This window comes from Staurois parvus, unplaced genomic scaffold (assembly GCF_062004578.1).
Source record: "Staurois parvus isolate SC_StPar_1 unplaced genomic scaffold, SC_StPar_1.0 ptg000562l, whole genome shotgun sequence".
NCBI lineage: Eukaryota > Metazoa > Chordata > Amphibia > Anura > Ranidae > Staurois > Staurois parvus.
In genome coordinates this window covers 11,405,036-11,477,124 of record NW_028318358.1, presented here as the reverse complement: position 1 = coordinate 11,477,124, position 72,089 = coordinate 11,405,036, and the positions used below count along the sequence as shown (strand labels likewise).

Here is a 72,089-nt window from a genome sequence, read left to right as displayed (position 1 = left end):
GGCAGCCCTCAGCTGTCATTCAACTAGAAGATTGTGGCCTGTTCCCTGCTTTCAGCTGCAACTTGAACTGAGCAGAGAGATGAGAGTGACACTGCCAGCAGTACATTCAATGGCACAACTTTATGTTCTACTCCTGCTTACATTTTATTGAGCTTAGCTCCCCTCCCCCACCACTTACAGGATCCCTGGTCTGCAACATCTGTCAGCTCACCAGTTCATGGCTGTGTTGTGAGACTGACTGCATGAGTAAGCCCCTCTCTAAAACTAGGATGGGCAGTGCTTGTATGTGGTTCCTGAGGACTAGGAAGAGCAGTGGCCACTGTGCAAAATGTAAAGTGCTTAGTAACAAAGATGGATAGTAGGATAGGTTGCAGGAGTAGTGTTTCAGCTCCTAGGCTTTGTGAAGAACTGCAGCACTCCACTGTGCTTCACACTCAAATTAAGATCCCTTGAAAATACTGCACTTGGAACAGCTATCCCTTCTGCCCCCCTTGTTCCAGCCCTGGCAAGTGAAGTTGCCTAGGCTGAGATGATGTCATCAGTCTGCTGCATGTAGGAGGCAGATTTTTTCAGTCTCCTCCAGTGATCAGAATACAATATTGTAACTTTATAGCAAGTCATGGGGCTACTGTAGGAGCAGGGGCGGACTGACCATTTGGAAACTCGGGCACTGCCTGAGGGCCCGGGGTCAGTAGGGGGCCCCATGAGATGCCCCGTGTACCTTTTCCATAGGCTATTTTGAGTTTGGGCAAGGACACAGGGGCCCCATGATGCCCTATTGCCCGGGGGCCCCATGAGTTGTCAGTCCGCTCCTGTGTAGGAGGGGCTGATCTGTGTCATATATTTGTGAACACAAGCAAGAACTGCACAGACACAAAGAATAAAATAATTTTGCCAGAATCTCTATCCAGGAAGTAGATGCCGACTCTAGATAAGGCCTTTGAAATCATGCAACTGTCTGAATAGAAAGCAAAGCAGATAAAGGCATTGTCAGGGGGAGTACCCTGATGTTAGTATTCACATTTACACATTTAAAACACAGAGGTGCAGCGCTTCGAATGATCAAAACAAAATAAAAGAAAATATATAACATTAAAGTCCAGTGGTGTCTGGTATAGACAGAGTTAGACACCTCTTTACTGGAATAGTAATGATGTCATATAAATTCCAAAATACTATTCAAGTAAAGAGGCGTCTAACTCTATCTATACCAGACACCACTGGGCTTTAATTTTATACATTTTCTTTTATTTTGTTGTGATCATCTGAAGCGCCGCACCTCTGTGTTTTATATGTTTATGTGTTGTTGCCTGTAATACTGCGGTGGATGCTTATTTGTATCAATTTGTGTGTCACTTATATATTATGGCGCAGAAGTGTCAAAATTATCAGACATTTACACGTTACTTAGCATGCATGCAACACAAAAATACATTGGATGCTAGATCCCTTTTAATGCTTGGTGCTCATGGCTTGAAGACCTAGCGCATTTGTGAAGTACTAGAAGAGGAACTATGAGACACTAAGTAAAAGAGTTGTGTTGACAATACATTCAGTCTCTGAACAGAACAAAGTCTACCTCTCCTGATACAGAACAATAAACAGTGGTACTGTATTCTGTTCCTAACCTTTTATCTGGCTCCACAATAATATTATGTATCTACGTTATAATACCTTGATAAAAAGGAATAGTGTCAGGCTGGGTGTTCTTTCCCCCTCCATGATTGTTTGGCCACTAATAATAGGTTGCTACCTATGGATAACATCAAATTACAGAGTCTTCCCTCCAGTTTCAGAATAGTTTTTTGGATCATTTAGGTACCCTACCTTTACTTATAGCTGAAATCCAAGCACATAAAAAAACATAAAAATCAGTGTGGGTATTCAATAAAAAAATAATTAAATGTGTATTTACAAATGGGAGAAGGAACTGGGCCTTGATTTTTCCCCTCAGCAGATCCATAGGATTCTTAAAATGACACATTCTTCCTCTAATAGCTCCCGTGTTCAGGAGTCCTCTTATAAATTTCTTACTCGATGGTATCGGACCACCTCCCGTCTAGCTCAAATTTTCCCTACTGCTAATCCCCTCTGTTGGAGAACATGTGGTCAAAGGGGTACCTTTCTTCATCTCTGGTGGACCTGCCCTAAAATTGCACCCTTTTGGCCTGCAATTTTCCCATGGATACGGAAACTGACATTGAGCCCAATGGAGCAATCTCCCTTTTGTTTACTTTTTCATGTGATGTCAATTTCCATGAAGGCCTATAAACGTAGTGTTACACCCCATCTTCTGAACGCGGCTAGATCTTTGATCCCTAGGTTCTGGAAACAGTCTAAATGCCCCACGCTTTCGGATTGGAAACAGGAAGTGGATAGAATTATGGATGATGAGCATTGGGTCCACCTGGTTAGAGGTCAGGGAGAGAAATTTAAAGATATCTGGCAGGGGTGGATGTTTTACTCCTCTGAGATACCAGGTGCAAGAGTCTTCTCAAGTAACTTCTCTATTTTGTGCTCCCAGCCTATGCTAATACGTACAGTCAGGTCCATAAATATTGGGACATCGATACAATTCTAACATTTTTGGCTCTATACACCACCACAATGGATTTGAAATGAAACAAACAAGATGTGCTTTAACTGCAGACTGTCAGCTTTAATTTGAGGGTATTTACATCCAAATCAGGTGAACGGTGTAGGAATTACAACAGTTTGCATATGTGCCTCCCACTTATTAAGGGACCAAAAGTAATGGGACAATTGGCTTCTCAGCTGTTCCATGGCCAGGTGTGTGTTATTCCCTCATTATCCCAATTACAATGAGCAGATAAAGGGTCCAGAGTTCATTTCAAGTGTGCTATTTGCATTTGGAATCTGTTGCTGTCAACTCTCAAGATGAGATCCAAAGAGCTGTCACTATCAGTGAAGCAAGCCATCATTAGGCTGAAAAAACAAAACAAACCCATCAGAGAGATAGCAAAAACATTAGGCGTGGCCAAAACAACTGTTTGGAACATTCTTAAAAAGAAGGAACGCACCGGTGAGCTCAGCAACACCAAAAGACCCGGAAGACCACGGAAAACAACTGTGGTGGATGACCGAAGAATTCTTTCCCTGGTGAAGAAAACACCCTTCACAACAGTTGGCCAGATCAAGAACACTCTCCAGGAGGTAGGTGTATGTGTGTCAAAGTCAACAATCAAGAGAAGACTTCACAAGAGTGAATACAGAGGGTTCACCACAAGATGGAAACCATTGGTGAGCTTCAAAAACAGGAAGGCCAGATTAGAGTTTGCCAAACAACATCTAAAAAAGCCTTCACAGTTCTGGAACAACATCCTATGGACAGATGAGACCGAGATCAACTTGTACCAGAGTGATGGGAAGAGAAGAGTATGGAGAAGGAAAGGAACTGCTCATGATCCTAAGCATACCACCTCATCAGTGAAGCATGGTGGTTGTAGTGTCATGGCGTGGGCATGTATGGCTGCCAATGGAACTGGTTCTCTTGTATTTATTGATGATGTGACTGCTGACAAAAGCAGCCGGATGAATTCTGAAGTGTTTCGGGCAATATTATCTGCTCATATTCAGCCAAATGCTTCACAACTCATTGGACGCTTCACAGTGCAGATGGACAATGACCCAAAGCAGACTGCAAAAGCAACCAAAGAGTTTTTTAAGGGAAAGAAGTGGAATGTTCTGCAATGGCCAAGTCCATCACCTGACCTGAATCCGATTGAGCATTTTACTTGCTGAAGACAAAACTGAAGGGAAAATGCCCCAAGAACAAGCAGGAACTGAAGACAGTTGCAGTAGAGGCCTGGCAGAGCATCACCAGGGATGAAACCCAGCGTCTGGTGATGTCTATGCGTTCCAGACTCCAGGCTGTAATTGACTGCAAAAGATTTGCAACCAGGTAGTAAAAAATGAAAGTTTGATTTATGATTATTATTCTGTCCCATTACTTTTGGTCCCTTAACAAGTGGGAGGCACATATGCAAACTGTTGTAATTCCTACACCGTTCACCTGATTTGGATGTAAATACCCTCAAATTAAAGCTGACAGTCTGCAGTTAAAGCACATCTTGTTCGTTTCATTTCAAATCCATTGTGGTGGTGTATAGAGCCAAAAATGTTAGAATTGTGTCGATGTCCCAATATTTATGGACCTGACTGTACACTTGGGTATTTTATATTGCTATTTGGATGATATTGCTTCTGCGGATCTGATTCACTGGACGTTTTATGGAAGTTTGGTGTTTTGTTTTGTTTTTTTCTCTTTCCCTTCTCTCCCTTACCTTCTTCTTTCTCTACTTTGCTCTTTTTCTTTTCATTTATTTGCTTGAAATATTGGAATTACTAATTGTCATAGATATTCTGCTTATGCGCAATTTTGGCCAAGGTATTTGTTTACCTCTGTTATACGGTTTCTTCTTGCTTCCCTGTCAGATTGAGATATATCTGCTGATTTATTGTTTACTCTATGTCATCGGAAAATGTTAATAAAAATTGATTATAAAAAAAAAGTGTGTTTTTACATATAAGTAGCACATTTATCTGTACCTTTCTTGATATTAGTCTACAGTAACCCCCCACACTTGGAACACTCTTAGGCAATCAGGGCTGTATTGCATTTCTGTAAGGAGGGGACAGCATAGTTGTGATCAATGTGCTTCTTGTTTATTGTTTTGTCATAAATGAAATGCGTCCTAGATCGGGCTGCATTGCTTAAAAGCAGTGTAGTGCATGGAGTGGTGCAGGATTACATCATGGGGTCTTGCAGAGGTGTCCAGATCACAAGACTGGTTGATTTAGGTTTGGTACACACAGGCTTCAAACTCAGAAGCAAGTCAAATGTACCATGTTTTCAGAGAAAAGTGGCTGATATTTTTGAACGTCAAACATAACTCTGAGATTGGTTTTGGATTCATTTGGCTGCATGATGCATGCAATAGTAACAATCAACACATACCTGGAAACTCTTGTAACCCTGGAGTTTCCCAAGCATGTTAAATAGGGGTGTTGCCAAAATATTGGCATTTTTAATGGTTTGGCTGATCTCTGGGGCAGTTAAATTCTAGTAAAATGGCCTTCAAAGGAAACAGCACTGACTTGGTCTCACACGGACAGCACTCTAGTAAATTTGGCACAAAGTGGATATTACATTTGGCAATTGTGACAATACATGGACAATCAACAAGAAAGAATGACAACACATGGGCCATGAATAAGCAATTGTGATATTACATATTGAGGAAACAGAGCAGGGCGCCAGATTGGTGTATGGTTAAAAGCAACACTTTAACCATGGCACTCTATGGATTATTTACTGTGGACTCGAGTGCTGATTGTGCTTGTTTAATCACAACTTCAACTGGTTACTGATATTGCATATTGGGCAATCATTAAAATAGGTGAGCAAAACACAAGTAGTCATAGCAATACACGGACATCAAATGGGAAATCATGGAAGCACATGGGCAATGGGTAGCTGTCACAATACATGAAAAACACAAATGTCCAAAAAAGTATTCATTTGATAAAACTATTAAAATATAGCTGTTTTAATTGTGTATTTAGCTAATGTTATTTCATTTCTGTAAAGTCAAAGGAGATATTTTATCCTCCTGATCCCTATATTTTAAAAATAAACTCCTTGTATCCTTGTGAAGAAGGTGACTACTTAAATAAGCTGCACTGTTATCCACTGGAGGGCAGATATTCTAAAATATGGTTGCTTGGCACTATAGCACAGCGTCATGGCAGCAAAATCACACAGCAGGAACCCTGAGGCGTCTTATGGACCCTATAATAAACTAGCTCAAGTAGGACTTCTGGATTACCACACTTCTTTACAGAAGGCATGGTTTTGCTTTAAATGTTATGTTCTTAGTTGCACTCTTTTTAGAAGTGTTTTAGAATAATGTATTTTCTTTATCTTTCCTCTATTTCAGTTTTTTTGTTCTTATTTTGCATGCTTTCCACTTTTGTAAGAGATCTTGTCACCACCTGGTACCCCTAATCATTATGACAGGTAAGGAATTTTTTCTAAGAGTATTACCGGAAACCTTGCCTTTCCCAGCAACGTGCTCCAATCAGCCAAGATATCTGTATTACGATTTTCCAGCAAACCGGTCATAAGAAAGCCTTGACTGAGTTGAAATTAACCTACTTAAAATTAACAAATAGCAAATTGAGCTAGTCAAATCCAGATCTACCCAGATCTAAATGAATGGAGACCCAAGTAAGCTTGGATTATATGGAATGCATATCACTTTCTCCAAACCTTTAAAGGAAAGTCATATACTTTTAGAGCAGCAGGATGTAACTAAATGAAATATGAGCTACATTCCTACTGTGGAAGAATTTTATATAAACCCTTTGTCAGATTTTCTGGGAAAAGAAAAAGTTCCCTTTTCTTCATCTTTTTTTTTCTAAATGTAGAATAAACTATGGGTGTTGGTTTGAAAATTGTTCAGACCCTTGTTTGCATACCTTGATTCAAGTTTCAGTAATGCAGTACAAAGGGCGGTAATCATTTACAAGGTAGAATATCTTATATGAACTGGTTTACTGAAGTCCAGAATGAAAAGAAAAGTTGCTTTATCCTGTACAGCAATAAATGTGAACAGCAGCTAATAAACAAAAATAGTGACAGCTATGCTGGGTCTGTGTGACCTTGTGGATGTTTGCACAGCTGCTCCATTTGCAACCTTTCTAGTTTTGGCCTAGAAGCAGAAAACAGAAATCGGATAAGTACACTTTTATATGCATAGTCTGTGTTATTTAGTGTTGGAGTGAATAATGCCCAGCATGGCACAGACCCAGGGGCGGTCTGACAACTCATGGGGCCCCCGGGCAATAAGGGATCATGGGGCCCCTGTGTCCTTGTCCAAACTCAAAAAAGCCTATGAAAAAGGTACCAGGGGCATCTCATGGGGCCCCCTACTGACCCCGTGCCCTCGGGCAGTGCCCAAGTTTCCAAATGGTCAGTCCGCCCCTGCACAGACCCTTCCTCCGCATCTACATCTTGGTGCAGGTGCCTGCCTCTAGTGAGAGTATACTGACTGCCAGTGGATGAAAAGACTGCATCGGACTGGTACAGGACAGGCAGTTCAAAGAAGGCTTTTCTCTAAAAGTCATCAGAGAATATGGCAGTATATCATCCACCTATTTCAGGGATGAAAAGTTTTAGAAAACCACATACTCCTGTTAAAGAGTTTTACCCAGACTAAACTGACGCTAAAATCATTAAACAGTTGATTCCTGAAGGAGACAAGACCTCTTGTCTGCTGTTCCAATTACAAGAGGCTCTTTATCTTGAATCTCTAAATTATGGAAAGTTCAACAGTGCAAATGGAAAGACCCTGTTTTAACCTGAGACATGACATTACATGGTGGGTGGCAGAATCAGAGCTGAGATCTACAGTATGGATTTATCCCAAATGGTAACTCCGAGAGATAAATAAAGCCTGCAGGTGATTCAGGTCACCAGACTCCACTTATAGCCAAAACATCAGTTTTGCTTGGACTGACATTTTGATCCCTTAAGCAGAAATCCTGTATGGCTGAAAATATTAAAGCAGAACTACACTGCATCTAAACACCACCTAAAAATGCTATTGAATTAATTTTTAACCCTTTGGTGCCGGCGCCTCCTGGGCTTTCAAGGGTTTCAGAAGTCGGGAGGCAGGGTGGGGTTTTAGGGTCATGTGACCACCATGATTCGCAGTCATGGCAGTCACATGATCAGGAAAGGTCCCGATCGAAAGAGGAGATCGGGACCTTCTCGTGAGTACCAGACACGTATGCTGGGAGCACAAAGGGCACGCGCTCCCAGCACATATGTTTTTCTTAATTGCACGCAAATGTGCAGCCACTAGGCGTCAAGGCCCAGACACCGGGAGGCCGCACATTTGCATGCAGCTGACGCCAAAGTAAACTCAAAGTATATAATATTCAAAGTAAACTCTGTGTCTCCATTGACAAACATCAGCCTAGTACTTGTAGATTTGGCCATCTTGAGTAGGGGCAGAAGATTAATGTAGCACTTATTTCCTGGAATCCATCTGCCCTTAGCTCAGGTTTGCAGGCAGGAGGGTGCGCTTAGCTGAAAAAGCCCCTCTTGAAGACTCCTGGGATGTATGACATCATTTACCTAAGCCTGAAAACCAGAAAGTAACTGAAGAAATGTTTAAAAAATCAGATAAATATACTTTCCTATCTATTAACTAATGTTAGCAGCATAGGGATTAAAAATAGAGGGAGAATTTCCACTTTAAATGTTTGTTTCCTTCACTGTTGTTTGTCTACTGGGGAACTAATATAGGGATAACTTATCTTAACCTGCAGTCCCACAGAAGCCAGCAGTGCAATCTTTTTCTAGGTGGTCCCTTGACATCATCTAGTAAGTACCATTCAGGACCATGAATGTACAATGCCGGTTATGATGATGTATGCATGAAGGGTTCCGACATGACAGGAAAAGAAAAATGGCTTCATGGGACATAATATTACTTCCAGAATTGGAAATTAGAGGGGAAGAAAGACTGTGGGAATAAGTATTCCTCTCTATTAGATTCCCAATACAGCACATTTCTTTTTTGACAGCCCAGAGCTGGGCTTTCAATTTATTAAATATCAAACCTGTTTTATACTTTTTATGCATATCATTGATGTGTCTGGTAAATATCCAGTCATGTGAAAAAAATGAGGAAATTGTTAACTTTATCAAATATTTAACTGCTTCCTGACCACCCTTTAGCAGTAATACTGCTACAGGGCAGCACAGGTGCGCAAAATCATGTATATATACATGATTTTGCATTTCCGGGTAGGGGGCGACCGCGGCTGTCAATCAGCGGGTCCTGGCCGGTCATTACTCGCTGGAGCCCGGTGATTGCCGAGCATCTTCGATGGGGAGGAGAACTATTTGTAAACAAAACAGTTCTCCTCCCTGTCAGCTCATGCACACTGCTTTGGATGGCTGTGACATGCAAAGCAGTGTGCTTACAGTGAAGCACACGGACACAGCACTTAGGAAAACAGCACACAGTTAACCCTTTGATCGCCCCTCATGTCAACCCCTTCCTGCCCAGTGCCATTAGTACAGTGTCAGTGATTTTTTTTAGGACTGATCACTGTATTGGTGTCACTGGGGATGTCAGTGACAGCAAGTCAGTTCGCCCCAGTGTCAGAATGCCCGCCGCAGTCCTTCTATAAATTGCTGATCGCCACCATTACTAGTAAAAATAAAAAAAAATCCCAGTATATATACTGCCATTTGTAAATGCTATAACTTTCACGTAAACCAATTAATTTACACGTATTGGGATTTTTTTTTAGCAAAGACATGTAGCAGAATACATGTTCACCTAAATTTATGATGAAATTAGATTTTTTAATTTTTTTTACTGGACATGTTTAATAGCAAAAAGTCAAAAATATTGTTTTTTTCTAAAAATGTATGTTTTTTTATTTTTATAGCACAAAAAATAAAAAAAGTACAGGCGATCAAGTACCACGAAAGAAAGCTCAATTTGTGGGAAAAAAAGGATGTAAATTTAATTTGGGTGCAGCATTGCATGACCACGCAATGGTCAGTTAAATTAACGCAACACCGTAACGCAAAAAATGGCCTGGCCAGGAAGGGGGGTAATTCCTCAAGAGGGCAAGTGGTTAATTAAGCAAACAATAGATCTGTATTTAAACAGATAAAGATGAAAAAAACACAATAATAATTACTATTATTCTTGTAGGCATGTTGTATAACTGCCGACCAATCTCTGACGTCGACTCTGACAATTCAAAGTAACAATTCTGACTATTTCTCCAGGTTTTTGGGTTTTCTTCCATAAACTACCCGTTTCAAAATTCCCCTACAAACTTTTAATAGGAACCAAGTTAGGGCTTTGACTAGGGTGTCTTTGAGCCTCTATTTATTCTTTATTTATTCATTCCTTGGTGAATGTATTAGTGTGCATCATAGTGTTGAAAGACCCATTTGCAGTCCAACTTCAAGTTTTTGACAGACGGCCTCACGTGCTCATCAAGCAGTATTTCATGATGCAGAATGTATAGCTGACTCCGTGACTGCAAGCTGCCCAGGCCCAGAAGCAGCAAAGCACCCCAAATGCTTGTTATGAGGTTCTTCTACTCACTTTGGTTTGTGGCAAAATGTCTATTGTTACTGTGACCAAACAACTCTATTTTTGAATGATCGGTCATCAGCCCATTGTTCCAGAAGGCCTGGTTGTATGCTCAATGGCAAACTGTAATCTTTCTCCAATGTACATTTTTCGGACATCAAAGGCTTTTTCTTAATACATTTCTTATGTAGGTTGGATTGGTTCAAACTCTGACTGTAGATGTATTGTGTGTATGCACTTTGATCCCAACTGATGCAAGAGTTACCAGAATACCCCAAAACTTAATTTGGACGTTCTTGAAGACTTCTTTTAGCATTAAATGGTCAGCTCTTGGGTTGAATTTGCTAGGCTCCCCTGTCTTTGACAAATGACAGTTGTTTGAAGTCTATGCCATCTGTAGATTACTTTCCTTACAGTGGACTAATTGATTTCAGATTCTTTGTTGATCTTTTCTGATGGCCTTAGAGAGTTCCATTTTTCTTGGCATATTGACACCACATACATCAATAGCAAAGACTACACCAGGCCTTAGATATCTGATTTTTAAATAAGACAAGTTTCACCTGAATACTCCCTCTATCGATTGACTTCTGTTGAACAGACCTGTTGGGGAAAAGCCACTCGGCCATTGACTGCAGCACTTAGCTGTGTATTCTGATAGCAGAGAAGTACCCCCACTGTCAGAATATAATAGCAGAGTAGGGAGGATTCCCCCATCCACCTCAGCTGTGTGAATGTGTGAATCGGTTCAGTTTTTTTTTTTCAAACTGCTGGCTGATCAAAAAAAAAAAAGTTTAAGATACAACTTTTTACACACCAAGAGGGGTTCTCGTTCTACTGCTTAGTTCATTTTTTCTCTGTGGCACATATTCCTTTACAGTAATTCCCCCTCCTTTCCCTTCCCACATGATGACTGAGGTAGCAGCTAGAAATTCCTGAAGGGATCAGACATCTAATTAAAATGGCTAGATTCTACCAGCTCAACAATTTTATCTTAACTTTCCTTTCAAAGTTCACTAAACAACATTGTTCTCAAGGGGAGCAGGGATTCTGAGTGATTGCATTATAATAGAACCAACCCTTCTTATCTGCCTCAGTAAATCTTCTCTTCTACTTGCCCAGAAAAAAATTATTTTTACTCAATGGAATGTATATTTACAATCTGCATTGTGAAAAATATTGCCATTCTATGATATCTGCCATAAGGCTCAAAAGATCTGGCATTTTTAAGAGTTTGATAAGCTGCAAAGGGATTGGCCGTGCAACAGACTCAACCTTATATTGCAACGACAGGCCGATGAAGGGTTCCCAGCAGGATGACTACTCAATTCATCCAAAGCTCCTATCAGCTCAAAGATGTAAGCATGTATGATTCACCAACAGACAACTCTATTGCTGTTAATTCACACTAAAATTAGACTGGTTTATGACTATGGCCCTAATAATACAGCTGTTATTGCTGTTCTGTTTTGTTATCTGACACTTATTGTATATATTGCATGAGGTGATTGTAGCCGTATTAGTGCATTTGCGACAGGAACAATTGAGTACTGTCCGTGATATTTTTTTTATTTGCACTAACATACAATTTAGAGGACAAGCTTTCGGGGAATGTCCTCTTCTTCAGGTGTTGAAACAAAGATTTAGCAGAATGTTGGAAGAGATGTAGGGGATGGGAAAAAAAAAAACAGACATAAGATACAGCAAAAGCAAAGTCTGGGGGGGGGGGGGGGAACAACACTAGCAGAGGCAGTCATGCTTGAGCTGATAGTCATAAAACTGTTGGATAATGATTGAGGAATCCCATGTCCAAAATTAAGGCCGTTATCTCTTGTGTCAAATAGAAGTTTCATTCTTAGTTCAAAAGTTTTTCTTTCCTAAATGGATTTGAAATTTCCTTTAAGAGCTAAAACATTGAGGTCTTCCATAATGTGGTCTGGTTGTGCGAAATGGTGTCCCACAGGTGTGCAAAGGTCATCTTCTTTATGTTCCTTGATGGTATGTCTGTGCAAATTCATCCTTGTTTGCAACTTCTGCCCTGTTTCGCCAACATAAGATCCTTTGCTACATTTTCTGCACTGGATAAGGTACACAACATTACTGGAGGTGCAGCTGTATGATCTGGAAATATTGAAGATCCCTTTTGAGTGTCTGACACTTTTTGATGGATTGATTTGGTTGCACAGTTTGCAGCGTTTCTTATTGCAGGGTTTGCTTCCAGTATTTGTGACATCATAATCAGAAGGAAGTTTCCTACTGATTAGTTTATTTCTGAGGTTGGGGGGTTGTCTGAGAGCTAGTATTGGTGGTTGCTGGAATATTTCTTTCAGAGTTCCATCCTCTGTTATGATGGGTTGTAAATCTTTGATTATTTTTCTTATTCCTTCTAGTGCTGGGTTGTATGTGGTTACTAGAGGTACACGGTTGTTTGTTTTTTTCTCCTTGTACTGAAGTAGATTTTTTCTTCGGGTTCTCAAGGCTGTGTTTATGCTGGTGTTGACAGTTTTGTCCTTGTAACCTTTCTTATGGAAGACTTCTGCTAGTGTCCCGAGATGTTTATTTCTGTCTCTTGGGTCAGAACATATTCAGTGGTATGTAATGGCCTGACTGTGTATGATGGCACGTTTCGTGTGTTGGGGGTGGAAGCTAGAACTGTGGAGGTAGTTGCATCTGTCAGTGAGTTTCCTGTATATTGAGGTGTGAAGCGTATCATCCCTGATGTATACTGTGGTGTCTAGGAAGTTGACGTGTGTGTTTGAGTATTCCATTTTTAGTTTGATTGATGGATGAAAAGTGTTGATCAATGAGTAAAATTGTTTTAGGTATTCTTCCCCTTCTGTCCATATGATGAAAATTCATATTGATGATATTTTCATCATATGGACAGAAGGACCTTGAAGTTTGGGAATGGAGGAAGGAATGTTGAAATCTCTCAGCCAATGAGGATTCACACTATGGAGGATCTCTATTTGTTTCTGCCATGAGCCTGTATGGGTGAATTATCATTTAAAGTACCAGGGGATTGGAGAAGTAAGGAGGATCACTGGCCTGTAGGATTATCCAGGAGGGTCCATTTGGTGGTGACAAGATTATTCCTGGAAAAGTGCATTTTTTCCTAAAGTGAGCTGGCCCTTGTGGTCACTGCAAGCAGGTGAGGGGGCACTTTGGCTATCTGTGGATTCACAAGTTGTTTAGCAATGGATTCACGTTGTGCTGTATTTTTTACACGCGAGTCATTGTTGTGGATCACAAGTTATTATTTGTATAGCGTGTGGACTATCATTTGGATCGGACATTTATCATTTTCACTGAGTGTGTACACTTGCACCTTTATTTCAAGTGGGATCATATTGCCCACATTTGTCTGATTCCCCTAGTTGGGGGAACCCTTCCACATTTATTGTTGTGTTTTGCACTGTTTTCACTTTATGTTAACACGGTATTATTAGTGGTAAATAAATTCTTTAAAAATCATACAATGTGATTTCCTGAATTTTTTTTTTAATTCTGTCTCTCAGAGAGGGAATGCACCTACAATGTGAATTTCAGACCCCTCCATGATTTCTAAGTGGAAGAACTTGCAAAATCGCAGGGTGTCCAAATACTTCTGTTCCTCACTGTATATAAACAAGCAGACATTGATTTTTTTACTTTATTCATATGCTATACTCAGTGGTGTATTTAGGTTTCGTGCTGCTCTAGGCAACACAAAAATCCCCCCCCCCCAAAGAGAGGCCCTGCCACCGACCAACACCCCCCTCCCCCACGAAGAGTGCCTGATATTGACCAACAACACCCCAGCCCCACCCCCACCCGAGAGAGCCTTCCACTACCACTGCCCCCATACACTGGCAACCCCTCCCCCACCCCAGCGAGAGAGAGGACTCGCACCTTCACAGCCCTGGACATCCTCAGGAACAAGAGTCAGGCTCTGCATACACTATCAAGCAGCCTGCAGCCTCTCTCAGATCCCACCTGGTCCCCATGCTGTGTGCGTCTTTTCTTCCGCCCCTTCTTTAGGGGAGTGGCATTGCCCCCCTGGAAGATTGCCGCTGCCCCCCTGAAAGATGCCGCCCTAGGCGAACACCTTGTTTGCTTTGTGGTAAATACGCCCCTGCCCGGCGATAGAGAGACACTCATCTTCACAGCTCTGGACATCCCCAGGAACAAGAGTCAGGCTCTACATACACCATCAAGCAGCCTGCAGCCTCTCTTGGATCCCACCTGGTTCCCATGGTGCATGTGTCCCTTCTTCTGGGGGGAGGTGCTGCCCTCCTGAAAAATGCCGCCCTAGGGAAGTGCCTTGTTTGTCTTGTGGTAAATACGCCCCTGGTTATACTACCACTAGCAAATTCTGTTGGTCTACAGGTCAGTTCCTGAACCGGAGGAGCTTACAGTCTAATGTCACGGTTACAGAAGTACAGACATACAAAGAAAGGACAGTTTGAAAAGTGAAAAACTGTAGCACTTGCAGGGTCATAGTATTACAAACAGCAGGCAGCACCAGACATACCCATAATATTATACTGTATGTGTTACCTGATTATGATTCCAAGACCCCTAGATTTTTAGTAATAAAGAGACGTTGCACCGTGTGCATTCTCTACTGAGCCCTGTATTGCTTGGTATTTCTTTGCTGGTAAACATGAAACCAACATTCCATCTCGCTGAATTCTTGTGCAGCTTACAACATCAGTGAGGTATTAACCCCTTTCAAATCACATTTTTTTCATAGTCCCACTATCCAATTAGAGCACCCTTGTTGGCCAATAAGCACTTGTTGGACAGTGAGGTATTGGGAAAGCAGGACATAGCTTCAGAGGGGAGCCTACATTTAAGGTGTAGAGGCCTCACTATCAGAATACCCAGGTAAGAGAATCAGCAATAGGATACTCAATATGATGTAAATCCTGCTACACCTTTCTGTTCCTTGATATCACCATTCCGATGTCTGCTTGCATCTTAGGCACTTACATGTGCTGTGAATGCAAGGGACCTCAGTGCTGGTGCCTTTGCCTTTAGAAGCAGTGCAGAATGAATCTGAATAGGCCCCAAAAATGTCATTGCAACCAATCAGCTTTGTTTAGAATGTTTTTTCCCAAGGGGGAGCTAACACCATTTTTTTAATACTATCCCAATACAATACTAAGCCATGGGTATATGTTGAATTACACCCCAAAATACATTCTGCTACTTCTACAGAGTATGGGAATACCACATGTGTGAGACTTTTTGGGAGCCTAGCCACATACAGGAGACTGAAAACCAATGACCATTTTGAAAGCCTGAAGGTGTGTAACTTCCTCATTTCACTTCCTCACAATCTATCACAGTCTCGGAGGCCCGTAAATGCCAGGATAGCACCAAATCCCCCCAAATGACCCCTTTTTTGGAAAGTAGACACCCCAAGGAATTTAAAAAAGAGACATGGTGAGTATTTTGCTGCAAATGAGAGTCATCAAAATTTACCAGCAAGTGCTAGCAGAGATCAGGCCTGATCCTGCAAACACTGCAGTTTTGTGTGCAATGTATCAAGTGACAGTGACCTACTGACACTGCAGTTGCCGGTCGAGAAAGGGGGGGGTAAGCGTAGGGGCTAAACGCAGGTGCTGGCAGGTGCCGGGGCTGATCCCGCTAACGCTGTGTTTTTGGGGACACTATACTAGTGTGAACACTGGAGTAGTGCTGATCTGATCAAAGATATTGATCCGTTCAGACACTATATTAGCAATGGAGGTTTATTGTGTTTGAACGTGTTCCTTTGCAATCAAAGGGTTAAATTTAATTACTGGTGTACTAAAGGGCAATCTGACGCTATCTAGAAGGGGCGTGAAAACCATGGGAGTGCGAATCATGTATATATACATGACGTTGCGCACCCATGCTGCCGTGTAGCAGTATCTATGCTATAGGGTGCTCAGGAAGCGGTTAAAGAAGCAGTTTGCATTATGGATCTACGTTACTTTAATTGACAAATGCACGGTCATGCAACGCTGCACCCAAATGAAATTTACGTCCTTTTTTTCCCACGAATTGAGCTTTTTTCAGTGGTATTTGATTGCCTGTGCGTTTTCTATTTATTGCGGTATAAAAAAAAAAGTCCGACAATTTTAAGAAAAAAAAGAATATTTTTGGACTTTTTGCTATTAAACATGTCCAGTAAAAAAATGTAAAAAATCTAATTTTGTCATAAATATAGGCCAAAACGTATTCTGCGACATCTTTGCTTAAAAAAAAATCCCAATACGTGTAAATTAATTGGTTTACGTGAACGTTATAGCGTTTACAAATGGCGGTATAGATACTGGAAACTTTTTTTTTTCATACTAATAATGGTGGCGATCAGCGACTTATGGCGGCGATCAGCGACTTATGGCGGGACTGCGGTGGGCATTCTGACACTGGGAGGAACTAACTTGGTGACACAGACATCCCCAGTGACACCAATACATTGATCAGTGCTAAACAAAAAAAAGCACTGACACTGTACTAATGGCACTGGGGAGGAAGGGGTTAACATGAGGGGCAATCAAAGGGTAAACTGTATGATGGGAGTATTTTACAAGGGAGTTGGGGGGGCGTTCTTCACTGCAAGCATACTGCTAGGTGTGGGCACAGCCATCCAGAGTAAACAATCCAGATTGTTAGTAAACAATCCTTCCTCCCTGTCGGAGATCACCAGTAATCATATGCAAAATTACATTTATATATGTGATTTAGTGCACAGGGGCCACCCTGTAGCAGTATATCTGCTATAGGGCGGTCCTTAAGCGGTTAATATCCGTTTACGTCCGTGTCTGTTCTGGTCTGTTTTTTGTATGTCCAGATCTGTTGAAACGGAATGGTACGGATGTAAACGGATGCCATCCAATTACATCTGTTCTGTTCATGTCTGTTTTTAGGCAAGAACATTTTCTTTTATACTTTTGTCACCTCTGATTCGTCTCTGAAACAACTAAGATAGGCCCCTTTCACACAGGCTTTCTGTCTAGATCCGTCTGTCCGTTTTTCAGACGGATCCAAACCTAACCACAATGTATGTCTATGGGTGGGCGGATGTAAATGGATGATCATCAGTTTACATCCGCCTACATCCATGTCAGTTCAGGTCCATTTTTGTCAACAAAACAGCCAACATCCAGAACCGTTGAAGCAGAACAGAACGGATGTAGGCTGATGTAAACTGAATAGAACTGAACTGATATAAACCAATGTAAACTGAACTGAATTGAACTAATATTAACTGAACTGAACTGAAGACAGATGTGCAAACTGATGTAAACTGAATCTGTTTTTTGTTTGAAAAATGTGACTGAAAGGATGACGTCCATGTTAGACCTCTTTCAGATGGACGTCCTGATCAGGTCCGCCTACCCGTTTTTCAGGCAGACCCGATCGGAACCTCCATTCACCTCTATGGAGTGGCGGGAGTAAAGGGACATGTTTACATCCGACGACATCCAATCTGATCCACAAAAAAAAAGGGACAAATGGGGATCCAATTCCCCTTCCGTCTGTCAGATCGGGTCAGATGGAAACAGACAAGCGGTCTGTTTTCATCCGACCGCCCATTGAGGAGAGCAAGCAGCTCTGTGTCTGCTCTGCAGCAGCGGAGCGGACACAGGCCTGTAATCTGCTTACGCAGCAAGGATCAGTGGAGAGATCCCCGTCTGAAAAGACTCTTACAAGGGACCTAAAACTATATGCAAAAATGGATGTAGAGTCATGTAAACTGAACTGATATAAACTAATGTAAACTGAACAGAAATAAATATAAGTGAAAACTGAAGTAAACTGACATAAACTGGACTAAAAACTAATGTAAAAACTGACGTAAACCGAATCCTTTTTTTGTCTTTGAAAAAATCTGACTGAACGGATGATGCACGTGTGAAAGGGGCCTTACAAGCAGGAGCCCTGAGCAGGAACTGTCACATTTAACCACTTGCCAACCGCAGATAGCCGAATGACGGCTTCACTGTGGCCAGCCAGGTCTGGGAGGGTGTCATATGGTGTCCTCCCAGAATGTGCCCTCCCAGGAGTGCGCATCCAGTGATCTCCATGATCACTGTGTCCTACAGACACAGCTGATCACGTGATTTGGTAAAAGGCCAATCACAGCTGCCTTTTACCACGTGATCAGCCGTGTCCAATGACACAGAAGATCACTGGTAAATGCGCTGTCACAGGGTGAGGATAGTACTGCCGATAACCAGCAATTGTCAGAGGACAGATTGGCACCGATCATCAGGGCACTGATGATCAGTGCCCAGCAGTGCTGCCCACAAGTGCCCAGCATTGCTACCCACCTGTGCCCATCAGTGCTACCCACCTGTGCCCATCAGTGCCTAGTAGTGCCACCCACCAGTGCCCATCAGTGCCACCCACCAGTGCCATCAGTCAGTGCCACCAATCAGTGCCCATCAGTGCTGCCCATCAGTGCCGCCTAACAGTGCCAATCAGTGTTGCATATCAGTGCCAGCTCATCAGTGCCACCTATCAGTGCCCATCGGTGCTGCCTATTTGTGCCATATCATCAGTGCCCATCAGTGCTGCCTATCAGTGCAGCCTCATCAACGCACATCAGTGAAGGAGAAAAATTACCTGTTTGCAAAATATTATAATAGAAATAAAGAAAAAAAAATTGTTAACAAAATTTTTGCTATTTTTGCTTATAGCGCAAAAAATAAAACACCCAGTGGCGATTAAACACCACCAAAAGAAAGCTCTATTTGTGTGAAAAAAATGCTAAAAATTTCATATGGGTGCAGTGTTGCATGACCGCGCAATTGTCCTTCAAAGTGCGACGGCACTGAAAGCTAAAAATTGACCTGGGCATGAAAGGGGCATGAGTGGCCGGTAGGCAAGTGGTTAAACATCTAAAAATTTTACTGCAGCTGGAGGTTCGTTCTGCTAAATACCCATTTTATTATTATTATTATACAGTATTTATAAAGCGCCAACAGTTCGCTCAGCGCTGTACATTACAATGGGAGACAGAACATGCGACAGTACAATAACAATACAATGCGATACACGAGGGGTTCAAGGGCCCTGCTCCTTGGAGCTTACAATCTAGGAGGGAGGGGATAGTGGTACAGGAGGAGATAGCTGTGGGGGATGGAGTGGTAGGAAGAGTGGAGGAGGTCGGCAATTAGCAGGGGGTGGGGTAGGCTTCCCTGAAGAGGTGGGTTTTCAGGGTGCGCCTAAAGGAGAGGAGAGTAGGTGATAGTCTGATGGATTGGGGTAGGGAGTTCCAGAGTATGGGTGATGCCCTGGAGAAGTCCTGGAGGCGGGCATGGGAGGAGGAGACTAGAGAACTAGAGAGAAGGAGGTCTTGTGAGGAGCGGAGAGTGCGTGTAGGGTGGTACTTAAGTTTTAGGTCGGTGATGTAGTTTGGGGCAGTAAGATGGACCGCTTTGTACGTCAGTGTTAGGATTTTGAATTTGATCCGTTGGGCAATCGGAAGCCAGTGGAGGGATTGGCAGAGGGGGATGGCGGAAATGGAGCGGTTGGTAAGGTGGATGAGTCTGGCTGCCGTATTTAGGATCGACTGAAGCCTGTGGTGAGGCAGGCCAGTGAGGAGGGAGTTGCAGTAATCGAGTCGTGATATGATGAGGGAGTGGATGAGTTGCTTAGTGCGTATTTTGGCGATGTTGTGGAGGTGGAGTCTGCATGAGTTTGTTAGTGATTGGACTTGGGGCTGGAAGGATAGATTGGAGTCAAGAATGACACCAAGTACTCTGGCCTGTGGGGCAGGCCTGATGTTGGCATTGTTGGATGTGATGGAGAAGTCAATGGGGGGTGGTGTGCGGGCTGGGGGGAAGACTAGGAGCTCGGTTTTGGAGAGGTTCAGTTTAAGGAAGTGGAGCGACATCCAATCTGATATGTCATTCAGTAGGCTTGTGATTCGGGCGGAGACTGAGGGGGTGAGGTGAGGGGTCGAGAGATAGATTTGCGTGTCGTCGGCATAGAGGTGGTAGTTGAAGCCGTGAGAGTGTATGAGTTGGCCAAGGGAGGAGGTGTAGATGGAGAAGAGAAGGGGCCCGAGGACAGAGCCTTGAGGGACCCCAACAGAGAGGGGGAGTGAGGGGGAGGTGGTAGTATTATAGGTAATGCTGAAGGAGCGTTGTGATAGGTAGGACGAGAGCCAGGAGAGAGCGGAATCTCTGAGGCCAAGGGAGTGTAGTTTTTTGAGGAGGAGGGGGTGGTCGACTGTGTCGAAAGCCGTGGAGAGGTCAAGGAGTAGGAGCACTGAATAGTGCCCATTAGCTTTGGTGGTTAGCAGGTCGTTGGAGAGTTTGAGTAAGGCGGTTTCGGTGGAGTGTAGGAGACGGAAGCCGGACTGTAGGGGATCGAGGAGGTTGTTGTCATTGAGGTGGGAGCTTAGGTGATTGTAGACTAAGCGCTCAAGGAGTTTGGTTGTGAATGGCAGCAGGGAGATGGGTCAAAGGTTGTTCGGGTTAGTGGGGTCCAGGGAGGGCTTTTTAAGTATGGGGGTGATGTGCACGTGCTTCAGAGGGGAGGGGAATGCACCGGAAGAGAGGGAGAGATTAAAGATGTGGGTGAGGAAGCGTAGGATGGAGGAGGAGGGAGGTCGTAGGAGTTGTGAGGGTACAGGGTCGAGGGGGCAGGTGGTGGGACGGGCTTCAGAGAAGACCTTGGTGACCTCCTCAATGGTAGTAAGGTCGAAGGAGTGGAGTGTTGAGGGGGCTTCAGTGTGAGGAATGTTGGGTGAGGTGGAGGTCTGAACAGTGGTGAGGCCGAGGGAGAGGGGTAATGAGGGGGTAGCTGTGTGAGAGGGAATGGGTGGGGAGGAAGTTTGAGCAGCGGTGATGTCCTTGCGAATTGCGTCAATCTTGTTTTTGAAGTGATTGGCAATCTCAAGGGCGGTGAGTGAGGTGCTGGGTGGAGGTGGGGTGGAGAGAGTAGAGAGTTGAAGGTGGAGAAGAGTCGGCGAGGATTGGAGGAGAGGGTCTTGATGAGGGTCAGGAAGTAGGCTTGTTTGGCAGCAAGGAGGGAGAAGGTGTAGGTGTGGAGGGCAGATTTATAGCGGGTGAATGCTAGTTGGGATTTGGTTTTGCGCCATAGTCGCTCCAGCGCACGACTGTGTCTTGTGAGAGTTTTGGCATGATCAGTCTGCCAGGACTGGAGCGGTCGGGGTCTGATGTTTTGTGTGGTTAAAGGCGCTAGCGAGTCAAGTGTGGTTGACAGTGAGTTGTTATAGGCTGTCATGGCCAGGTCAGGGTAGGACAGGGGAAGGATGCTGTCGTAAAGTTGATCAGCTGTAAAGTGGAGGGGGGCAGGGTTCAGGTTGCGGAGGTTACGGCCGGTAGTATTATGACATTTGGAGGGGTAGGCGTTAGAGGACGAGGAGACAGAGAAGATAATAGGGTTGTGGTCAGAGAGAGGGAAGGGGGTGTTTGTGAGGTTGTGGGGAGAGCAGAGATGGGAGAAGACAAGGTCCAGGATGTTACTGTCAGAGTGGGTGGTGTATTGTATGCACTGTGAGACTGCAAAAGAGGAGGTTAAGTGGAAGAGTTGGGATGTGGCCGGGTTGTTGACAGGGATGTTGAAATCCCCAAGGATGATGGTGAGTAGCTCGGAGGAGAGAAAGAAGGGTAGCCAGGCGGAAAAGTCATCAAGGAAGCGGGATACGGGTCCAGGAGGCCGGTAGATTACAGCAATCCTCAGGGGGGTTGGGGAGAATAGTCGGATGAAGTGGGCCTCGAAGGAGGAGGGGGTTTGGGAGGACTCGAAAGGTGCTCTGTGGTGACAGGAGCAGACCAACCCCACCACCTTTACGACCGTTGGGTCTGGGTGAGTGGGTCCAGATGAGACCTCCATAGGAGAGTGCTGCAGGGGAGGTAGAATCAGTTGCTTGGTTTCCGTGATCGCTAGGATGTTGAGGGATCAGGAAACAAAGAGGTTGTGGATGGCGGTGAGCTTGTTGCACACCGATTGGGCGTTCAGGAGTGCACACGAAAACGGGGGGGGGTTTAGGGAGCAGGGGGACAGATACTAGGTTGAGGGGGTTACAGCAGGATGTGGAAGTGGGAGGGTGCCGTGTGGGTGAGCGAGGTGGTGGAGGGCCAGAGTTCGGGGAGATGTCCCCCGCTGTTAGGAGGAGAAGAAGCGTGAGAAAGGTGGCATGGGAGTGGGATGTGCAGGAGCGTGTAAGTCTACCAGTGGAGGTGTTCGGGTCAGTGGGAGAGTGGAGTATTAGGAGGAGGTGGAGGGTGCCGTAAAGGGGCAAAGGAAGCAGTGAGGGCATAATATACAGTTGTTTGGGAGGAGCAGAGGGATATAGAGAAGAGATTTTGGGAACGGAGGAGAGGAATATGAGGAGGAGGAGGAGTGGAAGAGGCATTTTAGGGGGGTACACGGGGTGGCGGATAGGTGTGGTGGGAGGCTTGGCTGCGGATAGTCCAGCGTGCAGTGGCGTATGTCGTCGCTGTGTCTTCCGGTAGCTAGAGATTAAGGGAGTGGGGATCGGGTGTGGAGAGATGGTTTCCAGGGGTGCTTGATTGGAGATTGTCTAGCGTGCAGTGGGGTTTCTCGTTGTAGTGTGTTTCAACTAGAGTTCTAGTCCTTTAGGTCAAGCTGGGCTGGGGTTGGCGTGAGTGGTCTCTGGGTGGTCGGATCTGGAGCGTTGTGCGGCTGTTTCTAGTCCTTTGGGTCAAGCTGGGTTGGGGTCGGCATGAGTGGTGTCTGGGTGGTTGAATCAGGAGCGTTGTGTGGCTGTTTCTTGCGGGAGGATGTACGTGCTCTTGCGGAGACTTGCTTGGCAGGGTTCAGGGTCCAGGTGGAGGTTCCAAGTTGAAGGAAGAGGGTTGGCTTGAGGAGGAGAGGGATGGGTGGGAATTGCAGAGTTGATGTCCCTTGGAGCCAATGGGGAGAAGCCAATGCACCAGGCCACGGGTGACCCCTGGTGACAACGGCCGTGGGTGTCCGGGGGACCACCAAGGTGAGGTTGGATGGAAATGGGGGGATGAGGATGGACGGAGATGGGAATGTCTTGTCCGGATGCAGGGGTGGGGGTGGAGGTGGCTTACCGGATGCAGGGGACGCTCCAGATCCGACCTGGACTTCACTGCTGTCGGTGCCAGTGCTCTTTTGGATTTGCCCGGGTGGTGACCTGGAGTGCCTGAGCCTCGGGGTGTGCAGCCGAGCCAGACCACGGAGTGGTGTCCCCGGGTGAAGTGGTCGTACCAGGCCGGGAGGTCGGTTGAGTAATGGTGGTGCCGTGTGGGGACCTATCGGGGCCGCAGCTGCCTGAGTGGTGGTGCTGCCGTGCGGGTTGCATGAAGTGGGCGCTGGGTCCTGGCTGCTGGCTGTTGCAGGGTGCTGGGTGGCTTGGAGTGGCCCCTGGGCCAAGGCTGGATGTTGGTTGCTGGCAGTTGCAGGGTGCTGGGTGGCCTGGAATCAGCCCCTGGGCTGAGGCTGGGTGCTGGTTGTTGGGTGCCGGGTGCTGGTTGCTGCAGGGTGCTGGGTGGCCTGGGAGGACCCAGAGCCGATGGAAAGGGCCCCAGGGAGGCAGGCAGGTCAGCGGGGGCCGGAGTGGCGGCGATCCGGGCCGATGACCGGCGTTCCGGATCAGGCGCGGCCAAAAATAAGGCTGCAGCTGCGTAGGTCGCGGTAGGCCGCAAATCCCGGAGCTCCGGGATTTTGCCGAAAACGGCCCAGCACCCCTCCCTGGGTGCTTATCGGGGGCCGCAGGGTCATGGGGGTCCCACCGGAGTCCGCTGCCGCCCGGATGGCAGTAGATTGGGACTTGGGCGGCGGAGCTCCTGCTCACATGTCTGCTCCCGTCGCCATCTTATACAGTATCCCATTTGTTCGTCTGTTCGCACAGTAGTCTTCATATACTGTACATAGTGCTGAGGTCTCCCTTACATTATTTTCCTTTCTGGTTGAATGTTCTTAGCCTATAGTGTTGGGCTATTTTCTCTGTTGGTGAATATTCGTTAACTCTTATAGTCGAATGTTCTTACGGCTAGTGTTCTCTTAGGATCAAATGTTAAGGTATGTTACATTCACCCGGCAAAAGGCAACAAACTATTAGAGCTCTTTCACACGGAGTGGAGTGATGGATCAAAACGAAAGGGATGTAAGTTTTTTGTTTTTTTTTTTTACATCTAGGCTCATTTAACTTGTGTGCAGCAGATACGGACAGACCCGTGATAGGCATAGGGGTGGCCAGATGGAAACAGACGTGTGTCCATATACATCAGGCTTCCTCTGATCTGTCATATTTAGGCACAGAAAAACAGAAAAGGTCCTGGAGGGACCCAAATATAGGCAGATGTAAACAGACACAAGTCTGATTACATCCTCCTGTCCTTAGAGCTGTATGGACCTTCCAATCAGGTCCACCTGAAAAATTGACAGGCAAACCTGGTTAGAAAGCCCGTGTGAAAGGACCCTAATGCAGGCCATAGACGGTTCGTTTATTGGCCGTTTTTTCGGCCAAAAAATGAAACATCAGTCGTTCTGTTGTCAGCAATGATTGCGAAAATCGGCCGTTTTTCTCAAATTTTTCAGCATGACTGATAAAAGAAATAAGGAGGAACCGCAAAAATTGGCCGATGACATTGCCCCACTAACGGTGCGATTATTCTTTCGGATGAAAAATCGGCTGATAAACGAACCGTCTATGGCCTGCATAAGTCCTCAGGCACACGGGGTGTTTTGATAACACTGGTAATGTCAGCTGTGTAAAGTCACGTTAAAAATGTGATGTTTTCAGCTTTTTTAAAGCGTTTTTGCATTAGTGTTTAGCAGCGTTTTGTCACGATTAGTGGTGTTTTTCAGTGTTTGCGTTTTTTAGCTTTTTTTTACCAAAACATTTTATTTTGGTCAAAACAAAATCTAAAATTGCTGATTTGCAGCATTTTACCACGTTTTGCTGCATTTTTCCAGCTAACAAACTCCTCTAGAAACCCACTAGTCCTGGGTTTCTTTTCCAGCCATAAAACACCACTGCCAAAAACCGTTAATTACAGTCTACTGTATGTGTGCATGGACACATAGGATAACATGCTGGGGAGTTTACTGGCTGTATAAAAAAAACATCAAAAGCCAAAAACAGCAGCTGTAAAAATGTCCAGTGTGCATAAGGACTAATACACACATTACAAGAATTACAAGTATTATTTGTAACATTTGCACGAGTTGTTACCAAAGCAACTTGTTTTTTCTTTAGTTTTTCAGGTAGGAACAAAGGCTCTAATTTTTAAAATCGACACTTAAAATACTAAAATTGAGAAAACTGTGGCATAAAATGCGTCTGGAAGCTGCGCGCCACTACTAAAATACTTTTACAGGTGGATGAACACAGGGTTAACAAAGATTAAAAATGTACTGGGTTAGATCAGGTGAGATAATTGTTGGATATTATAAAATATTCTGCCCATAGAAAGATCTACTTTAGCAAAGGAGAACACACATAACCAGGGGCGGACTGACAACTCATGGGGCCCCCGGGCAATAGGGGACCATGGGGCCCCTGTGTCCTTGCCCATACGCAAAAAAGCCAATAAAAAAGGTACCAGGGACATTTCATGGGGCCCCCTACTGACCCCGGGCCCTCGGGCACTGCCGAGTGCTCGAATGGTCAGTCCGCCCCTGCACATAACAGAAAACAGTGGTATTGTAGCTAGTATATAATGTACTGTATGTATATAACTTTTAAAAGACCCTCAGGTCTAACCTTTCATACGTTTTTGTGCAGACTGTAACTAACTGGCCATACATTATACAATTTTCTTTAGAAAATTGCTTTAGATTTACCAAAAATCATATAATATGAGGTCAAACCGAAACAACACTTTCAATTGTATCCAATTAGACAGGCCCTTGCGCTACATAGTTAAAGGTAAATCTAAAGGAAATTGGGCAAAAATTGGACAGAAAATGGGAAGAAAATTGTATAGTGTATGTCCAGCCTTATGCACCTGTCCTGATTCTGTCTATCACAATCAGGGACAGAGTCTGCTACTTGTGTGGGCAGTAGAGTCAGGCAGATATAACGCCATAAAGAAACTGGTGCCCTGGGGGTGTGAGTCGGACTCCGCTAAGTGAGGTGTAGACATGACGGGCTGAGACAAGAAAAGGAAATTACAGAACAGGTGCAGCAAAGTATATAAATGTGTCACTCATCATTACAAGTTCTCCATTCATAACAGTCATAAGCTGTTAATATTTAACTGATCTTTATCACTAACCATTTCCCTTCTACATGTACTGGCAAAGTACAGCAAGGCTGCCCACAGAATTCAGATGGCAGTTGGATGAGCTGGTTAACAAGGTGTAGAGATATGAGTGCTTTTGAGAGCAATACTATTAAGGCTCCATGCACACTGGCTTAAAAACGCTGCTCCTAGAGGAGTTTCAACTAATCAACTAATCAGAATCAACTAATGTTATCCTATGTGCCCATGCACATTAGGTAGTCAAGAGGCATTTTTTAAGCTCAGCGTTTAGAGGCAGAAAACAACCCTTCTGTTTTGCATTTCTGAGAGTGTTTTTCTGCCAGAAAAAAATGCTAAGCGCTCCTAAACACTAGTACAAAAATGCTCAAAATTAGCATTTTTTTCTGCCTGTCACTTCCTCAACAAAATAATTTTGAAAGTCCCATACAAAGAAATCTGAAGGTCCTCTGCCACTGTGGTTCCTCCTGCTGACCCCTATCTCACAATTGTGTTTTGCAGAAACACAATCGGTAAAAGGAAGCAAAGCAGTATCTGAGGGACATTAAATCCAACATATAGTACATAGAAGTGTCAGATAGCAATGATGCCTTGAGCTCTTCATATGAGGAAGAATTAATTCTAATTCTATACATGTATAGAAATTCTGCTTGGTTCTTTAGGGACGAGCCAAATTTTGATCTATGTATAACAGAAAATTTTCTCTTGATCAGCGCCTCTGGCTATAGCCCCTCTGTCAGAACACAAAAGCTCAGTGGGGGGGAATTCAGCAGGAACCAGCCAACTTACGGTCAGTGTGTACAGCTGTCTTTCCAACAGAAGTCTAACAACCTGCTTTTGTCAAAGGAACATGCTGCAAAACCAGCATCTGATCAGCACTTGCAGCCAATGGCTGCAAACACTGATCAGTGTATTCTAGGGAGAGTGGGGTAGGGGGAGTGCCACTTTCAGAATCCAATAGCACAGTGGGGGAGATCGCTACATCAACATCACTTGTGTTGGTACAATGATATGTAGGGTTTTTTCATTCAAGCCGCTGGGACACTAGGCAACAAATAGAAACTATTAGAGCTCTTTCACAGGGAGCGGAGTCTGCTCCAATCAGCAGGGGATCCATAAGAAGGGCCCCTGCTGAATTGGAGACAAAGAGGATGGATGTCAGTTTTTTGACATCCATGCCCATTCAGTTTGTGACTGGCAGATACAAGCATACCCATGATAGCTCTATGAGTGGTCAGATGTGAACAAACTTGTGTTCGTTTACATCATGCTACCTCACATCTGTCACATTTTATCGGACCTGGACGGACTCGGGTATGTGGGTGTAAACAAACACAAGTCCGTTTACATTCGCCTGTTCATAAAGCTGTATAGAGCTTCCAATCAGTCAGGAAACTCTATACATTCAGGCTCCTACACACTCTCCCTCCAGATTTCTGCCCATAGCTCTGCATGTGCTTTCAGTTTGAAATGGGGCAGGCGGGTGACACTCTCTCCATGTTCCCCTCCTCGGAAAATATGAGAACACCCGTCTATACTTGAGCCACATATAATGTTACATGAAGCACTGTAGCTGACCAAAGTGGGTGACCCGTGTTTTGTAATTAAGAGATCCTTATGGTAAGTAGGCATCCAGTGGATGGAAGTGTTTGTGCCCCTTATGCTCGATTAGAGATTGTGGATCAGCTGGAGGTACCCATGGCAATGGGGAACATGCATGAGAGATCCTAGGTTCTGGAATCGGAGGTATCTCCTCGTCCAAGTCAAACACAAGATCTTCCCAGGAAGTTCCCTTGGGCCTGCTGTGGGAGTGCTTTGCTTTTAGCATTAACAGGATCTCCTGGGGTGGTGGGCACTTCAGCAATGGGGCTTAATTAATGTCCAGTAGTGGTAGATCCATGAGGGAGTAGGTGCTGTCCAGATCATCATTGTCGTGAGGAAGATCCAGAACTGGAGAGGGCACAGGCAGGAACTTTCATTATACCTTCTCAAAGATAACCTCCATCGTATTCGGGTCTCCTCGACTGGCAGTAGTCTTTGGTGCATCTGTGCAGGATAGCAGCTTGACTCCTGTTCCAGAGGGGGAAGCCTTCCTTGGACTGAGGCTTTAGCTGGGCCGCAGAATCTTCACCAGAAATTCGGTCTGGCAGTCGTCTCTGGTGACAGCGGCGGTGTGAGGCAGACTGTTAGACCCAATTATGGTGGGGGCATCCTCCTTGAGCATTCACTAAAAGAGCGGAGTGTCACATGCAGGGCAGCTGGCTCAAGGAGCAAAAGTTGCCAAACATCTCCAGTAGGTCAGGCAGAGAACCTGCAGCTCTGTCCAGCTATGATATTGCAACACTTTTGGAGCAATGTGAGCATCTTCCAGCTCCGGTTGCTATAAATGCCCCCTTATCAGGGCATCCATCAATCTGGTGGTTTCCTTATGCAAGAGCTGAATAAGGTTTCAGACATGAATAGTCAAAGTCTCTATCAACGAGCAAGCCTGAACAAGTTCTTTCTAGCTAACTTTGCCATAGGCCCTTTAGTGGTGGTCTTCAGGTGTATGCAGTAAGCGTAGTCACATGCTGGGCGACAAATGTAGAGCAAATGGGTGACACGCTTTCCATGTTCCCCTCCTTTGTTGGGCGCCATGCGTGGGTCGTATCAGAGGCCTACCCTAGGGTAGGTTTTTCTGGGATACGCTAGGCATCTGATATGGGTCACCTCCTTACACATGGGGTACCATTACTTGAATGGACGACTGAACTCTAACTTCCTTGATGATAATGTGCATTTTCATTGTAACTTTCTGCATTTAGGAGGGACATGCTGAGCCTATAACCACTCCACCTGTCCAATGTACCTCCAATACCTCACTCCCAGTAGCATAATAAAACACCACTGTGCACCTAGCGCAGACTCCATGCATGCACTCACTTAACTCTTCCTCTGCCATACCTAGTGTGCAGGCTAGGAACCTCTGAGTGCTGAGAACCTCTGCTATGAGAGACAGTCTCCAGGGGAGACATGCCGAATGTACTCCTTCACAAGAGGATGTCCCACCTGTCACAGGTATACACTTAATGACAGGCTGCTTGCTGGACCTCTGTTACCCTTGGTAACCACTTGCTGTCTTCATACCCCAATGTGTCTTAACTGACCCAACCTGTAGACTATGGGGGAGATTTACTAAAACTGCTTCCCTCGGAATCTGGTGCACCTCTGCATGGTAGCCAATCAGCTTCTAACCTCAGTGTGTTTAATTAAGCTTTGGCAATAAAACCTGGAAACTGATTGGTTTCTATTTAGAAGTGCACCTGATTTTGCACTCTCCAGCTTTAGTAAATAAACCCTTATGTGTGCCAATTACTTGCATTACACCTCTATATTCACTTCAGACCAGGCAAACTGCAATGTTGAAAGGCTTTATTGAGAAATTCTGAACATACCCAGGTTCACGGTAAAATACAGTTCTTTCCCCACATCCCTAGTCCCTATCTCAGGCTTGTGTGCTGCCCCGGTGTACCTGCATAGGTAGATTTCATTTGTGGCATGTCCAGCGGACAGTGTCTTTAGGGAGGGCTAGCAGTCCCCCTACATAATGTAAGGCTTTAGTTGGTCAGCAACCTCAAACTCCGGCCTCAGTAGTGACATCCACCTCACGGGCTGGGAACTCCAGAACTCAGATTGGATACCCCAATGGTTGCCACTCTTCTTCCTTCCCTTCTCTCTCTCCCCCCTAACTCTTGGCTTCAGGACCACTGTCCCTTTTTAGAAGCACCAGACCCAAGAAACCCCACCAAAGAAAACCTGGGAAATAACATTAACCCTGACCCTCCCGTCCGGGCATCACCTACCCAGGCTACCATAAGCAACCTGCTTACAAGCTGGAGGATGTCTGAATGGACTACAAGTGCACCAGTTAGTGCACTTTCAGTCCGTTGAGAATTACAAACAGTCTGCCATTGTAGTTTTTTCATTCACAGATCTAACAGATGTTGCTAAAGCTGAACCTATCCTTTAAACTAATTAAGAGCATTGCTGAGCAGCTGGGTAGTAGCAAAAATGCAGCAAAATTGCCTGTTTTGCTGCCTGTGTGAATGAGGACTAAGGCTGCATTCACACTTGAGCGTTTTGTAGCTTGAAGCTTCAAGCTCCAAAAATGCTCAAACTTAAAAAATCAATTGTTCTCTATGGCAACTGTTTGCATGATCAGGTGTGAACAGGCACCATAGAGAACAATTGTTTTTTTAAGTTTGAGCTTTTTGGAGCTTTGAGCTTCAAGCTACAAAACACTCATGTGTGAATGCAGCCTTAGGCTAGGTTCACACCTATGAGTTTGTTTGCAGTTTTTGGTGTGTTTTTGCGGTGCGTTTTTTATGCATTTTCATGCGTTCTTTTTATAGGGGGAGACATGTACATGCCTTTATGATGCGCTTACATTGAAGTTTATGAACCCAAAAAAGCACCTTCCTGCATGAAAGAAAGTGCCTACATCTTTTTAAAAAAATGCACTGCAGGAAACTGCATGGATGTGAATGGGACTCAAAGGAAATCATGTTAAATCGATTATCATGTGTTTCTGTGTTTCTAAAAATAATACACAATCGTGAACCTAGCCTAAAGCTAGTAAGCTACTGCACATTTCTGCTAGAAAAGAGACCAGCTGCATATATATTAACATTTGTTCTCATTTTACCTGAGAAAAGGATTCACCGGACACAAATTTAATGGAAGCAGCAAAAAATGGCAACATTGAGCTTGCAGTTTCCAAAAGATCTGCTTGTCTATAGCTGCCTGACTTCAGACAATTATTTTATAGACCATTTCCCAGTCCAGCCAAATACATCCAAAAAAATGCCTACTTGTGGAAGTTTATATGGTGAAGCTTGGGGGTTACCGGACTTGTCTAAAGGGCATGAATGAGTCAGCACTACATGGGCAGGTGATTTAATGAAAGGTTTTGAGCTCTGAATGCCAAGTCACACTACAGGAAGGAATGACTGATGGCGGCACCACACCTTCCACATGTGTTTTGTACATTCCTCACCAATGTGTGTTTAACACAGTGGGCAGAATGACAGGGAAATAATATCCCGTCTGAAAATATCAGCCGCAGAAGTCACATCGCATCTCACTAGATGACACGATTATCTATTCCAGACATGGAGAGTTATTTATGAAGATGGTCACACGTTGCGTATGGCTCCAGGACAGAGCATATTCTGGACTGGGCTGATCTTCTGTCCCAATTCATCCACTTTGCTATGTAGGTAAGGGGAACACAATGACACAACACCTAATACAAATACTTTACTGCTAAAGGGCACAGCAGGGACTCGGACAGAAATGGAAGGGACCATTCATACATTTTTGATCCTTTCCAGGGAATTACAAAGTGCCACACTGTGCATTTAGGCTTTGTTTATGCCTCTAAACACAGCTCAGTATTATCCAATGTGTTCATTCATATTGTGATATTTATATTCGTAATTTAGAACAACATTTAGCAGAGTATGCATGTAATTTCAGTCTAATGTCTGGATCAAATTGTCAACATAATGAAATTACGCACATGAAGGAACATAAACGCACATACATACATGCATCAAAGCCCGCAAATATGCACCAGATTGAGCATTTTTTAGGGCTTATTTAGATGGCAGATTAATGCCGTCCTCCGTGCAGAGCTGCTGGCAGATGCCCAAAGAAGTGGATGTACATGCAGCACCAGCTTGGACACAATCACATGTCAAAGTTTGACATACAGCAGTAGTGGGTGCATGGATCCGAATACAGAGCCACTGAATCTGCTGCCTGAATGAGCCCTTACTCTGAATTTTTGTGCCAGCTCCTGACAGAAAGATAAAGCATAAATGGGCATAGTTTGAATATTTGACATGCATTGCATTAGGTCAAACTATTAAGTCTGAATAGGCCATTAATGTATTGCAATGGATAAGAAATGTACATGACCCTTTTCTGGCAAAGCAGGGCAACATTACACAGGATATATACATTGTAGTGCACTGCAGTGCATAATGCATTCAGCTCTACTCTACAGTGCATTAATGGGGCTATTCTCAATGTACAAGACCACAATGTACTGCAAATACATCAGGTATGTTGCAGTGATGGGCTCATTTTACCACATGTTGCTGCAATGACAAGTATAAATAGCATCAACACAATAAATCCATCCTTTCACACAAGCTGTAGTGTTTACCACCCCTCTGAAAAGCAATTGGTGGATTGCTGAACAATCTTGTTTATGCCAATATCACTGTTCAAAAGGTGGGTGTCTTCTGGCCCAATAGACATGAGACACATAACAATTGTCCACATACATGACACAATGGTTTCAATTGCAGTGTAAACAAGTATCAGTTGTAGGCATTTAACAGGTAATACTCTTGCCTCTTGATGCCTGTTTCATTGTTTTGTTTTGTTTTTTTCTATTTACTCCAAAATGGCAAGTTTGCATAGCAGGACTGCAGTGCAACTACGAGCCAAATGTTTTGCTCATGGTACACTATATTGCCAAAAGTATTGGGACACCCCTCCAATTCATTGGATTCAGGTGTTCCAATCACCTCCATGGCCAGAGGTGTATAAAATCCAACACCTAGGCTTACAGACTGATTCTATAAACATTTGTGAAAGAATAGGTTGCACTCAGTGTGGTACCATGATGGGTTGCCACGTGTGAAATAATTCCATCCGTAAAATTTCCTTGCAAATAAATATTGTACGGTCAACTGTTAGGCGATGTTCACACTAGCCTTGTTTGCAAGCTGCAGACAGGCGTTTGGGAAGCGTTTTTACCGCTTCCCAAATGCCTGTGAAAATTCTGTACATTGCAGCACATGGTGCTGTTCACACGGGAGCGTCGCGTTGTGTCGCATCGCGGCAAATCGGACGCCTCTGGTCCAGTCAGGAGGAGTTGAAGCCTCCAATTCAAGTCTATGGTGCCGCTCCACAAACGCCCGTCCGGCGTTTGCGACGCGGTTGCGAGGCTTTTGTGGAGCGTTAACACCATTCAAACTTCATTATAAGCATTTGTGGGGCGTTTTTAACGCTTTGCGAACGCCTAGCAACCGCCACTAAACCGCGCATGTGGCGTTTGAGGAGCATTTGCAGAGCGTTAAAAAACGCTCCGCAAACGCCGGACCAACGCTTGTCAAACGCTATAGGGGCGTTTGACAAGAGTTGGAAAAACAGTCAAGTGTGAACGAGCGCTTAGTGGTATTATAACAAAGTGGAAGCAACTGGGAACAACAGCAACTCAGTCACAAAGAGATAGGCCACGTAAGATAAGAGAGCGGGGTCAGCGCATGTAGAAGTCGCCAACTGTCTGAAGAGTCAATATCTAAAAACCTCCAGACTTCATATGGCCTTCAGATTAGCACAACAACAGTGTGTAGAAAGCTTCATGGAATGAGTTTCCATGGCTGAGTAGCTGCATCCAAGCCTTACATCACCAAGCGCAATGCAAAGCGTCAGATGCAATGGTGTAAGGTACGCTGCCACTGGACTCTAGAGCAGCAGAGACGTATTCTCTGGAGTGATGAATCACGCTTCTCTGTCTGGCAATCCGAAGAATGTGTCTGGGTTTGGCGGTTGCCAGGAGAACAGTACTTGCCTGACTGCATTGTGCCAAGTGTAAAGTTTGGTGGAGGGGGGATTATGGTGTGGGGTTGTTTTTCAGGGGTTGGGCTTGCCCCCTTAATTCCAGTGAAGGGAACTCTTAGGGCATCAGCACACCAAGACATGTTGGACAATTTCATGCTCCCAACTTTGTGGGAACAGTTTGGGGATGTTCCCTTCCTGTTCCAACAAGATGGCGCACCAGTGCACAAAGCCATGAGTGAGTTTGTGGTGGAGGACTGGCCTGCACAGAGTCCGGATCTTACCTGACAGAACACCTTTGGGATGAATTAGAGCGAAGACTGCTAGCCAGGCCTTCTCGTTCGACACCAGTGCCTGACCTCACAAATGTGCTTCTGGAAGAATGGTCAAACATTCCCATAGACACACTCCTAGACCTTGTGGACAACCTTCCCAGAAGAGTTGAAGCTGTTATAGCTGCAAAGGGTGGACCAACTCAATATTGAACCCTATGGACTAAGACTGTCATACCATTAAAGTTCATGTATAAAAGCAGGCGTCCCAATAATTTTGGCAATATAGTGTAGCAGTGCGGTCCCATCCAATCACATGAAAGAGCTTGACAGGTGGTGCTGAGGCAATGTGAGCTCACCCTGGCAACACCATGAACATTTGTAGGTGGGTGGTTGAGGGTTGGTAAAAACACAGATCAACCACCTGTTTTTGCTACTCACGTGAAAGGGGCCTATGTGACCTAATTGTTTACATTGCAAATGAAAGCATTGTGTCATGTAGACAATTATATTAGGCAGTAATCTAATGTCTATGGAGCATGTGGACATTCTCCATCCGAACAAAGGCAGAGTAAGGCAAGCCATAGATGGTGCTGCTGATTAATATTATTATTAAGGATTTATATAGTACCAACAGTTTGCACACCACTTGGCAACATAAGGGCAAACAGTGCAGTTACAATACAACTTAATACAGGAGAAATCAGAGGACTCACTCATTAGCACTTACAATCTAAGAGGAAGGGTCAAGTGATACAAAAGGTAATAACTGTGACTTTCTTTCCTGCAACCCCAGTTTGCAAGAAAGAAAATCGCTCGATTGAATGCCTCCCGCAGCGCTATTGTTTTGCCTGTGGAGGAGAAAACAGTGATCACTGCTAGTGGCTATAGCCACAGGCAGTAATTACATGCTAAAACTCCAACAGGCTCGTTGTGCCCAAGTCAATTGATGGATCAACTTCAGTACAACCAGCCTGCCCATAGATGGATCAAATCTCGGCTGCTCCCTTCTGAACTGGACAAGATTCAATTGATCTATGTTGGGCTTAAGAATCCATCAATCGTCTGCCCCAATTGCACTGCCATAAACAAGAGTGTTCAGCCAAGTCGAACATTCCTATTTACAAAGTGCTCTGCCCTCACAGGTTCCTAAAGATGGTCATACACTCAAGAACCAGCCAAAATTCAATCATTGGGTACCGCAACTCGATTCAGGCACCACTGCACTTTCTATCCTTCAACTGAAATATCAATCCTCTGGGGAGTGGGGGACCAGTCTTTAAACCGGAACTTCCCCTTTTGGGTGGAGTTTCGCCTTAAGAAGGTTATGTAAATATGGATGCTACTATTACATGTAGAAGCTATATAACAATACATTGTATATCTGTTCATTTTCACCTGGGATAAATTACTGACTGAGGAAAGAGCTTAAAGTGGAGCTCCAGTCAAACCAAAAAAATTGTTAGCTGACTTTCAAAAAACATCCATGCACCTGTCCCACGATCCAGCCACATTCTCACCACAGCCACTTTCACAGGCCGTCCTCGCTCCCCGGCGCTGGCATCTAAAGTGTGGGCACCCAGCTGTGACAGCTTGCGGCTTAAGTGTCCGTTCACATATATGTGGATTGGATGCAGTTTGAACCACATCCAATCCGCATGACACGTGAAATGCCATTGCTTCCTATGTTGCCTGTTCACATATGTCTGGTGCATGGCCAGTGCGGATTCGGGGCAGTTTTAAAAAGAGTCATGTCCTATTTCTGAGCAGTGCGGTCAGGTTCAGGTGCAGATTACAGGCTATTGACTTCTATGGGAACCGTTCCTAAACCACATATGTGTGAACAGGATAAGATACTGAGCTAATCCTGTCCTGAACCTGATGTAAACCTGACGTGAACCTGTGAACAGCTACTGTGTCAATTAGCTGTGAAACCTGAGCTTCAATCCGCACCGCACATGTGTGAATCAGCTGTCACAGCCGGGTGCCCACTGCGCATGCACAAGTAGCGCTGCAGCTTGTAAATGGTCCCGTAGTCTTCTGGGACCTGCAGGCGTGGACTGACAACTCATGGGGCCCACGGGCAATAGGGGATCATGGGGCCCCTGTGTCCTCACCCATACCCAAAAAAGCCTATGAAAAAAGCCAATGAAAGGTACCAGGAGCATCTCATGGGGCCCCCTACTGACCCCGGGCCCTCGGGCAGTGCCCGAGTGCTCGAATGGTCAATCCGCCCCTGGGGACCTGTCACAGAAGACTACATGGAAGAAGAGGGGAAGGACAACTTTCACTTCCAATTGCCTAGGCGATCGCAGTGGAAGTGGGAACCTGGCAAATTTCGGGTACCCACTCCCCCCCCCCCCCATCTCCCCAAAGGTGCCAATTCCTCGCAGGGAGCGGGAAACCAGTACTTAAAGCAGAACTTTCCCTTTTGGGTGGAGCTCTGCTTTAAACTGCTGAATATCCAGGACTTGTCACACTATTTCTTTCTATGTTGGCTGATGGCAGCATGCAGTGTGTACATGCTGAAGGGTCTTTTCCCCTTTTCTAAGGAATACACAAGAACTAGAACACTTGTGACGCCTGATTGCTTATTTTAATTTATACATAAACCCTACAGGTCACAAAATAAGCCAGGAGTCCTGAATAATGAAAATCTGAAAAATTTCCAGGGTGCTGAGAAACGTATGTCATTGGGTGCGTTTACAGCAGATGCAGTCACATGCACCACACATCACACCAGCATTATGGATCACACTATTTCCTTTTGTTTTTACATTTCTACCCACTGCAGCGGCGTTGCAGTGCAGTGGTTTGTTGCACAAGTAAAAACAAGAATAAAAGTTCCTGCAGTACCTTTTTTCAACTACAGTGAATTGAAACCATACAAAACAAGGCATTTTGCCTTATCTATGTGGTGGAAATAGCTGCCTGCATAGCCCCAACGCATCTCGTGTGAATGAGCCTCAAAACAGAAGACATTGTATTTTTAAATGTGCTTTGCAGTCATTCAAGCAATGGGTGGATATCAGATTTTGTTGTATTGGTGAAAGATATGTTGATATGTGGCCAGTTTTTTGTTTTGTTTTACCCTTTTGTTACTTTTGTAATCTGATGTGCATTAGGATTCAGGTTTTTTTTTTGTTATCACATTAAGGGAAGAAAGAAAAATCCAGTTTTACCTCTATCACTACATGAGGTTTATAAAAGGTGTGGTCTTTTTATGTTACTTTCCAATGAATGAAGTCTGTCCCCTTCCCCCGTGAATCTCCACCCTGTCAATAGAGTGAATGCAGTGGGGAGGATCATTTGGAAGGAGGAGATGACTGTCTCTGCCCCCTACTCACTATAAATACTCTGCTCCGACTAATGCTTAGTAGTCAGTAGCATTGTGCCAGTAGTCTGTGTTCACCTCTGTCCACATTGAAACTGCAACCATGAGTTTCTCCACTTCTTCCTATGCCCCACTGAAATCCCAGCGCCTCTTCTCCTATGGCTCTCAGGCAGTAGGAGGTGGCAGTTCTGCCAGTGTCTATGCTGGGGCAGGAGGCTCAGGCTCCCGGATCTCTGTGTCCAGGGTGTCTACAGTGGGCTCTGGATTCGGTGGTGGCTCTGGATTCGGTGGTGGCTCTGGATTCGGTGGTGGCTCTGGATTCGGTGGTGGCTCTGGTGCAGTAGCATCTTCAGTGGGTCTCCTAAGAGGTGTCCAGAATGAGAAGGAGACCATGCAAGACCTCAATGACCGGCTGGCATCCTACCTGGACAGGGTGCGCAGCCTGGAAGCAGCCAATCAAACTCTGGAGCTTCAGATTCGTCAGCATATGGAAAAGAAGGGACCCACCAAGGACTGGGCTCCATACTTCAAAACTTTGGAGGAACTGCGCAAACAGGTGAGAACTCCCCCCTTGCAAATATATTTTACTTTTTTTTTTTTTTTCTAGATATTTAAATGAAAACTATAAAGTAAATAGTTTTAGTAAAATTATTATTAGATCTAATTAGCTGGCTTGTTCTGGTTTAGTGTTTTTAAAAGGTAACACTTTTTTTTTTTTATCTAATATACTTGTGTGTGTAAAATATATATTAGAATATGTATGCATTATATTTATTATACAGGGTTTATATAGTGGCAGCAGTTTGCTCAGTGCTTTATAATATAACAGGAGACAATACAGTTCAATACAAGAGGGTTAGGGGGGCCCTGCTCCTTGGATCTTATAATCTAAGAATTATAAAGTTGCTGTATAACTTTTTATAGTTTGTTTGGGAAGAGGGGGGGGATTTTCTAAAACTGCAGCAGACAATATCTGGACTAGTTGTGCACAGTAACCAATCGGCTTCTAGCTTCAGCTCGTTTCATTTAAGCATTGAAAATAAAAGCTGGAAGGTGATTGGTTGCTATGCACAATTTCAGATTCTGGCTGCTCCAGTTGTAGTAAATTCCCCTATCTGCGCTATTGCAACTAGAACCTCATTCTTGTTTGCACTATGTGATGCTATTGCTGGTTTTGAACTGAATTTTGTGTTTGTTTCATAACTAACATACATTCTCAAGTGTGGGGGGAAGAGGGGGAGAAAGATTAAACTGTTTGTTTTAGGATTTTTACACACAAGGCTTTTTAAAGTTTTAGGTTTACTGGCTTATCCCATACATAAACTCTACCTGTGTTCTTAGATGTGAATGTGATAACCAGGGTGCAAAAAGTACAAGAAAGTCTTGGAAGGGATTGGAAGAGTTAACCCTCAGGATGTGGGCAGGATGGAGTTAAGCGGATTCTCTTCCTGGCAGTCCTGTGCAGCTGCAAACAAATCATTAGTGGAATACAGAGCAGTACTCAAGGGATTTGTCTGAAAAATATATTTTAAATTGTCTTGTATGGTCTTTGTGCTCTTAATTCCCTGATAGTCAATAATAGTTTGTAACTGCAATAACCTGCCACTAACTCATGTAGTTTATATAAAAAGCAGATATGCTTCTCCAGCAGTGGAACTAAAAGACCCAGCATGCCTTCAGAGCGTATAACAGTGATGCAAAGATTTGTCAAACCTGGACATAATCCTCATTTTTGGACTGGGACTTGTAACTTCTCGTATATTCCAGTATTACATGGAGGCTTTTAATGTTTTACTTTGCAGTTTGCCTAACTAGAGCACATTTAGGATTTGTTAATGAGCAAAGCGTAACTGGCACCCACATCAACCAATCAGAAGCCATCATTCTTTAGTTTGGCATGTGACTACTGAAGTCTCACTTGTAATCAATAAACGATGCTTTGCTGACTAATGGAATAATAATAGTAATTCACATTTGTGTATTTTTAGTTTCTAATCCATTTTCTCTTGTTTTAGGTATTTGATAGAACTGTGGACAACTCTCAGCTCGTCCTGCAGATCGACAATGCCCGCCTTGCTGCTGATGACTTCAGAGTAAAGTAAGTCTTTTGATTTCTCTCTGAAGCTGAACACCGAGACAGGCTATCCCTTCCTGTATATAATTACACTCCCTAGCTTACAGGAATGATTTGCTAATATGTCCACGGATAAATTAGACTATGCCAAGCCAGCATGAAATGTGCTGTCACTACTGAGCAAGATTTAATCCACTGTCAAAATAGAAAAGCAACAAGGGCATTTGAGGGGAAGTTTCAACCTATGATCTGATAGTCTAAATTTTTTTTTTTTAATCCTAACTTTTAGGTATGAATCAGAGTTGGCTATCCGCCTGTCTGTTGAGACTGATATTGGAGGACTGCGCAGAGTCATCGATGACACCAACATCTCCAGACTCAACTTGGAGAATGAGATTGAGTCTCTGAAGGAAGAACTGATCTACCTGAAGAAGTCCCATGAAGATGTGAGTAAATTTAAGAGGTTAAAAGGTGCTGCAAAGGAACAGGTGTTAAAAGTACATTTAAATGTCCCCATGTAAAAACAACCCATTCAGTTCAAAATAGAAATGAAAGGCGAAACATTTGGATATAGATATAAAAAAATTATACATCTCCTTTATTTCCATCCCCCCCCCCCCCCAATAAGTGATCACATACCCTCTAGTCCCAGCTGCATGGAGAAGCGAGAAACAGCCGCACGCTGATCTTCCCAGTAAATGGCTGTTCTGGGGGGGGTGTCATCAGAAGTCTGGTCATTGGTGGGGAGAAGAGAGCTAGAGAACTGACCGCGCTGTGCAGTCGTGCTTAGTGTGGTCAGTTTTTGATAGGAAAGCAGAGGGACTGGCAGATACACCAGGGGTTTTACACAAAGGAGGCAATACAAAGTAATACTTTTTTAAAGTGCATGGTACAGCAGGTACATATCAGGCATATTAAATTTTGGGTTTGTATATACATTAAATGTACAGTAATCCTAAAACAAGAGTTTTAACATGTAACTATCCTCACCTACAAATGTCCTCCCTGCACCACCTTTTGGCAGCTTGTGGAAGGGAGGATATATAGTATAGCTTGCTACCATTCTTGCTTGTATGGAAAGTCTCCCTGTGCAATAATGAGCCCCCCCTTACTTGCCTGAGCCTGACCTCTATACAGCGTGTGTATGAGATCAACAGCTCGCAACTCGGTGGTGGACCCCAGAAAAGGAGGATCAGGGCTGCTCTGTGCAAAAAATTTTGAACTCCACAGTACATATAAATGGGGTCTGTAATCTAATTGCAGTGAGGCATTGCTCTTAAAGTAGAATGGTGTCCTTACATTTAAAACTTTACTGTGCCTGAATTTAGTTTTCGTAGCCCTTTTGCAGAGTAGCACAAATTGATGATTATCATGCCAGAGTAGTCCACCTAATGTAGTTTCTTTTGATGGTGTGACAACGATGCTACATTGCTCCTGAAGTCAGAGCAGAGTTGCCACTCTTATAGCCTGTGTCTGTTTGCACTACAATGGGATGAAAAAAAAAATGTTGCAATGAGCACGGCTATCAGAATTTGCCACGGAGTCACAAGCCTAACCTAATTTTTCCATACAGCCAGGTCCTCTGCCTGCTAAAATATGAAGATGGGTTTATACATCCATTAAAGACTCTACCTACAAATTTGGCACTATTTATATTTATATATATATATATATATATATATATATATATATATATATTTGAGGGTGGTCATAAGGGGAAGATCTAATTAACCCTTTGTTTTTGTCTTTGAAGGACGTCCATGAACTCCATGCCCAGATTGCTGGCTCTGCAGTAACAGTGGAGGTAGATGCTCCCAAAACACAAGACCTGGGCAAAATCATGGCAGAAATCCGGGCACAGTATGACACACTGGCACAGAAGAATCGTGAAGATGCAGAAAAATGGTACCAGACAAAGGTATGGAACTATCCAATAAAGAAATGAGAAATGACATGTACTAGTATACATTTTACATTCCATGGAACTTTCAGATTTGTTCGAGTCTCAAATTAAGGCATGAAAAGAATGTTGAGTATTTAAATTGCAAAGCAATGTGATAAGCATCTGGCATTGCGTCCGGTAAAGTAAAATTGGGTTTTCTCTATCTACAGGTGGAGGAGCATACTGTACAGGTCACTCAGGATACAGAGGCACTTCATTCTTCCAAGACAACAGTGACAGAGCTGCGGCGCAATCTGCAGTCTCTGGAGATAGAACTGGAAACCCTGCGCAACCAGGTAATGTCTTGTGGAGTTCTAAACCTTTGTCGACAAGGTGTAATCTGCTTTGTACTAAATAGTGGTCCTTTTTGAATTCACAGAAACTCAGTCTTGAAGGTTCCCTACATGACACTGAAAATCGGTATGCTATGGAACTGGAAATACTTGGTGCTCAAGTTCAGGCATTTGAGGGAGAGCTGACACAAATACGCAGTGACTGCCAGAGACAGCAACATGAGTACCAGACGCTACTTAACACCAAGTTAAGGCTAGAATCTGAAATCCAGACATACAGACGTCTCCTCGATGGAGATGATTTCAGGTAATTATTTTAATTTAAAATTGTAGTTGCTACCAATTTGTATTTTTCATATTAACATGTTTCTTAACATGGCAAAGATTTTCAATGAACTACTATTTTGGATTACAAAGTGATTCCAGGAGTTCGCTGCGTGTCCATTATCCCTGCCATGATTGAATTCAGACCTCTTATCTCAATGTGGACATCCTTCTGAAAATGGACACAAATTTCTCGTTAATAGCTACGGTGTATATAGGTGACTTCATCATGGTTTCATATGAACAAATGGGGCCACACAGTAGCACACGACCTATAAAAAAGGCAGTGGTTTTCTTGTCTATGATCGCTCATTTAAAAATTTGTTTTTTCTCTTTGCAGCCTCCAAGATGCCCTTTCAGCATCAAACACACAGACCGTAAAGAAGGTCATCACAACAACACAGAAGATTATAGATGGGAAAGTTGTTTCAGAAAGTAATGATACACATGTTCTTTAGTCCTAAATGACACCACTATTCCCTGGAAACATTTTTATTTTTATGTCCAATACATTTCATTGAATAAAGAATCCCAGGTTTTGCATAACCTTGTGTATTGTCCTATTTCTTCATCTATACTAGAGTACATACATTTTCAGTGGTGACATAGGATTGCAGGCCACATGTCCACCCCCAAAACTCCAATAACATATGTAAACATAAACCATACCGGACAAGCATCTGGCAAGAAACTTGCTGCAGCACTTTATTGGTTTGTAACCTGAATTGAAATACAAATTTGCAAGAATAAGTATTGAAATATCACATACCCAGATGCTTTAGTCATTAGGACAAATTAAGGAGTCCCCCTCCCCTCTGGGTGACAAAGCACATATGACGAGGGAGGGGAAGTGGGATACTCTGCCCTGTGCACCAACCAAATCCAAGAGACCCCCCCCCCCCTTCCCCTTTCATGGTCAGTTGGTGCCTTTTTCATACTGTGCTACTCCTAATCCAAAAAGAAAATCTGCAAAGGACATGGGATTCCCTATGCCAATTAACATTTACCTGGACAGGTAAGGTAAATTTTTAAAGGGGCAATAGCCCCATTCTTCAGTTAAACTCACCTGTGCACTTAAAAGTAGGGGGGAATGGCAGTGGCAGCAATCTCATGACAGTGGACCCAAAGTCTGCCCTCCCCTCCCTTTTTTTTTTTTTTTTTTTTTTTTTTTTTTTTTTTTTTTTTTTCCAAATACAATTGATCATCCTTTTTTTTATTTTACAAACTAAAGATAAAAACCAAGCTTTAGCAAAAGGATTTTTTTTTTGTACAGTATGTTATGAGAAAATCCTTTCCAGTGATACAAATTTCCATGGATAATTATTGTGAAGCACAGTAGAGCCAGTTTCAAGCTGCAACAAACCACAAGGTATAATCTATGGTGGGCTGAAAGGAACCAAAAAAACCCTCCACTAAACCACTGGGAAAAACAAAGAGAATGCAAGTTTTCTATATGCTTGCAGTGTCCCCATTAAAAGATTTTTGTTCCTTTTGAACTTGTTAAAAAAAAAAAAAAGTGACCACTCCAGGAACAGTCAATTCCTCCCTCACTGAAAGTCATAGCTCTCTCCTCTGCGAATATCTAATGACTTCTGTGATGGCCCAGCATCTCTGCCCTTCCCCTTCCTATATAACCTTTTATGCAGCTTCTGGGAAAAGCACAAATTGAATGCCATGGTGTCACTTAAAGCTGAGTTAGACCCAAAAGGGGAAGTTCCGCTTTAGACTGGTCCCCTGCTCCCAATAAGGATTGGCACCTTTTGGGGAGCAGGTACCCGTTCCCACTTCTGCTGTGATCGCCTAGGTGATTGGAAGTTGTCGTCCTACCCTCCCTTCCCGTAAATTTCTGGGACACATGACAGGTCCCAGAAGACCATGGGGCCATTTAGAAAGCGCAGCGCTACGCGCGCATGCGCACTGGGCGACCGGCTGTGAAGCCGCAAGCTGTCACAGCCAGGTGCCCACACTGAAGATGCCAGCGCCTGTAACACAGGATGGCCAGTGAAACGGGCTGCGTGGAGGACACTGCGGGATCGAGGGACAGGTGAGTGGCTGTTTTTGTAGCTGCTGACTTTTTTTTTTTTTTTTTTTTATTTTTTTTACAGTGTGAGGTGTGAGTGGAACTCCGCTTTAAGTTACAGCTGAGTCTTTTGGGGCTGCTGACATTACATCCAAGATAGCAGCACCCAGCAGCAGTCTCAGGGCTTTTGGATGTCTTTACAAAAAGCTTTTGCAGTTAAATAATACACCTAAAGTACATTAAATGCATCATATAATATTTTTGGAAAGATTTTTGTTCAAATTAATGGTCTGGTGACAAGCGCTCTTTATGGAGGACTTGGCTTTGACTTTCCTTGTTGAATACAGTACAAGATTGCAGGGCAGAGATTCAGAGAAAATATGCTAAGCAAGTGCCATTATTATTATTATACAGGACTTATATAGCGCCGACAGTTTGCTCAGCGCTTTACATTATGGAGGGAGACAATACAGTTCAGTATTAGAGGGCCCTGCTCCTTGGGGCTTACCATGAAAAACATGAAGCAAGCCAGAATACAGTCTATTCCTGTATTGGACATAACGTCTATAAGTGGAGGTGGCTGGTCTTGAGTGGTGAGGTTTGTCCCCTTGCTGCATGATGATGTTTTAATCTCCCTGTTTTATTTAACATTGCGGAAAATGTAGAACGAGACTCTGTAAGAGGGAATACAATTGAGAACTGCAATGTTGAGATCCTCCACTCAAAAGATCCTAAGAAGACTTCTGAAACCTGTGGGTAAATGAGACCATCAATGTCCAGCCTCTGGATAAATTATTACACATCTAAAGTTGTCCATAGACCTGTAGAAATATGTACAGAATTTAACAATTTGGGAAAGTTCATTCTGTTTAACAATTAATGGGTATAAATAGATCATCATTTTTGACTTAAGAGAGACGAAAAATTGAAGTTTGGAAAAATTTTCTAGAACGAATTTTGAAATGTCAATGTCATTCTTGGATGGTAAAAATCACACTTCTTGCAATGCACATGCCAAAGTAAAAGAAAAAAATAGAAACATAGCATGTTTTTCAAATTTATTGTTATTCCAAATGTTGTCTCTTCATGATGGTATCCTCAAAATATGGCAAATAAATTTTGGTTGTTTGAATTTCTATAGGTCTATGACCAGTTTAAGCATACATAATTTGGTTATATGATCAACTATAGAGCTACGTTTTTGTTCATGTGATTTATATACACTAACTAGGATAGATAAAAGTATTTTACAGACAGTGTACACAAAAGACAAGGCTGATAAAAGAGGACCTGCCAGACGTGGTTTTCAGCAGGATGTATTCAGGGCAGGGTGTGTCTCCCTGGAGCATGCTTTGTTGGAAGCCTCCTGATTTGACTATTGAGATACATCTGGCAGATGAGCATGGAAGAGACGAGTACAAGGATTAGAAAGGTAATATCTCAGAAGGTCAATCTAATCCTGTGTTTGTTATATATACAAATTACTGCTGCTTATAACAGGATTTCATGAGTTGTCAGTCCGCCCCTGTGATATTAAGTCAAAGATATATGAAGATGACATCAACCTGAAATTTAAAGTTGCCATACATTGTATTGTACAGTGTATCCTCAGCCATTTTAAAGTGCTCTGACATAAGATCTTTTTATCTGGCACACTTGATCGGTTGTAAAATACCTCATAATGTCTATTGACTAGGATAGTGCTGCAGTGTAAGGCTAGGCATATATGGGTCTTTTTGTTTTATCAGACAAAGGGCTGATTGGAAAAAAAAAAACAGATTCGCCAATCCACAAAAGTAAGGTGGATGGAGGAATCTTCCTCGTTGTGCTATTTTATTGTGATAGGGGGACTCAAAATATACAGATCAGTGCTGCAGACACTGTTTGAAGGAAAGTTTTCCACAGGCCTGTTTGACAGAAGTCAATAGTTACATTGACTTCTGTCAAGCAGGAACAGCCATAGGTGGATCCAAATTTGGCCAATCCCCACTGAATTGACTGCATTTCAATCCAATAGCCAGCTTAAAGGATAAGTTCACCTTTCGGAACATGTTTTACCCATTTTTAGGGTGGAGCATGTAACATGTTCCAGCACCTGCAGCCTCTCCACCATTCCCTGTGACAGTAGGAAGGGGATCGTCTCCCTGCAGCCGCTGTCACAATTTGAAAATAATGTAGCCGTGTGAAGCCCCGCCCACACAGCTATGTCATTTCTTTACAGTTTCCTGTGAATTATTGCCTACAAGAACCATCATCCATTGTGGCTGATGGCTTGTAGTTCTCAATGAACTGCTAGGGCGCCAGTGTGTGCTTTTGTAGTCCATTGAGCTTCCCGCTCCAAGGTAACTGCCTGTCCATACAAGGTATGGGCAGACACCTATGCTGAGAGTCTGCAGGAGCCTGTGATTGTACCCACAATCTGCTGATCACAGTTGTAATGCTTTGCAGGGTCCTTAAAAAATATATGCACTTTTTTTTTAACCTGCAACAAAAGTTCAATTTATTATTTTATTTTCAGAAGGTGAACTTGTAAGCAGATTAGCCACTGCTTAGTAAGGTCGCGGCTGGCCCAGGCTGGGGGGAGAAATGGGTTAAGCCATCCGCTCTTGGATCCCGGGCCTTTGCATCTCAGCCAGCCCACCTGTGGTATGAAAAGGGGGAAGGTTGAAGTCCAATGAGCCTTCTCCCACTTGGATTCAAGTTGGAGAAGGGACTGCTGCACGCCACAGTCAATCACAGACACCGAGTGTTCCGGAGTACCACCAGAAATGGACTTTAGCTGCATGGACTGTCCCTTCATAGAGGTTTGCCTGGGCAGCCACTCTCTGAACTTTACAGCCAAGTTTTGTCAGTAAAAGTTAATTTTTTTTTTTTAAAAGTTACATTTAACTGATCTGGAGCCTGGTCTGTTATTAAAAAGGGGTGCATGTTGGTTCTGGCGTTTCCAAAAGAATCAGGGTCTGTAAAGCACACAGGGAATGAAATCACGCTACATGGGGTTACGCTACACAAACAGAAGTCTATTTGGCAAGTAAAGAAAGAGTAGTGCCATTGCAAAGGGTAATCAAGTACGAGTTAAAGACACAGAGCAACCAGTTGTCAGGCAGGCTACCTGGTAAGGTGGCAGGTACTCCGGTAGAGAATGGTCTATCTCCCATAGCAATTAGGAGCAGACTCACGTTAAAGAGATCCATGACCTGACCAAATGGTATGTAAGCTAAGGAGTTAACTGAGAGCACATAGCTCAGTGCTAAGTGCTCGGTGGGACCCCATTCTGTTACTGGGAGTGAGGTAACAGAGGTACACTGAACTGGTGGAGCGGGTGCAGGCTCAGCTCACCTCTCCTAATTCAACAACTATGGAAGGCACAGTGTGTAGTGAGATGGGAAACCATGTTTTCAGAGGAAATCTGTAATTTTACTACACATAGTGAGAGCTCATCTCAAAGTTGGGGAGCTGCTTTAAATGTTAGACTTTTCACATGACAGCAGTTCCCACCTGACCTTAGGCATAGGTGAGTGTGCTCCCAGCATAACGATACCCCCAAGTGCACAGCAAAGGTAGGCCCACCCATAAACTTATACTTGGACTAATTTAACGACTAGTCTACGTTATGTAATGGTAGAAGAACGTTCAGCTCTGAGAGCAGTGCCCTACCTAGGCCCCCTAACTCTACCCTTCCCTTCAACCTCCACCCTCATACCAACCCTTTCTAATATCCAGAACTGTATTTTTTTAGTTTTGGATATAGTGAAGGATAAATAGACCTGTTGGTCTTTTAGTATGGCTCCATTACAGAGATTACCCCCTAGTGACAATGGTTTCATCAGACAGGAAGTGAGGGAATATTTCCAATAGCAACCCAGAAGGAAAAAAAAATGTTCTTTTAATAGAGTAGAAGGCTAGAATAATTATCAGCTTTTTATTGTTTTCTGTGTCCCTGTTGCAGATTTTCCTTCACCTCCTGTCTAGGTATACCAACATCACTGGGATAGAAAGTGAGGGAAAGTCTCTCTAAGAGATCCCTGAATAGCTCTAAAAACCCAACAGGAATTGTATCCTTCCCCACTCTATCCTCACTTTTAACTTCTTTGTATACTCACTTGTCCTGCACTAGGATCCTCTGTTTCAGGCTCCATACACATGGGGCATTTTGATAACGCTGGTAACGTTAGCTGTGTAAAGTCGCGTTAAAAATGTGAGGTTTTTTTAGCGTTTTTGCATTAGCGTGTAGCGGCATTTTTCTACGGTTAAGATTTTTTTGTGTATTTTTGACCCAAAAAAATTGTTTTTGATCAAAAAAAGTCACAAAACGCCAGTTTGCAGCGTTTTACCGCGTTTTTCAGCGTTAGAGCATTTTTACAGCTAAAAACTCCTCTAGAAACCCACTAGTCCTGGGTTTTTTTCCAGCAAAAAAACGTCCCTGCCAGAAAACGTTGATTACAGTCTATGTGTGCATGGACACATAGGATAACATGCTGGGGGGTTTAATGGCTGTAGAAAAAAATGTCCAAAGCCAAAAACAGCAGCTCTAAAACCATCCAGTGTGCATGAGGACTCAAAGTCCAGCCCCATCACCAAAAATAAGCACCAGAATCCTGGCACATATTCTAACATTCCTTATAGTTAATGTTTCCCTGCCCTAGATTGTAGGCTTATAAAGGCGTGCATGGTACTCCTCTCCTCCTGTAATATGTCTTTGTACTTTTTACAGTTTTTTCCCCTCAAGTCCATTATATGCATAATGTTTTATTATTTAGAGCAGTATTAATCCCCAAAAGCAAATATTTATTTTATTGCAGCTTACCAGCTCTTAGATGTGATGGCTTCATTAGTTTTCTTTTTGACATTTTCTTTCTTTTATTTTCATCTGCTGCTGCTGAATTTGTCTGTTGATTTTCAAAAGAACAAGCTCCCCAGCAAACTGTATCAGTTTACATGGATGAGACAATCTATTTAACACTGGTGGGGGGGGGTTAAAATGATCAGCTTTTACTTTGCTGTAACTGATTATGAAGTGTGGGCTAGAGTAGGCAGGTTGCCTACTACTACTTAGTCTAGATGCTGCCCTAGCCAGGAGGGATGGAGTTAACATTGTGCTCCATTTCCCAGGTCTTTGTTTTAGTGGGCTTTTTTGGGTCTGACCCATTGGTCCTGTAATATAAAAAAGGGACAGGGGTCTGGGTCCAGGGCTTCTTGAGTCTAGTCTTCTGTCAGCTCTTGGCCAAGTCATGCCAAATCCGGAGTGCCTGATGTTGATCACCTTGCTTCAGAATCCTTCTCCAATGTAGGGAAACTGCTGGGATCTGTACTCCGCCCTGAAGATACCGGCCCTGGATACGACCAACATGGACTCTAGCAAGCATGGATTGTTAGGCTGGGGCAGCTACAACCTTGAGTTATAGAATAGGGTCATTAGGGAAAGACTGCATTTTGTTTAAAGTTGTAATTTTCAGAACTTTCAGTAAAGCTTTTGAAAGTTTGTCCTTGCCTGGTCTGAAGTTACTAAAGGGGTGTATGCAAGTAACCTGTACATTCTGCACTTAGTGCACTGGGTCAGTAAAGCACATTGGGATATGAAGACAGCAGGTGGTTACCAAGGGTAACGGAGGTCTAGCAAGCAGCCTGACATGAATTGGGTACTTGTGATAGGTGGGACATCCTCTTGAAGCGAGGATGCTGTCGGCATTATCTCCCTTGGTGGTCCATCTCCCATAGCAACGGGAGCAGAGCAGCACTCAGAGGTCCCCATCCTGTGCACTAGGTACAGAAGAGGAAAAGTTAAGTGAGAGCATGCATGGAGTCAGTGTTAGGTGCTCGGCAAGACTCCACTGCGTGACTGGGAGTGAAGGTAGCGGAGATATGCTGGACAGGTTGAGGGGGCATAGGCTCAGCGTGTCCTACCTAAATGCAACAAGTTACAGTGAAGGTGAGCATTGACACGGGAACAATAGAGTTACCTGGAGGACAGTTTATTGTTCAAGTGTACGGCCATCTCTCAAGTTGGTGTTGCTCCTTAAGGTTGAATTATCCCTGAAAGCAACCCCTGCCTTGTATTGAGGCATTGATGAGCACAGTACAGTAACGGTACCCCATGTGCAAGGCAAGTGACCCTGTTCAAGGTCTCTAGCATAGCCTTGAAAAATCCACCCGGGGGTATGCCTCTCATTTGACCCACAGTTGGCACCCAAGTGTGTGTATATATATATATATATAACAATCCAATATAAGCTTACTTGGAAAATCTCCTTTCATGTTGAGTGCTGCCTGTCTGCTGACCATCTCTGTCCACATCTTCTTACAAGCTCCCCAAAAAATGCTTTGCATCTTCTCCTCTGCGGTTTACTTTCAATTTCTAAGGACTACATATCCCATGGTACCTCGCTGCCTGCAAGATTTGATTCCCATACTGACTCCGCCTCCTGAAACGCCTCCTCTCAGCACCTCTGCAGTTCAGAAGGCAGGCTCTGTGAAATGTGTAACACAGTAGTGTCTATTCACAGGGCATAGAAGGCACAGGGCACAGAATAGAAGGAAGTAAATGTGTGGGGATCTAAGTTTACAAACTTAATATTATCAATAAAATTAAATAAATAAATAAGAAGTACATGAAATAAAATGTGGAAATGAGTATATGATTTTTACATTTTGAGCATAGATACACTTTAATATGGTCTCAAGGGCTGCTGCTTTTGGTCTTATGGGCATGTCAAGATTTTGACCAAGATTTTCCCAGCACACCATTGTTATTGCACCTTAAACACCATCTATCTGAAAAGAAATTACGGAGCTCCCATTCTAGGGTTGTTTTTAAATTGCAAGTTGTCGCGGCCACTAGCCTTGTCCTTGCTAAATATTTTTTGCTAAAAGGTTTCCTTCTCATCTCAGAAAGTTAGACAGCGTGGTATTTGCTACACTTAGCACCGCTCACATGAACACAGACCGCATTGTCTATGATTCTGTGGGTAACCCCCTCCTTTCTCCATTCCTGCTTGGGACAGCTGCAATGTTATGCTGGACACTTTTCAAATTCATGTATATACATGCAGGTAGAAATCTATAAAGCATAATATAGTCCAGTGTCAGCCTTTATAAAGCTTAGTATAGTGAAATAAAGTGAAACATTACACCTACCCTCCTATTTAATTATTATTATTATTATAAAGCGCCAACAGTTTGCACAGCGCTTTGCAACATGAGGGCATAATCATATCCATTTCATGGTGCAACAGAAGCATTCCAATGCACTTTTCTCAGATATAACAGAGACCCTGTCGCCAGACCATTCAGTCAATAAACAATCTTCCCATAAAATTACTGGAAAACGTGCCCATTCTAGAATGGACAAAGTTGGAGATGAGGATGATTGGGATGTTAGGCAAGTGTGTTGGCAAGGGATGCTGTGATTGTGGCAGCTGCAGTGGAGAGAGCAGGGGGGGTTAGGTGCTGGCAGGTACAGTGCGACTGAAAGTTTAATGGGGGGTCAGTCGTGTTGGGAACAGTAATGAGGCACAGTTGTGGAGGTCTGTCTCAATGGTAAGTGATGAGGATGGGGTCAGAGTGTAGGTCTGAAGGTTAGACTGAGGTGACAGCTGATGGTGGTCAGGTGCCCAGTATGGGGAATGCCTTGTTGGGGAGGCTATACACACTATACACTGTTGGCCTGAGAATTATCCGCAAGGCTCCTTCTTCTGTATATTTAGATTGATGGATGTTGGGCTGTAGTGTGATGACAGGACCACCCACCAATCAAATGTGGGTCAGTTTATTGGTGTATGGTCTTCTTAAAACATAAAGTAATTACTCCTAGATTTTTTACTACCCTCCCATTTGATCTTTGAATTGATATCAATTGCCTTTGGCAAATTAAAAATCAGCTTTATCCATCCAAGAGTCAGCCAGGCATGGGCACCTTAAAGCCCCATACAAACAATCAGAAAAATGTACAAAACAAGCCGCTTTCAAAGCGATCATTCGATAATCTGATCGTTAGTACACAGCAATCATCTCACATTACTCAAAGGGACAAGTACGAACATTTTTGTTGAACAATGCCAGATTGTACGATTTTCATTTAACCAGCACAGTTTTCATCCGAAAATACAATACAAATACATTACATCACTTCCAAATTTTTATTCTCTTGTACGAGAATTTTCGTAACTTTAGTAACCTCTTCACTTTTGATATTGGACTAGCATGCAAAAAAAAACGGGACGATCATTCGTCCGATATTCTCAATGTTTATACTGGGCTTAGGATGAATCCCAGAACAGTCAGAGAGAGTGAGAGTTTTCCACTGAATTTAATCTAATTTATCAGTGGTTCCACTGATCCTGCTACATGTTTGCTAACAGTGCTTCCGCAGTAGATCACTTATTTTAGGTGAGCAATTCTGTATTTACAGTCTTGTCTGCCATCATCTTTATTGTGCGAGGGAGCAGACATCATTTAATGGCATTCCAGTGCTACTTACGTCATCTATGTGAGTGGTGCTTTGAGGGTACTTAAAAGTGGCCTATAAACTTAAGTACATTTGTCTAGTAATGACTATACTAATCTATGTAGAAAATCTTTACTACTTAACCCACAAAAATGCTCATTAAAAATGATTATAATACAGTATATGATTTATATTAGATTGTAAGCTCCAAGGAGCAGGGTCCTCCTATCCCTCTTGTATTGAACTGTATTGTTGCTGTATTGTCTCTCGTTATATTGTAAAGCGCTGAGCAAACTGTTGGTGCTATATAAATCCTGTATAATAATAATATTACCAAACACAAAACAGAAAAATTCAAGCGACAAAGTGTATGTAAACCCTCAACTTGTAAAACAACCCATTCAGTTTAAATAGAAAAGAAAGGTAAAACATTTGTGTATCAATATAAAAAAAAGTGTTCACATACACTCTTGGTGGAGAAACAGCAGCACACTGCTCTTCCCAGCTCCTGGTTGTGAATGGGGGGGGGGGGGGGGGTCAGCACAAGTTTGATCATTGGAGCAGAGCAGATTGAGTTTCCAGCAGAGCTAGAGAACTGACCACACTGTGCTCTCATGCCTAGTGTGGTCAGTTTTTAATAGATAGGAAAGCAGAGGGGCTAGTAGGAACACCAGGGATTTCACACAAAGGAAGCAATGCAAGGAGAACAGGATACTTTTTAATACAAGAACATGGAACAGCAGGCAGAAGTTGGTTGTACATATCCTTTAAAGACAGCTGTATAGTAAAACATATGCAGCAATAAAAAAAAAATACAGGAGGAAAACAGTCCTGCTTATACAGGCTTAGTAAATTGACTCATTATTTTTCATCCGTTACAGGTCATTTCAGATTATTGCTGCTAATAACCAGCCTAACATACACTATAATGCCAAAAGGACACCTGCCATGAACTTTAGCCACTTGCCCTCTAGAGGATTTACCCCCCTTTCCTGACTACGCCATTTTTTGCAATACAGTGCTGCATTATTTAACTGACAATTGCGTGGTCATGCAACACTACATCCAAATGAAATTTATGTTCTCCACATATACAGCTTTCTTTCAGTGGTATTTGATCACCTCTGCGGATTTTTTTTTTGCGCTATAAGCAAAGACCGACAATTTTTTGCTAAAAAACATATCCAGAAAAAAACATTTTAAAAATCAGATTTCATCATAAATTTAGGCCAAAATGTATTCTGCTACATGTCTTTGCTAAAAAAAAAATCCCAATACGTGTAAATTATTGGTTCACGTGAAAGTTATAGAGTCTTCAAATGGCGATATATATACTGGACTTTTTTTTTTTTTTTTAATACTAATAATGGCGGTGATCAGCTACTTATAGCGGGGCTGCAGCAGGCAGTCTGACACTGGGGGGGGGGGACTTACTAACTGCCACTGACATCCCAATGACACTAATACAGTGATCAGTGCTAAAAAAGCACTGACACTGTACTAATGGCACTGGGCAGGAAGGGGATAACATCTGAGGTGATCAAATGGATAACTGTGTGCTGTGTTGTGTTTTACATTATGTGCTGTGTGCTTTTTTACTAGGGAGACAATCTGCTTTGTATTGCTCTGCACAGCAGAGCTATACAAAGCAGCCTGTTCGTGCTGACAGGGGAAAGATCTGTGTTGTTTACACACAGACCTCTCCCCTTTCACTGTTCCTCAGCGATCGCCAGGTGCCGGTAGGGAATCTCCGGCCGAGACCCAGTGATCGACAACTGTAGCCGCCAATGGCAGCATGTAGGGCGTCCCCTACCAAAATCACGTATATATACATGATTTTGCATAGCCCTGCTGCACTGTAGCAGTAGTTCTACTATAGAGCAGTGGGGAAGCAGTAAATGACATCTCTTGGGACCATGAAATTGTCCAAAATGTCTTCGTATGGTGACGCCTTAAGAGTTCCCTTCACTGGAAATAAGGGGCTAAGGCCAACCCCTGAAAAACAACCCAATACCATAATCTCCCCTCCACCAAACCTATTTCATGAAGCTCTCTATGCACTGTTGTTGTGCTAATATGAAGGCCACACGAAATTTGAGGTCTTTAGCTATTGACTCTGCAGACAGTTGGTGACTTCTGCGCACTGTGCAGCATGCGTTGACCCCGATCTGTCATTTTACATGGCCTACCACTTCATGGCTGAGTTGCTGTTGTCCCCAGTTGCTTCTAATTTGTTATATTACTACTAACAGATGACCGTGGAATATTTAGTAGCAAGGAAATGTCATGGATGGTCTTATAGCACGGGTGGCAACCTACTACGGTACCTTGCTTAAATTCACTGAGCTCGTGAGAGCGACCCATTCTTTCACAAATGTTTGTAGAAGCAGTCTGCATGATTAGGTGCTTGATTTTATACACCTTTGGCCAAGGAGGTGATTGGAACACCTGAATCCAATTCTTTGGAGGGGTGTCCCAATACTTTTGGCAATATAGTGTATATTCAAATGCTGGAGAAAAGTTATATATTGGTCACACATGTGTATGCATGCAAAATCTTTTTGACTGCTTCTATCTCCTAGATTGTAAGCTCGAAAGAGCAGGGCCCTCGATCCCCTCATGTTTTGCATTGTATTGGTATTGTTCTATCACATGTTCTGTCCCCCTTTGTAATGTACAGCGCTGAGCGAACTATTGGCGCTTTATAAATACTGTATAATAAATTGTTGTACCCACATGTCCGTATTGCTGAAATCTGGCCATTTCCAGATGTCAATATACAGTACATAGAGACAGCTCACCAACCACTTGCTGTGATTAATGCTTAAAGCAAGGGGCGCAATACCTCAACTTCCTCCCCTCACAAATCATGTGTTGATGGCCTTTTTAACTGAGAATTATGCCATTGTGCATTTACACGCCACTATTAGGGATGAGGTTCGGAATCAGTGCTATCATGGGTTCACAGTAAATCTTTAAGGATCTGTGAAGTCCACAAATTGCAAACTTTGAATGAAAATGCAGGTTCATCACCAGAAAAAAGAAGCAGCTTAGTCTTTACCCCTGGTCAGCTGAATAACAAAAGCCAATGATTTGAAGGAATTGATATCTCAGCCCCCCTTTTAATGAAAGGATGGGCTGACAGTAGCCACATTGACAATGTATGTTGGGGCTGACAAGGAGAGTAGTGGCCGGCTTCATGTTTGACAATAGTTTGCTTATTAGCCCTATAAATGTCCAGAACTGAATAACAAGGTTTAATTTACATAGTCTTCAATGGATTTCACTGCAAATATTGCAAACTTTGAATATCAAATTCCCAAGTACCAAATTCAGTCCATTGATCAATCTGGGTACAACCAGCCTGCCCATACACGGATCGAATCTCGGCCAGTCCCTGCTGAATCGGCTGAATTAAAATCCATGTATGGCCAGCTTAATCACTGTGTTCTGTGGGCTGGGAAGGCTCCCCAACAGAAAAACACAACAGCGCTTCCGCAGGGATTTCCTCATCAACATTGACTGTGTTGATGGGGGAAATGACCTATTTTCTTTTCTTACATCCATGGTACTGACAAACACTGACCCTACAGTGCCATTTCACTCATGTTAGAAAAGAAACAACAGATGCAGAGAGACTATCAGGTTCACACGTGCTAAGAAAAATGGTAATAAAACAGGGCCGAATCTAGCCTGTCTGATGTGGGGGCGCAGTAAAAAACATCAGGGGGGCAGAGTATGCGAGGTCAACAGGGCAGTGTATAGAAGTCAGTAGGGCAGCGTACAGAGGGGCCAGCAGGGCAGAGAGATAGGGACAGCAGTGTGTAGGGCGGAGTACAGAGGCCATTAGTTTGTAGGGCAGTTTACAGCGGGTCATCAAGGCAGTGTACAAGGGTTAGCAGGGCAATGTACAGGGGTTAGCAGGGCAATGTACAGGGGGTCAGCAGGACAGAGGATGAGAAGTCAGCAGGGGAGTGTACAAGACTCAGTAGGGCAGTGTACAGGCAGTAAGTAGGGGATAAAATAGGGGTCAGCAGGGCAGAGGATGGGAGATCAGCAATGGAGCATACAAGAGTCAGTGGGTTCAATAGGGCACAGGATAAGGGTCAGCAGGCAGAGGATGGGAAGTCAGCAGGAGAGTGTGTAAAGTCAGTTGGGCAGTATACAGGGGTTCGGTAGGGCAGAAGATAGAGGTCAGCAGGGCAAAGGACAAGGGTCAACAGGGTGGAGAACAGGGGTTATCAGGGCAAACACAGGGCAGCAGGGCAGAAGACATGGCAGTAGGGCAAAAAAAAGGGTGTCAGGACAAAGGACAGTGGTCAGAAGGGCAGTGCACAGAGGTCAGCAGGATGGAGGACAGAGGTCAATAGGGTAGGGTACAGAGGGTCAGCAGGGTAGAGGACAGGGGTCAGAAGAGGAGAGGACAGGGTCAGAACTGCAACATAGCAGCCAGCTATACACTGTACATCGAGGCTGTGTCTGTAAGGGAATTCGATTTCAGCAATGTGTTGAGAGGGGAGGAGGAGATCTATTGACTGCCCTGTGTGTGGTGCCAGGACAAGGTTGTCTAGCTTCCAGCACAAAGATGACAAAATAAGCCCCCCATGTGTGAGCATCCTGTCTCAGCATAACCCCCCCCCCCCCAAAAAAAGAAAAAAACAGAACAAATCAGCATACTCTCCCCCAAGCATAACTTCAGTCTGCAAGCTAAAAGTCTCTCCAAACAACAATGCAAAAATTCCCCCTCCACCCAGTATAAACCCCCATCCCAGCACAAATTTTTGCCCCCAATCCTGCCTCCAATGCCCCCAATTCCTCCCTCCTAGCACAAATCTCAATCACCCAAAAAAATCACCCTCCATACACACATCCACCTTCCTCTCAAATTTCACAATCAAGCACAAATCTCCAAATCCCCCCCCCCCCCCAGTCCCACTTCTTAACCCAAATTCCCTCACCACCTCCTAGCACAAATCCCCCTTCTTGCACAAATCCCCCACTACTCCCCCCCACTAGCACAAATCCCCCCATTAATCCCCCCGCGTAGCATAACCCCCAATCCCCCCTCTTAGCACAAATCCCCCCAATGCCCCCTCCTAGCACAAATCCCCCACTAATCCCCTCTCCTAGCACAACCCCCTCATCCCCCCTTCTAGCACAAATCTCCCCACTAATCCCCCCTCCTAGCACAAATCCCCCCACTAATCTCCTCTCCTAGCACAAACCCCCCCATTCCCCTTCTAGCACAAATCTCCCCGTTAATCCCCCCTCCTAGCACAATTCCCCCCACTAATCCCCTCTCCTAGCACAAACCACCCATCCCCCTTCTAGCACAAAACCCCACTCCCTCCCCCAAATCCCCTTCCTCCAATCCCCTCCCTATGACAAATTCCTCTAAATTCCTACTCCTAGCACAACTCCTTCCAAAGTACCCTTCCCAGCACATCCTCTCCCTTTCCAAATCCTCTGCCTCCTCTTAGCCCTAATCCCCCGCCTCCTTTTAGCATAAATAGGCACAAAAATTCCCCCCAAGCCCCCTCCTGGTTTAAATCCCCCAAAATCATTCTCCTAGCAGAAGTCCCCCCCCCCCCCAACCGCCATTGCCCTTTCCAGCACAGATAGCCCCTTCTCATCCCAAGCACAAATGACTGTTTCCCCCCCACACCTCCCCCCTCATTATGAACAATTTGCCTGTAAGCTCCCCCTCCCCCCATCCTCCCAACTTACAGTCTGGATGAGCGGTGCTGTGCTCTGCCCCCTCCTCCTGTCAGAACAGAGCTGCTCCATATAGCTGATGACACAGGATCGCTCTGACCATGGGGCTGTACACAGATTCATTACCCCCCCCCAATCTACATTTACTGCTGTGGGAGATAAGGGGTCCTTGGAGGAGATAGGGACAAGTACTGAAACTGTGTACAGTCCGATGGACAGAGCGATCCTGTGTCATCAGCTATATGGAGCAGCGCTGTTCTGACAGGAGGAGGGGGCAGAGCACGGAACCGCTACTCCTTGCTCTCTCGTCACTTTCTGGACTTAACTGCTCCAGGCTCCCTTAACTTTGTCCCGGGTGTGGGGATGGGGGGAAGGAGCTGAGCAGTCTGGGGGGGCACAACTGAAATTTGGGGGGGGGGGGCGCAGCCCACCCCAGCACTCCCCTAGATCTAGATCGGGTCATGTAATAAAATAATAAAACCTGTTGAATTTCAGTAAGTGATAAACATGACAAAGTTGTTGTTAAAATGTAATAACCGAGATAAGCATTAGAGAGCAAACAAGCTGTGGGAAGAAGCATGGGGGTTGGAATGTTAAACATTTAGAGGCTAAGTAATTAATGTGTCCAATTAAAAGGAGTTTTTGAAGTGGAACAAATGGAGATGCCTTCATTTTGTTATCAGAAAAGTCCTTTGTTTCAGAATTAGACGGAAACCACCAGGCTAGATTTTGCCAATGTGAATTGAGATTACATGAGGTTTGCACTGGATGTTTGCTGTCCTCTAGAATTACAGATGCGTTTGGCATAGTAAACACTTTAGTCTGATGGACCCAATAGGTTTGTCTACCTTATCTGTGTTTTCAGGAAAAGACAAAGGAAAAAGGAATCTTACAATTATACTCTACATCAACATGTACCACAAAAAGAAACCAAGATTAAAGTGGCTCCTTAATTTAGGGTGGCCAAGTTTATACACCATGCCTACAGATATGTGCTCACAGACATGAGATGAATGCCAATGCCATCCAGTCCAACTGATGTCTGCATGCTAATTTCTATGTCTCTGTTAAACAGAGGATTCTCACCTTTATCTTAAAATTAAAACAAAGACACCTTTAGAAATGTTTAGTAATGGCAATCTACAGATACTTAAATATAACACAGGCCAACACACATTTTGGTACCTCGAATGTTAGGCAGGCAATAGACAGTGCAAATTTCTTTCAGCAGGAACTAGCTGAGTTTCAAACCATCTTTGGCCAGACTTAGACCTGTTCCTCAGTTCTCTTGATTGCCATTTTCACTAAGGGCAGATGAAGCTATCTCCCTTACTTCCTGGTACTCTTCCCTGGATGCATTTGTGGGGCCAGAGGCACATCACCGGTACCCCACTTAGCTAGGAAGTGAAAAAACAGTAATTGTAAGTAAAAAGCTAAAAAAAAAAGGTTTGGTTAATAATGAATATATTATGATTTCACTGCATGCTCATCTGATTATTAGTGAAATTGGGGAAAGGTCCACCTTAACCAGCAGCTCTATTCACACATACAGGGCTACTTTCAACACCATTCATCAGCAGAGAATAGGTTGATTGTTATCTAAACATATAGAAACACAGTTCATTAGCTCATGTTAGTAAGCGATTAGGCGAGCCATAGATGGGCTGGTCTAACAACATCTTGTATCTCAGCCAAAGGACAGAGGAAAAAATTGGACCCATTGTAAAATGTTTGTGAGCACACACTTCCTGTGGTCAGAAGAATGTCTTACTGTCCCCATGAGAAGCCATGGAATCATTGGTGGGATTAGGCATATCTTGGACACTCATAAATTGTTGCACAATGTTTACAACCCCACCACAATTATAGCAAAGTAACAACCAAGTAATTACATAAAACATCATAAAGAATCAGATAAGCACTGCCCACTGATTGGACAGTTTTGAAGATTTTAACATTTTAAATGTTATAGTGTATCTAGTGCCCAATCTTTTGAAAGGGTTTTACACACTGTCAGTTTTTTTTTTTTTTTTTTTGGCGGGGGGGGTTGTGCTGTATGTGTCCCTATTGGGGAAATTCACATTCCATATTTGCCCTGATGACCCTTGTGACCTGAACTGAAAATGAGGAAAAGTCTGCAATTTTCGGTTTCCAACAATTTTCCACCCGGCTCCAAAAAAAAAAAAAGTGACTGAAAAATTTACTTTTGTCAAGTCACTTAGTCCCACCCACAGCTCCAAGTTTGTCTGCTTCAGCAAGAATCTTTATAATAATATTACAATTAAAGTGTTACTAGGTATTTTTTTTAATTATTTAAATAAACATGTTAAACTCACCTGCTCTGTGCAATGGTATTGCACAAAGTGGCCTGAAGTTCCTGTTCTGGGGTCCCCTGTTGGTGATCTTGGCTCCTCCTCCTGTTTGTGTGCCCCATAGTAAGCCGCTTGTTATGGGGACACACAGTGTGTGCCTGCGCTCTCCCGAGCTATGTGTGTCTATGGAGCCGCACTTCATAGACACACACAGTGGGGCTTAACCCCACTTCCTCCTCACTGCATTTTATTGACTGCTGCCAAGTCAATGTGTGAAGAGTTAGAGAGGGGAGAAGAGATGCAGCTCACACGACAGGGGACAACAGAAAGCTTTAAAAAAAATTTGACCTTAATGCAGTGAATGCATAAGGTAAAAAACGTTTTGGCTTTAGAACAACTTTAAGAGCAATGGAGTGTTACTTGTCTCACAGCACTTGAAAAAAAGTGTGGCCAGAAAGATAAAGTGAGTACTGAACGAAGAATGGAAGGCAAACAGGCAACTATGAATTCTGTATGAAAACTTGCAGTACAGCAGTGAGGCTATGGATATTATACCTATCATCAATCTATAGACTATGAATTTTCCATTGTTGAATGATAGAAATTCTGCACTTTGAACTCTCAAAAAAAAAAAAAATCAACAGTAGCAGTAAAATATAGAAAAGTCAGGGGTTAAATGTTGTTGCGTGAGAGGCACTGGAGAAACAGTAGGACACCTACAGCAGAGGCAGCATGCCAGAAAACCCTCCCTTCGAGCCGGTAACTAACACACAGGTAAATAATTAACAGAAATAGGAGATGCCGCTCTTTGAAAACACCTGCTCTTTTTTTTCCGCTTACTTTGTCCTCTGAATAATGATGGTGAGGAAGGGTATAAATTGGACTGCTTGTTTGCGTATTGGGTGAGCCTGATAGCTTCTTATAATGAAATTGGCAGTTAGCCACTAACTCCCACTGCCTGAACAAACACATCACAGGCTGGAACCCAGGAGAACATAGTCAGCAACACAGATGTTAACCTTCATACTATTAAGTCATGTGATGAAAAGCCATGGACATGTGAATATCAAGCATTCAATACAATGTTTTGTACAAGCATGGGGCTATAGATAGAGGTTTTAAAGGAGAACTATGCTTTTTAGTTTTTTTCCCATAAATATGATAGAGATCAACTTGAGGAGGACATGAAGCTGGAAGTTGTGCCAAAAAATAAAGATGAGGGCAAAGACCACTTACCAGTATTGCCTGTGGTCTTCCTGCAGCTGATCCTTTTCACTATAACTGATTTACTATTCCTTGTGTCACGCGTTCTCTTTGTGTGAGAATGGCCATCTTGGTAGAGGAGCAGGACTTTGCTTCCTCTTGCCAGGCCCTGATGGATGGTGATCAGGGGATTCGTGGGGTATATTCAAGAAGCAGCAGGAGAGGTGTAGAAAGCACAGATCCACAGGTTCGATGAAGAACAGGGAGATCCATACAATATTATCTTGTTCAAACATTTTATTGATTTTCACAGCTAGAAACAAGCTTAGGACATGTAAGTACATATACATAAGTATTTGAGAACATGTTGCCCAAAGCAAGGAGAAAAAAGTAATGTGAAAACGTACAACTGGGAACCACAATGAAACATTTGGGAAAATGCAATACAAAGGGGGATAAAGCATGGTTATGGTTCAACTAGGGTGTACTGCACCACAGAACTACCTATAGGTTCCATGCGAAATGAAGGAAGAACAAAAAATGTGTCAGGGCAGGAACGATGGAATGGACAGGCAGGCCTAATAGCAGGGTCACGCACCAACTGACGGCAGCCACTACCCACAGACCGGAGTCCCTCAGGGCACGGAGTCTAAGCCCCATGCTGCCCTTCACCAGGGCCCCTGAAGGTGGGGATGGATTTGAGACAGCCAGGGACCAGGTCGCGGCCCCTGAGTCACCCCAGCTGTGGCAATGGCGTATAGCTGGTAGGAACCAGATAAGACAATAGCGTAGTCGGGCAGGCTGGGTCGATAACAGCGGGACAGACAGTACAGAATGGTAGACAAGAATATACAGGTCACAAGCCGGGTTCAGCAACGGGAGGTCAGATAAAGGGATAATGCTGAGAATAGTCTAGTCAAAGCTGAGTCAGTTTCCAGGAGAGCCACGAGATTAGGAACAGAGCTTGCTGCAACACGAACATACAAAACACAAATGCAGAGAGCACTTGCAGACAGTAGGCTTAAATGTGATCAACCACACCCTTCTGAGGAGGAGCCGCAGAAGCCTGAAGGCATAAAGGTTCCCACCATGCTTTGCAGAAACCTAAGATGGATGCCAGCACATGGAGATGCACAAGCTCTGAGGAAAGGTAGGACCTTGACAAAATGTGAGCAGGTTGGAAAGAGGAAAGAAAGAATAAAGGAGGCCAAGAAGGGGAACAGAGGAAGGGGAGAGAGGGTGTGTGACTTCCAAAAGAGAAGGGGCGGTTTGGGACCGGACCAGTGTAGGAGATGGCACATAGGACCATCATAAGTCGAGACTAAAGAAAAATGTTAAGGGAGAAGCAGCGAATCGTCAAACTTTCTTGGGAGGAAGTGTTTCACTCAGGGGTTCCAGATCTTTAGGAATTTGGGAACGGAGTTCATAATGGTTGCTTCCACTTTGGACTTTGGTGTGAATCATTGCTTCCGTTACTTTGTTTCTAACAGCTAGAATACATAGGGATGGCGACTTCCATGATTTGGCCATAATTTGTTTAGCTGCTATGGCGACCTGCAGGAGAAGCTTAAATTGGGATTTAGAAATAGATGGAGGGTGGAGGTTTAACAGGGCTATGATCAGGTCTGGCAACAGTGGCTTTGCAAAGAGCAAGGACAGCATATGAAAAATTTTGACCCAAAAAGCTTGGGCTACCGGGCAAGACCACCAAATATGAAAATATGATCCTTCCACCGCACAGCCTCGAAAACAATTAGGGGAATAACCGGGAGTATATTTAGCAATCCTCGCCAGGACCCAGTACCATCTGGTCAATACCGCTTAATTTGTCTCTACAGCTATTATGTTCTGTGAGGAGGATTTGGTAGCTAACCAGATGCGGTCCCAATCCGTTGGACTCAATTGGAGTCCAAGATCCTTCTCTCACTTAGCGACATAGGTAGGGCTTGGTGGAGACTCAGGGGTTGAAAGGAGGTTATAGAGGGTGGAGATAAGGCCTCTCCTTAGAGAGTCCCTGTAGCAAGAGCGTTCAAAAATGTCATAGATCAGGCCGAATGGAGTTGAGCAGCGAGCGGGGTGTAAAAAGGTTTCAGTTGGAGATATCTAAAGATTTCCGCCACAGGTATAGAATGGGATTCACGGCGGGAAGAAAAGGACTTGAGGCCCTTATTGGTAAAAAAAAGTGGTGAGCGCAGAGCAAGTTTGCAAAAGACCAATGCATGAAGGAGCGTGGAAAAGACCAGGCCATGGGGAAAGCCGGATTCCGCAGGTATGAAAGTAGGGGGTTGTGTGGTGACTGGAGAAAATAGCAGGACTTTAGTTTGTCCCAAAGAAAAACATAATGGGTTACAAAGTGGCTGCCGATCTGGAGGCCTAAGCCATAGAAGGTTAGCGACTGAGAGAGGGTCACAATCAATCGATTCAATTAAGACCCATTGAGGGGTTTCGTGTGCCGTATGGTATTTAGGCAGTTGCGCAAGATGCGCAACTTAGTAATACTTGGTAAAATCTGGGAGTCCCAGACTGCCCAAAAGTCTGTATGTATGTATGTATGTATGGTTGATCGAGGTATACGAGGGCGGACGGAACCCCAGATATATACGTAAGATCGTCACTGCAAAATGCAGAGGAAATGTGCCGGCACTAGAATAGGTAGGGCTCTGAACAAGTATAGGATTTTGGGAAGAATGGACATTTTCACCACTGTGATTCTACCCATCCATGCCAATGGCAGGGAGGACCATTTGGATATGAGGCTAGTAAGGTGGGTTAGCATAGGTAGGTAATTTACAGAATAAAGGCTCGAAGGGTTAGCTGTCAACTTAATGCCTAGATAGGGAATGGAGTGCTGGGACTAGGTAAATGGCAGAGCCTGTTGCAGGTGGGTCAGCTCCTGAGGTGGTAGGGAGGTATTTAACGCTATCGACTTCTGGGGGTTTACATGAAGGCCAGAAATATTACCAAAATTCGGAAGGAGTTGGAGTAAAGTCGGAGTGGAAGTCAGTGGGGAGGTGAGAAAGAGGAGCACGTCATCAGCAAAGAGACAAAGCTTATGCTGAGAACCTCCCATCTCAAGTCCACGTATATCAGGGTCGGCTCTAATCAAGAGGGTCAAGGGTTCCATGGCTAGGGCAAAGAGTAATGGAGAAAGTGGGCAACCTTGGCGGGTGTCCCGTAGAATTGGAAACACAGCCGATTTGTGCTCCAAGTATCTAACACAGACCGATGGTTCACAGTACAAGGAGGAAATCCTTGACAGAAAATGAGTCCCAAAACCCCAGCGATATAGAATGAAGTGAGGTAAGGCCAAAAGACCGTGTCAAAGGCCTTCCTAATATCTAAGAACAGGTAGCAAGTGGGGATGTTGCGAGTACAGGCCAAGTGCGATAGGAGAACCGCGTATCTAACATTGTCACCCGCTTGGCATGATGGTATGAAGCCTACTTGATCGTTGTGGACTACAGAGCCTATAAATGGGTTAAGGTGGGTGGAAGGGATTTTCGTGAGGAGTTTAATGTCGATATTGAGGAGGCAAATGGGCCTGTAGTTGGACCATACCAAGTCATCTGTGTTGGGTTTCAGGATCATGGAGATAGTGTCCGTCACTGTTTTGGGTCCAATCGAATGACCTGCGAAGATGGCATTGAAGGCATTTGTGAAGACTGGGGAAAGAAGGTGAGCAAATTTCTGACAGTAGGCGGCGGAGAAGTCGTCCAGGCCTGGGCGCTTACGCAACTTCAGAGCCTTGATGGCATTTAAAGTTTCAACAGGTGTGATTGGTTGCTCAAGGATTTCCAATTGACAAGCTGACAGTTGCGGGAACGTGAGGTGAGCTAGGAGGGTCTCAGCTCGAGACAGATCAGAGGGTTCTGACGGGGAGTACAGTTGAGACAGGTGTTTGTGGAAAACTTGCAGTACACGCACTGGGTTGCTAGTGTAAATGCATTAGGATACCTGTAGGTGGATTGGTTTAGTGACTCGATCTAGTCTGCGAAATGAGTGGGCTAACAATGTGTCTGGTTTGTTCGCTTTAGTATAGTACTTGTGACACGATCTTCGAAGGGAGAGTTGGTCTGTGAGAAAGAGGTCCATTTCCAAACAGGATTGCTCAAGGATTCAACGGTTACTGGGTGATGGGGTGGAGACTTTGGAGGACGGCAGAAGTGGCGGTTGGGTTGATTTGTCTAGAAAGGGGTATAATGTGCAGTTAGAGTCTCTGCAAACAAGCAGAGTACCATGCATATGGCAGTCGATGGTAGTCATTAGGTGGGAGAGGAACGGTAGCGGGCCCTGGCTGGGGCATAGTAGGTAATGATGGTAACTTCAGAGTCAAGGAGGAGCCCCGATAGGATGAGGTATCGGCCCTCAGGGTCCCCAATTTCCATATGAAGTGTAAAAGGGGCTGTGCAGTGGAAGGCTACAAGGACTCCTCTACATTTGGTTTTTGCGGAAGCAGTGAAAACTTGGGGATACTAGGGGCCAAAAAATCTTGGAGTGGAAGTAGTAGTGAAATGCGTCTCCTGCAAACAGACGACATGTGCCTTTTGGGATGCAAAAGAGTGGAAGGCTGTGTTATTTTTTGTGGGATATTAAGGAATATTAAGGCCCTGGACGTTCAGGGTCAGGGACCCATGGTGGGGAAGCATAGTCCACTAGTAAGTGACAAGTCTGAATTTGAGTGTACACGGTACGGTGCCGAGGGAAAAAGAAAAAAAAAAAAAGGGTGGGGGAAGAGATACAGGGAAGTCACATGGGAGAGCGAGAGAGGGAGAGAGAGTGGTATACAATACCTGATAGTAAAGAGATAGGGCAGCAAAGGCCCAGTGTTTGGTCCCCGGGATATTCGCATAGCGTACACACCGGGGAGACAGAGGTAATCCAGGCAGTATAAAAACCCAGTAACGCATGCGTTAGTGGTGGGTACGCAGTGACATACCTAGGAGGAAAGACAGCCCAAATACAAACAGATACTAGTAGGCTTGTAAGATGGGAAACAGCTCTCATTGTTTGAATACTGTGTGAAGTAAATTAGAGAACGTCCTGACTGACGTTATGCAGTTTGGCCACAAGATGTCACTGTTTCTAACACAGCTTCAGACTGCATAGCTATTTCTATATTCAATAAGGGGTGGGGTTTTCTCAAGGAGAGTGAACAGGAAGAGAAAAAGAGAAGCCATACTGGAGAGAGAGAGAGAAGAAGGCTGAGTGATCGGATAATCCGTTGCCATCCAGCTGTGGAGACTGCCCTCCGTAATCAGAAATCCCATTGAGTGAAGCTGATGGTGTTCAAGACGCTAATCCTGTTCAAAGAGGGGAAGATTTGCTGCCAGGAAGCTGATGAGGACAGAGGAGCAAAGCAACATACATTGCTGATAATATTGCATGCTCAGTGGAGAGACATTGTTCTGTTCAGAGTCACCAGCGAATACAAAGCAGACCCGGGTTGGTAAGGTCGTGCACGCACCTCATTTCAGTGTTGGCGCCCACAGGACTGAGACAGGCCTATAGTTAGTTAGGGTCTCTGTTTGTGTCAGGCCACAAGTGTTGTTACTGATCATTGGAAGGACTCCACAACTTAAAGTGACATTTCACATTTCAGAGCTGATAAAATCCTACAAACTCAAGCCAGACTGGAGTTTTGCTCAGAAGGAATACTCAGGCATGTGCTACAGGAGCAGTTATGGGAGGGGGAATACTGTAGATTTGTGTAAGATTGTATGCTGTTGTGGTGCACCGCAGGCTAGCCCATACCATACACCCATACACTGATTCCTGCGCTTTTAGGGTAATAACAGGTAAGGTGTGGCAGCTTATTAGTGCCGGCCAGTAGGTAAATTACTAAACTTTCTACCTTCATCCATCAGAAGCGCCGTGCTGTGCAGCACAAGGGTCTCAGCCTTTGGGCTGAGTGTATGTAAATTTATTGTATATTCCAGCATTTGCGGTTTTGTTTATTTGCCACATCTAAGTAAAATTTTGTTGTGACAAAAGCTGGTGTTGGGGTTGCTTTCCTTGTTCGTGACTTCACTGTATCCTGGGGGGCCCACCCCGGTACACGGCTTACAGGCTCCCGTTGCATCAGCAAGAGACTAGGCTCCTGAGATGTCGAGGAAGTCCAAGAGCCCAGCAGCACTTCTGGCCAATGCAGCCTATAAGGGATGATAAAAAGCTGGAGTTGTACAATGCCGTCAGCACCACCAGGCCCAGACCTCCCAAACATGTTGAATGAGCCTGTAAACATATATAACAGTAACAACAGACAAAACAAAAAAAACCTCTTGTTCCGTAAATGAAGTCAACAGCCTGTAGGCCAGGTTAGGCTAAGAGGTGTGCTACCGCAACCATCAAGTAGGGTGAAGTGCATTCACATCAAGTTGTGACAAGGGCACCAAGGACAACAGTCTTGGGTGTAGACTCAGCCCAACAGAGGGTAATAAAGAGGATCCAGGTGCACCAGCGAATGTCAGTCCATTGAGTCTTGGGGGACTGGAGCTGGAGAGGAATATCAACCTTGTTTGTAGGAGCTGAGTGGGAAAGGTGGCTTTTTTGCAGAGAACATGACACCGACCGTTGCGACAGCCATCCGGAGTGGCCGCTTGGGATTGAAGCTGGAGAATCCACAGCATGTCCAGTAGGTCATCAGGGGTCCTGCAGGTGTAGTCCTGAGATTTGAAAGAAAATTGAACCGCAAATAGCTCCATCTGTATGCTATGCCTTGTTGCTGAAGGACCTGGAGGTGGGGTTTCATGGCTTTATACTTATTAATCGTAGTTGGGCACAAATTTTGGAAAAGCTGGTAGTAATGACCCTGGAAAGATAAAGGTCTCGCTTTGCATGCTGCTTGCAGAAGCTGCTCCTATGTACGAAAATAGTGACATTTGGCGATAATATTGTGTGGCGGGCTGTCTGGGCATCAGGGGGCTAGCGCCCAGTGAACTCTGTCTAGTTCAAGTCATTTAATGGGTATTGCCAACTCTTGGAACAGGGCCGTGACTGTGGAAAGGATGTCTGTGATGGATTCCCGGAGGTCACGGAAACGTAGGTTTGAGCGACGGGCCCTATTCGCGAAGACCTCCAGGCGAGACTGTAAAGTCAGATTTTCATAACGTAGGAGTTCAATTTCATCAGAATGGGTATGGAGAGTGGTGTCGGTCGTCAACCCTGTGTTCTAGATCAGATGTGCATTGTCCCAGGTTGCGGATTTCTTTAGACAGCTTGTCAGTAATAAGGTCTGAAGTCTGTTTCAGGGTTTTGTGTAGCATCCTTTAAATTGTTTGAGAAGATCAGAAGAAGTAAGGTTAGAGATCAGAGAGAATACAGGTGTACCCAGGTTGGAATCTGACTCATCATCTGAAGTGCAGTGGGATCCGGGATGAGCAACCTGCAGGGCTCCATATGGCTGTGTCTGTGTCACAGCTGCAGGAGCGGTCACCATCTTGGATGTTACACGAGCCAGGGCCTCCTTTATGGGTTTGGCCTGTGGCTGGTGGTTATCGGCTCTTCGAACCATCCCTGCGGTTTCCGGGTAGGTTGTCACAGCAACCGGACGAGGCGTGGGGCTGTGTCGGGCCGGGAGCAGCGTCCGGGAGGCTTCTTCCCTCGCTATGCTGGGGAGCCTCAGGCGGACATCTCCATTCCGGGGGCCCTGCGCATGCACACCTCGATCCTTACACTATTCTCATGTATGGCTTCCTCTCCAGCAAGGAGAACAGTGGGCAGCACAGTAGTGACATCAATAGATCTCCCTCCAAATCTCCTGAGAATGGCAGTCAGAGGTAATTGTGTTTTGGATGTCACACTGCAGATATACAGCATTCACGTACCAGACTGTGCACGGCCAATTTTAAGTGGAATTCAGAGAAAGATACATTTTTAGGGTACTGCAGGGGATAACAATGGCATAGGGGACCCACAGAAGGAACCACACCAGGAATCCAAAACCCCTGGAAATGTGCTGGATGAAGAGGATTCTCGAGGCACTATAACTCTTGATGAGAACAAAGATCAGTGGTTCAGAAAGTGGGAACGGTAAGTATATTTCTTCTTTATGGAAGCATCATTTAATCTTTTCTTTTATTTCATATTCATAACTATTGTATACCTGCTTGAAAGCCCTGTCAAATGTTACACTTTCAGATGTCCAAAAACTGCACTGGTGCTTACCAAAATAACCAGCTCCATTTCACAGCCTCAGCCAATGCAAAGCCAGGTCATGGTGTCCTTGTCCCCTGCATTCTCTGTTATGCAAAATAAATTGATATTGTGGGAATTTTGTTAGTATACCTTCTTGGGAAGGTGGTGAAGAGACACAAACTAACATGAGTATATCTTACCACTGGAATGTGCAAGAGATACAAGAAAATAACAGTAAAAAACAGAAAATAACAATCCTCGACGGCTCTTCTCCACCTTCAACTCTCTTCTCTCTCCGCCCCCACCTCCACCCAGCACCTCACTCACCACCCTTGAGATTGCCAATCACTTCAAAATCAAGATAGACACAATTTGCAGGGACATCGCCGCTGCTCAAACTTCCTCCCCACCCATCCCCTCTCATACAGCAACCCCCACATCACCCCTCTCCCTCAGCCTCACCACTTTTCAGACCTCCATCCCACCTAACATTCCTCACACTGAAGCCCCCTCAACACTCCACTCCTTCGACCCTACTACCATTGAGGAGGTCACCAAGGTCTTCTCTGAAGCCCGCCTCACCACCTGCCCCCTTTAACCCTGTCCCCTCACAACTCCTACGACCTCCCTCCTCCTCCACCCTACGCTCCCTCACTCACATCTTTAATCTCTCCCTCTCTTCTGGCGCATTCCCCTCCCCTCTGAAGTACCCCACCTAACATTCCTCACACTGAAGCCCCCTCAACACTCCACTCCTTTGACCCTACTACCATTGAGGAGGTCACCAAGGTCTTCTCTGAAGCCCGCCTCACCACCTGCCCCCTTTAACCCTGTCCCCTCACAACTCCTACGACCTCCCTCCTCCTCCACCCTACGCTCCCTCACTCACATCTTTAATCTCTCCCTCTCTTCTGGTGCATTCCCCTCCCCTCTGAAGTACCCCACCTAACATTCCTCACACTGAAGCCCCCTCAACACTCCACTCCTTTGACCCTACTACCATTGAGGAGGTCACCAAGGTCTTCTCTGAAGCCCACCTCACCACCTGCCCCCTCGACCCTGTCCCCTCACAACTCCTACGACCTCCCTCCTCCTCCATCCTACACTCCCTCACCCACATCTTTAATCTCTCCCTCTCTTCCGGCGCATTCCGCTCCTCTCTGAAGCACGCGCACATCACTCCCATGCTCAAAAAGCCCTCCCTGGACCCCACTGACCCGAACAACCTTAGACCCATCTCCCTACTGCCATTCACATCCAAACTCCTCGAGCGCTTAGTTTACATTCGCCTAAGCTCCCACCTCAACGACAACAACCTCCTCGATCCCCTACAGTCTGGCTTCCGTCCCCTACACTCCACCGAAACCACCTTACTCAAACTCTCCAACGACCTTCTAACCGCCAAAGCTAATGGCCACTATTGAGTGCTCCTACTCCTCGACCTCTCTGCAGCTTTTGACACAGTCGACCACCCCCTCCTCCTCAAAAAATTACACTCCCTTGGCCTCAGAGATTCCGCTCTCTCCTGGCTCTCGTCCTACCTATCACAACATTCCTTCAGCGTTACCTATAACACTACCACCTCCCCCTCACTCCCCCTCTCTGTTGGGGTCCCTCAAGGCTCTGTCCTCGGGCCCCTTCTCTTCTCCATCTACACCTCCTCCCTTGGCCAACTCATACACTCCCACGGCTTCAACTACCACCTCTATGCCGACGACACGCAAATCTATCTCTCGACAACTCGCCTCACCCCCTCAGTCTCTGCCCGAATCACAAGCCTACTGAACGACATCAGATTGGATGTCGCTCCACTTCCTGAAACTGAACCTCTCCAAAACCGAGCTCCTAGTCTTCCCCCCAGCCCGCACACCACCCCCCATTGACTTCTCCATCACTTCCAACAATGCCAACATCAGGCCCGCCCCACAGGCCAGAGTACTTGGTGTCATTCTTGACTCCAATCTATCCTTCCAGCCCCAAGTCCAATCACTAACAAACTCATGCAGACTCCACCTCCACAACATCGCCAAAATACGCACTAAGCA

The 72,089-nt window shown here is 44.4% G+C and overlaps 1 protein-coding gene across 1 annotated transcript; it reads left to right on the top strand.

Moving 5' to 3' along the window:
- The first annotated feature begins 37,625 nt into the window (after positions 1 to 37,625).
- Positions 37,626 to 42,764, top strand: KRT18 (keratin 18). Its single transcript, XM_089691480.1, has 7 exons — positions 37,626 to 38,141; positions 39,601 to 39,683; positions 39,949 to 40,105; positions 41,413 to 41,577; positions 41,772 to 41,897; positions 41,981 to 42,201; positions 42,559 to 42,764. Exons 1-7 carry the CDS (start codon positions 37,689 to 37,691, stop codon positions 42,674 to 42,676), a joined length of 1,323 nt encoding a protein of 440 aa, XP_089547606.1. The 5' UTR covers positions 37,626 to 37,688; the 3' UTR covers positions 42,677 to 42,764.
- The last annotated feature ends 29,325 nt before the right edge of the window (positions 42,765 to 72,089 follow it).

Bases quoted from the DNA above. Each gene is read 5' to 3' on its own strand.
- KRT18 (XM_089691480.1), top strand. From the start codon at position 37,689: ATGAGTTTCTCCACTTCTTCCTATGCCCCACTGAAATCCCAGCGCCTC. The intron at 40,106-41,412 runs GTGAGTAAATTT...TTGTCTTTGAAG, and splicing joins TGAAGAAGTCCCATGAAGAT to GACGTCCATGAACTCCATGC. The intron at 41,898-41,980 runs GTAATGTCTTGT...TTGAATTCACAG, and splicing joins TGGAAACCCTGCGCAACCAG to AAACTCAGTCTTGAAGGTTC.